A 72,089-nucleotide genomic window follows, 5' to 3' on the forward strand; every position below is an offset into this window, starting at 1 on the left:
ATAAAAATTACATACTAACCCTTTCCCACCGTCTGTCTGGTGGCAATTTTGAGCTTGTTCAGTGAGAAAATTTAGGTAGTGGTGGTTAAGCCATATATAGGTACATCCAGTGTGGATGTTGTGAGGGGCGCCTAATGTCCAGGGCATAAACTTGAACCTCCTTCAGGAGACCAAAGATGTCCTGTTGCACTGAGGGAAGCAAAATATGCTAGTGTTGCCCATAACAACAGTTGCTAGGCAACCTTTGTCAGCATGTGGAGGGCTGGGAAGTACTGCAGATCGTGGCACTATTTATCATCATACACCAGTAGTCTTGTTTAGAGAAAGGCCTGACACATGTGCTGAGTTGCCACATGACAGACATGTCATGCCCACACTGGGAAAGAAAAGCATTTGGGTAAAGTCTGCATAATCATAAATAGTTGTCATGCTTCTGTCTGTGTGATTTCTGACTGAAACTCCCATCGTGACCTCTCAGGTGTGTGATAGTATTAGATCTACCATGTGACCATCTTACCTGTTGCAAAGGACACCTGGAGGGGAAGGGAAGATGGCACAAAGGAAACAGAATGGAGACGTCATTGTGGTGTCAGTAGTGGGGTTGTGAATCCAACAACAGAACTCAGGACCATGCAATGAATACACAGTCCAAGTGAGCACAAGTTTAAAATATTCTCTAAGTCAATCTGATTTCATTTCCAGATTGCCACACACAACATGATGTAATTCAGTTTCCAGGGTGCAAAGAATGCTACAGTAGGACTATTTGTTTTTTTTTAAGGCATTATAGCCATTCAGCAAAACGTCACTATTGTTCATTGAATTTATTGGCTGAATATAATTAGAGTCTTAGTGGTTGTTTCCAAAGGCACACAGCTCTAGATGAGCAAATACTCCAAACAGCATCTTTTTTCTCTTCTCTTCTTTCTTTCCTACTTGGCCAGCTTGGGTCGTCTCAGACGCTGGGCTGGGATTCATGTGGTTTGAGATTTGAGATGATGGATCAGTAAGAAACTGCCTCACCCCACCCTGGCTTTATAAGGCCTAAAGGAACAGTTCTCAACAAGATTAAAAAAAACAACAATTAAAAAGCTACTTTTAATTAGAACAAATTAAAGAGGTTGGTGAATTTATTAATCCCTGTGGTGTTATACAGTGTAAATAGCATTCTGCTTTCAGACATTTCAACTCCTAAATGATTCAACTAGATCACCACAAAAGATCAGACATGGAACACGTTTCCAGGATATTTTTCTATGAATGTACTAGATAATTAAAATGATAGCAGCTCCTGGGTGAAGTGTCAGGCCTACCTTTCTGTGTTTTCAATATGAGAATCACAGTTTTAAGATACCTGGAGAGGCTGCCCAGAGAGAAGAGTTGAAATAAATCAATGGGGGGAAAGGACATCTTGTTCAGCGCAGAGAAAAGAAGAGGTATCTAAAAGATCCTTTGGAGAAATAACGGGGCAGGGCTCAGAATAATTTTCCTATGTATGGAAGAAATTTTCCTAAGTGAAGGCTGATCCCTTTTCTTAGTTACTAAGGCCCTGGCTCTGGGATCTGGCCTGGACTTGTGCATTGATTTTATTTTTCTACTTTAGCACTGTGCACATCAGGGGATATGTTTAATCCAGGAAAGCCTACTTTTTTCCTGCGAAGGTGGGACAGAATTCTATTTGGCAGAGTGACTGGGAGACTTTGGTGAAGTGTGATACAGAAGGTTTTCAGCATAGCACTTGGTGCATGGATGGCTGGGAGTTGAGGCTGGTGTGGTGCAGTCAGTGCCTTGTTACTGTTCAGTTGCTGGGCTAGACATTCCTGGGGATGACTTCAGGAAGGAACACGTCGATCTGAACAATAGGAGCAGTGTGCTGTGCCAAGAAGCAGGTTGGGAGAGTTTGCTCTCTGGGGCCCACCTATCCTGGAATGGCAGGAGTGGAATAGGGGACAAGTGCTGCTACTAAAAGCAGATGAGAAACCAGCGTTTGTGTGTCCGTTGCTAGAAGCTGTCAGAGGAAGAGCCTAGCCAGCAGCCTCAGACCAGCCAATGTTTGTAGACCCAGAGTACATGATGGATTTGATGGGACATTAATGGGTTGACATAATGAATAGCCTTTGCCTAATATTAGTTTCTCATATCATCCTGTAGGTCCTGGAAACAGCCATCTAGCAAAAGTCCTGTCTTGCTGAGACTTTTCTTCCTTTTCCTCCTGCTCCACTCCTCTCCCCCCTCCCCCCTGCCCTGCTCCAGGCTCCTCCTCCTCCTCTTCCTCCTCTTCTCTCTTCTCTTCTCTGTTCTCTCTCTCTCCTTTCTCCTCTCTTCTCTTTCCTCTCTCTTCTCTTCTCTCTTCCCTCTCTCCTCTCTCCTTGGTCATGCAGCTTGAACTCAAGGCCTGGGTGCTGTTCCTGAGCTCTTTTGCTCAAGACTAGTGCACTACCACATTAAGCCACAGCACTACTTCTAGTTTTCTGGTGGTTAATGGAGGTAAGAGTCTCAAGGACTTTCCTGCCTAGCCTGTCAAACCACCATCCTCAGATCTCAGCCTCCCTAAGTAGCTAGGACTATTGGTGTGAGCCACTTACACTCAGTTGGGTTTATTTTTCTTCTTCTCATTCTATTTCTAAAAGGGACAAGAATTACTCTTCAAAGTATGAGACTTACCCCTGATGAAACGAATCAACCTGAACAGTAGAAGGAACAGAACCCAGCACATACCTTTTGACCCCCATTTCCACATTCTAGAATTGTGACTCACTGTGACAATATTGATTGGGCCTCAGGACATTGCCCCTTGTCCCACTGGGGGTTAAAGACTATCCCCCACATGTCTCCAGGAGCTCTCTGAGAACAGTGCTTTCGTTCCTCTGTTTTCTGCCTCCAACATCTTTCTAGAAGCTGTTGTCCCTGAAATAGAAAGGCTGATGCTTGGGGCCAGCTCTTAACCAGGGGTTTTGGGGACTAGGGGTGAAATGGACCAGCTTTTCATTCTTGAAGAGACATTCTAGAAGGATGATGTGCATTCTAGAAGGCTCTTTAGGGGGCTCCACAGTGACCCTGAGTCTAGTTTGCCCCAGTTTGGTGAGCAGCTGGGTCATGAGCCATTGTACCTCTCCTCCTCTGCTTCCCTCTCCTTCCTCTTGCTGCCAAGTCCTGGGTTTTCCTCACAGATCAACTGGCTCCTCTCTGAACTCAAGGGAACTCCCCCTTCCACAAAGCTAGTCTTATTATCTGTGCTTTACAGTCCATAGGCTGGACCTCCCAAACTCCCTTGGCCTATGTCCCACAAGATGAATGGGCAATTTTCTTCCAGCCTTAGTTGTCTTTCTCCTTAAATCTCTGCCCTGGATGTTTGCCTGCTGGACTATTTGCCCATTTATGTGTTGGCTGAGCAGCATCCAAACCCTTTGCTGACTTAGGGGAGTCTCCCACCCGGGTGAAGGGCAGAGAAGTCCCTGCCCAGTCTGGAAGGTTGATGAGTCTGATGTTTCCTCTCTGGCCTCTGGAGGAAGCCACGGGCTTGTGACACAGAGCCAGAGTACCGGCTGCCTCTGCCTGTCCTCAGCCCCTGCAGGAATAAGAACGCACACCCTCAGATAATCAGAGATGGGCAGGGGTGGTCCAGGTTTCAGCAGTGGCATCAAGGGTGTAGCCAGGGGGCCAGGCAGGGAGGAAAGTCCCTGAGACTCCTATCTCCAATTAACTACCTCCTTCACCCTCCCCCCTCCCGAAAAAAAGCCAGAAATGAGCTTGTGGCTAAAGTGGTAGAATACTACCCTTAAGTAAAAAAGCTCAGGGACTATACCCAGGCTCTGAGTTCAGCCTCAGGACTGGCACATATACACATAAACTTGATTTAAAAAAAAAAAGAAATGCTTTAAAATTTTAGTGTGACAGTCACATCTCTCTGTAATCCATGGATCTTGACTGGGATTCAGTAGGGACTGTGAAGATGAGGTATCTGGTCACAAAAGGAGAAAAGCCACATGCTCAGCATAGAGATGGCTCCGCAGCTCCTCTTTGCCCAAGGTCACAGCCATCTTCCTGGGAACAGAAGTTACCAAACCATGAAATTCATCCCACAGATCAGAGAACCTTTTCTTAAAGTATCTTAGTGCTGCCAATGAGGAAGCCTCTAGGGCCCAATTTCCTATCTCCCTGGACATCCTTCTGAGGGGTCCAGTGACCAAGCAGAGGAAGTTGCTGATAAGAACTTTATGGTCCCTGGTGGGTTTGCTTCCATGCCATGGACTGTCTTAGAACTTGCACATCTATTTCCAAGCATGAGCACCAACTGATCTAGAGGCAAAGGATTACAGTGGTTGACTGATCCGGGACTGGGCATTCCTCTTCCCAGAAGTCCCAGTGAATAGGGAATCACATATGGCATCAGAAATGTGATGTCGAGGGTTCAGACAAGAAAGATGTGTTTCATTTGTCTGCTGGTCGGCTGCTGAGCACATCAGGAGCATGGTGTGCATGTTGGTCTCAGGAGGGAACAGTTCGGTTTCTGCAGCCATCATCTTGGGAGTTCTCTCTGAGCCCTGTATCTTTGTACAGCAGCAGAGAAAAGATGTTTGTGTTTTTCAGCCCTGGCCAAAATGTTCTCTGTGTCATGTTGATAGATGATGGCCAACTCGCTTTCAAAAACCTCTCGGTGGCCTTTTAAGTGCTGGATTAAAAACCTGAAGCGGGATCTGATGCTGTCTTCAGCTCTCCAAATGACAAGAACCAACCAACTCGTGCTGCCCGTGCTGCTAGCTCCTCGTTGTTTCCCAACTGTACCCACTGTACCTTTTGGGGGGACACAAAGCCAGTGGGCCTTTTGGCTCACCTGGCTTATTTGGGTTTGTTTCTGTTTTCTTTTTGCAGAAAACTAGGGCTGCAGAATTGCCCAGGAACTTGGAGTTTTATACAGAGTATAAAACAGAGGGAATTCTACGGAACCAAATGGTTCTCTGAGGATAATTATTTTTGTCCCTCAGTGGAGACAGAATAATATGAATAAAAACCATTGAGTGACTGCTTACACTGCCCCTGGCCTTTCAAATACATTACCTTTCGTTCACCATTACCCCCTGGAGTAAGGATTCCCATTTTACAGATGACAAAACTGAGTCTCTGATGGTTTGGAAAATGCTAGAGGCTCATGTAACTTTATGTTTTAGGCCCAAGTTGGGATTTTTAAACCTGTATCATTATAAAGTCTGTATTTGGGGTTGAGGATGTAGCTCAGTTTAAAAAAAACAAAACCCAAAACCAAAACATTTGCCTAGCATGACTGAGGCCAGGGGGTCCCATTCCCAGCATTACAGGAAGATAAAGGTGTTTTTTTCCCCCTTCCTTCACAACCCTACAATGAAAATGCTTGTCTGAGATCAAGAAGACCAATTTGTAGATCTTATGAGAAACAATACTATTAGCTACAATAAAAATTATTATTCGGTACCTACCAGGAACTCTCACAGTAGTTTTGTTGATTCAGAGGGGTTTCTCCTGTTTTACAGATAAGGAGACTAAGGCTTAGAGTGGCTGAGGGAATTTTCTTGGGATGCACAAATGGTAGTTAATGGAGTTGAGCTTTAGATCTAAGTCAACAAGTATCCAGACTCCAAGCTAACCTACATCCTGGGTGGTTGCTGACAACTTGTTAGACAACTTGTTAGAGGAGACTGTTCTACATGTCTAAATTGAGCCCTAAGAGTGAATTTCTATAGGATGTAAGAGACCAGACACATCTCTGGTTTAACAAATGCTAAGAAGTATGTAAAATGCTATCATTAGGAAGATGGGTGGGGACTGTATTTACAAGATGCTCTCTGAGTGTGGAGCTGTGAAAACATTTGGACAATTAGATCAGCCTGCCTCTCTAGGCAGGAGTGGAATGAAGCAAATTGGATTTTCCACCAATTCTCAGGGGGCATGAACTCAACTTTTATAGTTCATAGGACAATTCAAGTTTTGATTTGGGGCAGAGTGCCTGCATGTGCAGAGTATGAACTTGGCTAGATTGTAAGATCTTTTAGCTTTCCCTGTGGTCACTTTGGGAATCAGGGTTTGGGTTGTATATTTTATATAGAACTTGTTGACATCAACAGCTTAGTTTTTGACATAAAAATTTGTGTGTGATCATTACCTTGCCCATGTAATTGTAACCCCTCTGTATGGTATTTAAAAAAATTGTGTGTGATTACAAAAAGTGGGGGTTGGGGGAAGGAGAGGATGATGGAGCATAAATGTCATTAAAGTATATTACATGTGTGTGTGTGTGTGTGTGTGTGTGTGTGTGAAAATAGCATGCTGAAACCCACTTTAAAAAAACATTTTAAAAAAAGAACAGACTGGAAAGAAGTTAAGAAATAGTAATGGGGGGAGGTGCATTTGCTCAAAGTACAAGATATGCTCATATGGAAATGTCATGATGGAATTCCTTTTGTATAATTTATTCCAATAAACTTTTTGCCTCTATGTATCTGTGATTAAGAAAGACATCTATGTGTAACTGTCATCAGGAAAACCAGCAAAATAACTCAAAATTATTTTACAAGTATGTATATTTCTGTGGTTGTCTTATTTCCATATCTAGTTTAAGGTCAAAAGAGAAGCCACTGAAGTTGCCTATGTAGGCAAGGGAAGTACACAGCCCCAATAATCCCAGATGTGTTTATATTAGGCTATGGGGTGGGTGCATGTATGATTGTATTAGGCCATGGTGAAACTGGCATTGTGGGAATATTTAGCCCTTGAAACTAACAAAATAACCTTTACCAGACTAAGCAGAATCTTGAAACTAAAGTGACCCACACCCTCCTCCCTATTAGCTTTTGAACAGTAAGCCCTTGATCATAATTTTTCTTAATATGAAAATGTAATTGGGTATATTTCTCAATTACTAACATAGTAAACAAATGGAAATTGGTTATTTGTATTCATCTAAAACTTAATCTGCTTTAACTCAATTACTCCAGAAATGTGAATTCCTTGTTGGATTGATTACAAGTTGGCTCAAATTCACTTCTAATTGTACGATGTCAAAAAATATACATGCTGCAGGCCATAATTATTATTATTCTCTTGTTTCAAAGGCCCTCTTTCTTAGGTAAACTTCCTTCTACGTTTTGAACCATAGCTCTTTCTCATAAAAGCAGAGTTAGAAGAACACTATTTTTGTCTACAAAATTGAACATTTGTAAACTGGTTTGTAAGTTGGTGAATGCATAATTAATCATCCAACCCAGAGTACTTTTGAGAGTCAGTAGGAACATTATTAACAATTATGCTCAGACAATGGGCTTGAATGGGATAATCACAATCATATAAAAGCATATGGTCAGTGCACTTCTCTGACAATATTGCCATTGTGTATTATCTGCCTGTGTGTAAATTGAATTTAAATTCCTGGGCCATCAGGTTGGCAACGAAAACAATGGTACAAGTTTCCCAATATGTAAAACAACTCTGTGTGGTTAGAATAAAACCTCTGGTCTGAAAATGCTGATGGAAAACAAAGTTATGATCTTATTGTTTTCAACCAATACTTAGCAATGTTGTTTAATAAGTACTATGAGCCAGGAACATCTGAAAGGTACAAGGAATGCAAAATGTGGTGAATAGATATGACCTAAATCGTCACAAAGCTTCCAGTCCAGTGGACAGGGTGACTGAATAAATGGAGCACTTTAGTGCTGAGTAAAGAAGAGGAAGAAAACAGGGGACACATCATACATACAGCCTTGGTATAAGTGACACTCGATGAAGAGTCTGGCCAGAGTGTTACCTGATTGAGGAAGAAGCATGTTCAGAGGCCTGGATGTAACAGAAACTTGACACCTTCTGGGAGTTGGTTGAAAAGAAAATCTAACTGGCATGCACTGTAGCTCTGAGTGGAGGAGAACGGTTATGGAATCCAGAGCCTTCTCATTGTTTTGAGAAAGACAAGAGGTGTTGACTTTTTGTTGAGTACAGAGCACCTCCAGAGTGCTTGAAAGGCAATAGTAAGAGCTGTAGCTCTCTCAGCCTGGATGTGAAGGGCAGACTAGGGTTTGGGAGTGGGGTAGGAAAGCAAACCAGCAGACAAGGAGGAAGGAGACGGAGGATGTCTGCATGAGGAGAGTGGCAACGATGGAGTGGTTATTTGGGAGATGGACTCAACCACCAAAGTTGATGGCTTTGGTACAAGGGTTAAAGGGGGGGGGGGGGTTGCGTGTGCAAGGAACTACCGAGCATGCTATGGGTTGAATTTGTTCATCAAATGTGCTGTGTTGAGGTGATAACCGCTAATGTCCTTGCCACAAGGGAAAATTAGAAAACAGGCATGGAAAGAAGAAAGATGTCAAGACACAGGGAGCAGATGGTCATCTACCTGCCAAGTAGATAGAGCTGCCCCAGGCTCTTCCATGTGACCTGTAGGAGGAAATGATCACACCCACAAATTGAGTTAAACCATTCAGGATCAGAATAGTGAAGCCCTGAGTGTCTGGAAATCGCTCATATATGGAACAGGAACAAAGGGGCCTGCTGAGATGGAGTGGTAACTCGCTTGAGTGTGCTGGCTTTGAGGCACTTGTGTTTTCTCCAAAGGAGGTGTTCTAATTGGTTGTTGGATGGACAGATCTTGGGAAAGACAGCTGTCTGGGGTGTTTCTTAACATTTAGCCAGTAACTTACATCAAGGAGGGGATTTTGGGAGAATGGGTAGGTAAAAGATGACCTGAGAGAAAGTCCTATTGTTAGTTTCAGAAGTGACTACTTTCTTCCTGCAATGAGTAAGTGACGGGGAAGGGGTGGCGGGGGGCCGCTGGCAACCCTGGTTGTTATATGTTGTTTTAGAATATCTGCTGTAGGAATTAGGAAGAAAGGAGTGAAATGCAAGACTGTATATCAATACAGTATGCAGCCACTCAGGGGCTATGAGTTCAAAAGTTGCCCCTTGAGATAGTAACACATTTTGGCCTGTTCATGCTTATGAGGCAGAAGATCTAGAACCCAGTGCTTAATTATGATGAGAAATAGAACTGTCAAGAGGAAACTCCTCTTCTGTCATTTACAGGCAAGCTACAGAGGGAAACAAATTCTGCACATCCTTGGATGGGCCACTCAGTTAAATGAAGGCGTGGAATGTTTTGGAATGTTAATAACCCAATCAGAATAAAGACTTTCCTTGCTATCCTGAGACTTGTTTCTCTTGATTTTTCATTCAGCAAATGTTGACTTTAAAGTTTCTTCTTTACATTTTTTTTTTTGGTGGGGGAGTCTGTCATGGGGCCTGAACTCTGGGCCTGGGCGCTGTCCCTCAGCTCTTCAGCTCAAGGCTAGTGCTCTACCACTTGAGCCACAACACCATTTCTGGCTTTTTCTTTTTGCTTATGTGGTGCTGAGGAATCGAACCCAGGGCCTCATGCATGCAAGGCAAGCTCTCTACCACTGAGCCACCTACCCAACTCCTAAAGTTTCTTCTTATAGCTACATTCTTGGCTGTAAGGAAGAAGGTGACGTTTGCTGAGACCTCATTCTAGTTCCCTTTAAATTTCCTAAATAGATGTAATTTCAACATTTTCAAAGCCATGGATTTTTTGGGGTAGGGATTATTTTTAGGATGTTTCTCCGGGATATTTTTAGATGTTAATTTGTAAAATATTATTAACTGACTCCCATCTGGTTTAGATTTGCTTTTTTACGTTTCCTAATAATTCTAACCAAAAAAAAGCCAAGTTTGTCTGCAGTAAGTGATTGACTCTCTTACCATAGAGACAAGGATGCTTTTAGGACGTGTTAAAATTCAGATGACATGGCATTGTGATTGGAAGGTCAATTCATATTCATAAGACTTGCCATTTTGTTTCTTTGGGCTCTCTTGAATCTTTTCCTATTTCTGTAGATAGGTATAGAATGGTTTCTTCTGGGGCTTGTCTTCATTAGTTGCAAGTTGGATTTCCAAAAGAAAGTTGATAGAACTTCAGACCTCTCAGCTTTCAGGCCAGTGAAATTAAATTAGTTAAGTCTCTCCTTTCAACACGGGCTGTCATCAAAATTCATGTGCTCTTAGGAGATAAATAAAAGTCTCTTTTAAGTTCCTGCTCTTATCTCTGTAGCTTTAGTATTGTATTTGGGTAGGAGCCTGGCTGGTTGAAACTTATAATTGGAATTTTATCTATGTAGGCTGGCTTACAAGATGCTAATATTTGAAAGCTTTTCACAGAAAAAAAATATTTAAAATTTTATCAAAGTTGGCCATTTTAACTGTCAAAATTGCTTATCTGGTCAGTAACTTTGCTGGTCTTTTAAATGGCTGGTATTCAGCAGGCAAAGACAGGAAAATTGCAGCTTGACATCAACCCAGATAAAAGCCTATTTTAAAAGTAATCAAGGTATGGTGGTGCACAGGAGGGAAAGGTAGGAGGATGGAGGTCCAAGGTTGGCTAGGGCATAAGTATGAGACCCTATCTAAAACGCAAGCCGAGGCTGGGAAGGTGGCTCAGTGGTAGAGTGCTTGCCTTGCATGCATGGGGCCCTGGGTTCGATTCCTCAGCACCACATAAGCAGAAAAAGCCAGAAGTGGGGCTGAGGCTCAAGTGGTAGAGTGCTAGCCTTGAGCTGAAGAGCTGAGGGACAGCGCCAGGCCCAGAGTTCAGGCCTCACGACCGGGAAAATAAATAAATAAATAAAACGCAAGCCTAAAAACCAAGGGCTGAGGATATGTAGTTTCTGAAGTAGAACACTCGACCAGGCAGTGTGAGGCCCTGAATCCAATTCCCAGTCTTGAAGAAAATAAATAGCTAGCACCATAATCTTTCTTCTCATGATATAAAATGTGGCTGGCTTCTCCAGAGACCCTCATATCAAGGGAAGAGAGACATACTGACCAACAACAGCACCTCTGATCAGTACTCAAAGAGATTCCACCCTCCACCCACAACGGCTGCAGAAGAACAAGGTACAGCAGGAAACCCCCTGGGAGGAGATGGATCTGCTTGTTTCCTTTCAGAATAAGACCTTAAAACTTGAGCCAGTCCTCAGAGAAAAGGTTATCTTTGTGTAGTTGGCTTTGTGCTCACTTCTTAAGGGACAGGCCTGGATTTGGAAGAGAAGAACCCCTCTGCCTCTTCCTCTGTGGAGCAGAGCAGTCTGGCCTCATTTGTAGAATGAATGGGCTGCTCTTCTTGGCAGAGCTCCCCCTGGGACTCAACCTCGTCTTGTCTGGGGAGTTATTTGAGAACTAAGAGGTCACCTTCCCTGCCACAGATGACCAGTTCAGAGCGGAGGGGATCCAACAACTGCCAGCTGGATTCCCCCATCTAGTCACAGCCGCCTCTGCCTCTCCAACATATCTGGTGCTTTGGATGCCAGGCAAGCTGTGGAGGATCAACTCTTCTGTGCATGCTCAGGACATACAGCGTTCAGGCAGTACTGTTGATACTGTCCTGCAGATGCTTGGTTCATCTTCCCACCTCCCCCCATATCACCACTGGAATTCCACTAAAGATGTATCTCGTCCCAACAGATCCCAGATTTTCATGTTATCATTTGTATTTAACATGTTCACTTTTACCTCACTTTTTGAGACTAGGATGAGGGCAGATTTTCCCCCCAAATTAAGGGCAGATCACACCATGATTTGAACACAACTCTACCATAGAACTGATTGAGTATTTAAACTTTGGGGCTTGTTACTTTTTTAAAAAATAAAAGGATTTTCTTTGGCAATGCTTTTTTGACAAAGCCTATGCAATAAATACACAAATAAGGCAGGTTTGCTGTACCTGGAAAGCATTGTCAGCATAGTCTGTTGTGTTCCACACAGCAGCCCTTAGCACAGGTGGAGATGGTTTTGGCCAGTGTGAGGCAAAAAAGAGGGGGGATTTCTTGTCTAGATCCACTAAATGATGCTGGTGAAGGGACATTATACCGACCTTATTGGACAATTGTGCCAGCCCTGTCCTGAGATGGGGAATATAACAGGTTTCAAGAAGAACTTACCTGGCCATGGTTCTCACCAGCTGATTCATCCCAGAGCTTATTCTCTCAGTCACCAATAGCTAGCTGTGACTCTCGAACACAATAAGAAGACAGATAACAAAACTCACTGTTGCAAGGTTATCCATACTCTGGTTATCTCCTGTACTTAGCTACTCAGTCATGAGTAATTGTGTATCAGGGGAATGGTGTTGGTAGAAGGTAGTAGCACAAGTAGAGGGAAAGGTTATTTGTAAAATTATACTTTGAGCGTCTTATATGAAGTAACTTCTAAATTTAGAATATCTGATTTCCCAGATGGCGCTTGTATGTTCTTCCTCCCTCCTTTCCCACCCTCTCTCTTCTCTCTGTCTCTGTCTCTTTCACTCTTTCTCAGTTCTTCCCTTCACTTTCTTCTTCCTTCTCTCTCTTCCTCCCTTCAAAGATGATTATGACCATTTGGCTACTAGATAGCCAGTGGTTAGCTATGCTTAATGTTGAGTCCAAGCTTACCAGTATTTGCATGCCAGAGCACACCTCTGCTTCCAAATTCAAAGCTTCTCACATTGAGTAATGAGACCTTTTGTTGATGATGATTCTGCACTACCAATAAAGAAACCCAAACACATAGGAGTTTCAAGTGATTTCACAGCTGATTGACATGCACAAAGAATAATTAACATCATGTAATTTTCCTTGCCAGATTGAGTCTCATTTGAATATTGAAAGATATGTCACTTTAAAATAATTTCATACTCTGCTGATGAACTAAAATTGAGACATTGGACACATGGCATGTATGTGCTGTGGGTGAGTACACAGCCATTCTCTCAGAGCGAGGCAGCGACAGCAAAACCCCCAAGCAGTTTCCTACCTTCATGAGAAGACACAATGGTTGTTTACAAATGATTTTTATCTAGAAAAACAAACCTGGTCTTACAACTAAATCAATATTTATCCGCAGCCTCTTCAATAACACAGAGCAGCAAAATCATTGATATGAACATAAAGGATGAACCTTTTCTGCTTATGTAGGAATCGAACCCAGGGCCTCATGCATGTGAGGCAAGCACTCTACCACTGAGCCACCTTCCCAGCCCCTTTCAAACACACTTATACATCTGTGGGTTTGTCACATGTCACTATTAATGAACACTAATGAAAACGAAAAAAAGAAATTCCCCAAACTAACTAATATAGACATTGGCTTTTCCGTCATTTGAAAAGTTTGTTGGGGCAATCGTGAATCAGAGGAAAGGATATGGAGCTGCTATGGAGAACAGTATAGAGGTTCTTTCAAAAACTTTAAAGGGGGGGTATTTTAGGTGGCAGAGTACCTGACCCGCAAGCAACAAGTCCCAAGTTCAAACCCCAGTGCCACAAAACAAAGAAGACCTAAAAGTAGAGCTACCACATGATCCATCTATCCCACTTGTAGGTATATTTCCAAAGGAAGTGAAATGATCACACCAAAGATGTGTGTGTGTGTGTGTGTGTGTGTGTGTGTGTGTGTGTGTGTGCACTTCTTTGTTTATTGCTCCACTATTCATAGTCAAGGTATGGAACAAACCTCCCCATGAATAAATGGTTTAAAAATGTGAGCTTTTAAATATCTATGTCTGTGTGTGTGTGTGTGTGTGTGTGTGTAATTAGAATTATTCAGCCATAAATAATAGTGAAATCATGTAATTTCCAACAAAGTTTATCTAACTGGAGGACATTATGTTAAGTGAAATAAGCTTAATAATAAAAGACAAGTGTATTCTCTCTTATTCGTGGAGGCTAAAATTGTCTGGCCTGGAATTAGAATAGTAATTACTTGGGCCTTGGGAAGAGTGCCGAGTGGGTGAGGGGTGAGGGTAGAAAAAAGATGATTGAACACCATCAATGCTGGCAGTATGTGTTTGTGGAAATGTCACACTAAAACTGATTAATATGTATGTGTTAATAAAACACTGGGGGCGGGGAGTAAAGGAAGGGAACACACACAGGGTAGGGTTGGCCTGTGTGTGTGTGCTAACATGCTCGCCTCACAGCCTTCATGCTTGGTATCTGCCCACATGGTACCTCCCTTGGACGTCCTGGCCAATACCCCAGGCTTCCTTTATCATTCTCTGTGCAAGGCCCCCTCTGCTTGCCCACAGCCTCTGTAGATACGGGGCGGGGGGCATCATCCTGACCTCCACAGAGCAAGCGCTGAGCCTGGCTGTCTTCAAAGTGCTGACTAGCTAGCTCCTGAGGGCACCTCCTGTCAGAGGGACAGAACTCACAGCCTTCGGGCAGCCACGTCACTGGGCCCCACCATGGGACCTGGGTGCACCCCTGGATCCCTGCATCCAAGCCTTACGGCATTTGCTGTGTGATCCCCACACTTACACAGAAGGTCTTTTCTGGCTGTTCTCGTTCCTCATTCTGGTCAAGATGGCGGCGCTCCTGCTCATGAGATTGACACTTGTTAGTGAGAACTTCCCACCATGTGGATTGTAATCTCAGCTCTTGGGATTTTCAAAAGAAAAACCATTCTTTCTTTTCTCTCACTCTTTCTCTCTCAAGAAGAAAAAAAAGAATGATCTATTCATTCAACTCAGAAGCTCAGAGAGCATGAGATGAGACCCCAGCGATCAGAGTCTTAAACAATGAGCCATGGTGGACTGCACAGCAGATTTCCCTGGTTCTTTTGTGAGAAAGTGGAGAATTTACTGACTGATGAGTCGATAGCAACCTTCACTCATACATTCTTCTTTCAAGTTTTCTCCAAGATCTCCAAATAGGATCCACAAGAAGAGCTTTCCATATATGTGGAAGAAACGTATATGTGGTGTTCTGCAAGGCACTATGTTTTTTTCATTCCATTTTATTTCATTTACTTTTGCCTCACTCCTACCCCCTCGACATGCTGGCTTAGCACTCCTTTGTTTTCTCAAGGAGAGAAAGCCTGAAAACTAGAAAATCACTTTATGACTTCTAGTTTATGAAGTTAAAAATATTTACAGGAGGAAAGAGAGCTGTTTTGTAAGTGCTTTGGCAAAGATTAGCCATTCTGCATACCTAATAATTATATTCTAGTGTTAAATTGACTTTTTAACTATACTCCAAGACGTAAGTTGCAGACAGCAGAGAAATCAAATTCTGTGCATTGTCTCATTTATTTACCACGTTCAAGCCTGAAGAGTGCATATTGATGGCTTTAATTTGGGGCCAGGCTTGTTTTACTCTTAAGTGTCTCCGTGGAATTTAAAATAACTTTGGCACCCCTGGAATGTATTTATTTTTCATGAATGTCAACACCATTGTTTGGCTTATCTTCTTCCTATTAACTGCCTGTTCTTGATCATTTTCAGCAGCCCAACAATGGTTGGCATTTTCAAATTTCATATTTTACCTTAAATATAAACTAAGTGGCCAAGTTCATTATGTTTGCTATAATTCAGCCCCAGTAATAAGTTGTAAAGAAATTGGGATATTGTGCTTTTCTTAAAACACATCCCTGTGAGCTTTATTGGTTCAATTCATTCTTGTAGATTATGATATTAAAGTGTAAATTAGCAAGGGAGCTATTACTGAGCCAGTTCTTTGTTGTTTACATTTAGGCATAATACAAAGCAGATGTGTAAAATCACACTTGGTTTCCTTCCCGTTTTTGGAGACTGTTAGGATTTTGTATCACCCATGTGGTACCACTGGTGGCAGAGTTCTTGGCACATGAAGAACACATCAGATATGAAAGGCTGTGGTGGAATGCATCAGAAATGAGAGGCTATGGTTTGGATATGGTCTAAGTATGTCCTTGAACGGTTTATGTATTGGAATCACCACTGTAGGAATAAGGAGTGGTAGGACCTTTAAGAGGCAGAGCCTAATGAGAGGTCTTTAGGTCATTGGAGGTGGCCTCAGAAAAGAGAAGCCTAATTCTCCCAGGACCACAGTTCATTCTCAAGTGACTGCTACAGAAAGGCAAAGACTAGCTCCTTCTCACTCTCAGGCTCCCTGTTTTGTCATGTGAGCACTCTCCTTTACTAAGATATGTACAGTATCATCTGCCACAATGTGGCACAACCTAGGTAACCCTTCCCAGAGCTAGCCCATGCTTCTTAAGCTTCCAGCCTACAAACCCATGAGCTAGATAAACCACTTAGTTCAAGTTCCCAGCCTCAGGGATTTTGCTATTGCTTAGGCTTTTAGCCTACAAACCCATGAGCTAGATAAACCACTTGGTTCAAGTTCCCAGCCTCAGGGATTTTGCTATAGCCATAGGAAATGAATTAATACACATGGTTACCAGCAAACAGTGGGACTCCAAGCACACACAAAAAAGTATTCAGTGAGAAAGAGTTTTGGCCTCAGAGAGATAGAAATGGAGATACATGGAAATAGTTATGATATACAAAATAGTGTATATTAAATGTTAAGGTAAAAATACCTGGATCAAATGAGAAGACTAAAGGAGTTTTAGAACTTACAGGTGCTTAGACAAACCTCTCTTTTCCAGAGACAAAGAGAAGTTCAGAAAGGATAAGTAATCTGTCTAAGGTCATTTCATCTTGAATGTAGAAGAGCAAAGCTAGGTTCTAGAGCTATGTGTACATTTCTCCCCAGTGTGGGATCTGAGTTGGGCTTTGAAGAGCCAGGGATTACAGGTTGGCTGTACAGGCTGGACACTACCTCATTAGAAGGTACCATTCTCATGGACTCTGATGACCTCTGCCTGGGTAGGAAGACATACCACCAAGGGTGGGCCTCATATGGACAGAACAAGAAAGGTTGGTGTCCTGGGGCACTTGAACTCTGGCTCTCCTGGACCCCGGAGTTGGTTTGATTTGTATAGACCATGCAAGCTTAAGGGATTACCAAGTTATTGCCTGTTGAATTAGGATTGCTATCTTCCAGACTCTGTTAGTGCTAAAATCTTAACCAGGACTTGAAAATTGACTGTTTCCTTAGCATCTGTATGATCTTGGGCAAATTAACCCTTTGGGTCCCACAGTGGTAATGGCACCTACCTCAAAGAGGTGGTTATAAAGATTAAATCAGATTATAAAATAATTTCTAGAGCATGTAGCTTATTGTATGTGTGAAATAAGTGTCCACTATAGTGTGTGTGTGTGTGTGTGTGTGTGTTGATTAATTGGAGATACGTGTGTGTGGTGTTTAAGTGGGGATAAGAGTTTTAGAGTTTCCTGCATAATCTGGCTTCAAACTTCGATCCTCAGATTTCAGCTTCCTAAGTAGTTAGGATTGGAGGTGTGAGCCACTGAAATGGCCACTGTTTTAATCAGGAGGGTTCTAATCTACTCTAGGTGTCTGAACCCAAATTCCTGTAAGGACTTTAGACTGTGTGAGAGTTCCACTTCTGTCTTCTGGAAGCAAAGTTTAAACAGAGAAAGAAAGCACAGTGCACCTAAGACTGGATCAGCCATAAACACAGCCCTTTTAGTATCAGTGCCTGAGTGCCATCAGTTACTGAGTAACTCACCCAGCAACAGGAAGACAGTTACCACTTTCAAACTTTGAAATAACCTCTATAAAAGTGGCTTTCCATGTTGCCCAACTGTGGCCACAAAGTCACCAAGAGTTGTTCTCCTCATCACCTGCTCAGCTGTCAATGCATCTTCTTAACCTTTAAGGATACAGAGTTCTGATGTGCGATGATCTAATAAGACTTTCAGCCAGGTGCCAGTGGCTCATGCCTGTAATCCTAGCTACTCAAGAGGCTGAGATGTGAGGATCACAGTTCAAAGCTAACCCCAGGCAGGAAAGTCCGTGAGACTCTTATCTCCAATAAACCGCCAGAAAACTGGAAGTAGTGCTGTGGCTCAAGTGGTAAAGTGCTTGCCTTGAGCTGAAGAGCTGAGGGACAGCACCCAGGCCCAAAGTTTAAGTCCCATGAGCAACCCAAAAAACAACAACAAAAAAGACTTTCAGATTTACCGGACTAATACACATTCAGAAGAAACTATTTCTAACTCCAGATATTGAACTTTGATTTTTTTTCTCAAGCTTGTAATATTCAGTATGTGCACAATATTTTCCTATGGTGCTGATAGTGGCTGGAGCTGGAGCTCCCATGCAGTAGCCAAGTCTAGTGGCTAAGTCCAGTAATCTGTCTCCTTGGGAGACAGAGATTGGAGGATTCTAGTCTGAGGCCAGCCTGGGTTTAACTCCATTTTACTCAGTGTCTAAGCACAGTGGCAGCCTCTGGTCACCCCCAGAGATGGGGGAAGCCTAAATTGGAAGAGCTCAGCAAAGGCCAGTCTTGACATAATGTGAGTTGGAAGAGCTCAGCTCAGGCCAGTCTTGACATAATATGAGACCCTACCCCCAAAATAAATTTGCAAGGCAAAGAGGCACTGGAGGTGTGGCTCAAGAGGCAGAGTAGCTGTCTAGCAAGCCTGAGGCCACTGGGCCTTGAGCTCAATCCCTAGAAATAAGAAAGATATGATCGGTTGGCACTCTACAGTGTGCTATGTTGCTATGATGTTTAGAAAGTTCAGTACTGATGGGTCAAAGGGCAAACTAATTCAGCAGTGATCCTCACTGTACACCATGTTGGAAATGAACTATACAACATGGGGAGGAGGTGGGAAGGAAAAACTGGGAGAAAATGAGAAAGGGGAGACACTATTCAGAAAGAAATGTAGTCAATACATGACTTACATAACTGTAACCCCTCTGTACATCACCTTTACAATAGAAACAGTCTTTTTAAAAAAGATAGAATGCAATTAAAAACACAAAAAGAAAGTTCAATACATTAAAAGCATTGTCAACCTAAGGTGTTTTCAACTTACACTAGATTATTGGGTTGTAACCTCATCATAAGTTAAGGATCATCTGTATATGGTGTGGTGTATGTGTATATATATATATATATATATATATATATATATATATATATACATATATCTACAGAGAGAGATAGGTAGATATAGATATTATATATATATCTGTTATATATATATCTGTTATGTAATATGTCTATATATCTACATATGTATATAATATGTAGTTATCTCTCATATAGCTATATAATATATATTTTCCTGTATCTTCATCTGTATGTGTATCAAATTATTTTCCTGGTAGGCAGTGTTGAGAGTAAGAAGGCCTAGTGAGCTTGTGGCTGGCATCACAGACACAATTGATTTTCAGTATCAGAAGTGTAGATCTATTTTTCCATTAAGGAGAAATAAGAGCATGAGATGCCAGGAGCTCAGAGCAAATGTCTGATACAGCCCTCTTCTCTGATAAGACAGGGTTGAGAGAGGTTATTGAAAGGAGATGGAAAGACAGTTGGAGCCATCCCACCCTTGCTCAAAGCGAAAGGTCCTGAGAAGCTAAAGGGTAACAATGTGCATCTCTTATCATTAATATTCTCCCGAGGCTTTCTTTTCCACATTGCTAATTCAAAGGCCTCTGTGTCTGGATTATGGCGTAGACACTGCTGAGCAGCCCCTTATTAGCCAGGATCCCATAGGGAGGTGAGGGTGTGGTGGGAACGAAGCTCTGCCCCCTTTTTGCCCCTGGGAAATGAGGGCCAATTTGGAGCTGTTCTGGGGCATTCTTCTTACATCAAAAAGATGTCTATTCCTACCTCAGGCATCATTTTGGAGGTTGATACTGCTTCATTTCGGCACGGTTTTCCACTAAAGAGAGACAAAGAACCAGCAGTCTGGTCCCCTGGGCTAAGGCATCAGGGAGCAAGAATCCAGGCTTTGAGGCCCTTCAGCTTTAAATCTGTCTCATGGCGACCTTCAACAAATGCCATTAGGAGATTGGCTTGTAATGGCTTACAATGGGTGGCAGGCTTTCACGTCACTTAATTAGGCTCATTCTGTGAGTTTTATTTAACTGTGAGATCCGAGCCCCAAACACTTCCTGGTCTTTGGAACTTTGCAAATCCAGCCTGGCTCATGGTAGATAATTGTCATTTGCTCCATTGAAGACAAGGGTGATGAAGCAGATAGGGGAACGCTACATAAGTAAAATACAACTTTTCCTCCTATGATCTTATCGCAGCAGAGGAAAAATAGGAAGGGATTGAAGAGAAATAGTAAGTGGCTCTTTGCAAACATACATAATTGAGTCCTATAATGGCTCTTCTCGATGTTTCTGATCCTTTATTTCCTTATCTTTAATACAGATTGATCCCTGAAAGGCTTGTATTCGAACACATTTATTAAAACCAGACATCATAGGTTCAAATCTCAGGTCTACCCATCACTAGTTGTGGAACTCTGGGCAACTTTGCTAATCAGTAAGCTGAAATAAGAGTGTTAGGTCCCATGCCAAGCTCTGGGCCTACCTCAGGTCTATATGACAGATCTATACATCAGATCAGCCACTCTTCCTCCTCTGTCAGATAAAGAGAAGAATTGTGGTGAAGGGTAGAGAAAGGGCATTGATTACTTGGCTTGGACACCGTGTGGGGAGAGAAGGTAAATACTTCAACCCCTCTGTGAGGAAAAAGTTATGTATGATGATTATACAGTCCCAGATACATTACTCTCTGGTAACATAACTCCCTCATTCCTGTAGTGGGGGGTGGCTGTGTGTCTGTCTTTGTGTATTCCATCAGGGGTGATACTGGCTGCCATTATTTATGACTCTCCTCCCAGTGTTTAGCATTGTACTAGCCAGTTTACAAGGTTGGTTCTATTTAATGACACAGAAAACCTAAAGGGGGAGGAGAATAGTCCAGTTAGTAGCAACTTGAAGATGAGTCATATTTTATATTGTGCTCTTGCTACTTAACATGAGCATCCCTCTTACTATTTGTTGTTTGTCCACAGCGTGATCTTTTCATGGTTGCACCCCCTTGCCAGTGTATAAATAGGCAGTTTATCCATTTATCTCTTTTGAATATTTCAGGCCTCTTCAGAACTTTGCTGTCATTACAAATAATCCCAGGATAAACATCCTTGTTTGTGTCATCATAGTCTTCCCTAGAAATAGAAGTTTTGAGTCTCAAGTTGTGAATGATGCTGAAGCTGTTGGTTCATCTGGATGAGTTGGTTTCCTCAAGATATTGTTCCATTTTTGCATTCTTATCAGTGGGGCATGAGTCTGTTGGTCTCACAACTAGTATTTTAAGCAATTAAAAAAATGCTTCTGGGGCTGTGGCTCAGTGGTATAGTGCTTGCCTAGTGTGCACAAGGTCCTGAGTTCAAGCTCCAGGAAAACACACACACACACAAATGCTTATGAGATGGGGTTAGTTCAGTGGTAAGAGTACTTGCCCAACAAGCTTGAGGCCCTGGGATTGATCCTCAGTACTAAAAACATCAACAAAGATTAAACAAAACCAAGCCAAAAAAACCCAAAACCTTTTTTCCTCTTGCAAAGACTGGCTTTTGAGATCGCTGATTAGTGCAGGAATTTGAGCCTACCAATAAGAGAACAGTAGGAAGAAATGAAAATGAAGCAAAAGACCAATTGAGCAGAAAGCAGATGATGACATATTAAAATCCAAGAGGCAGAATTCTAATGTAAAGATGGTTACAATTAGGTGATTTAAAAAAAAAACTTACAGATGGTAGATTCCATGTTTAACTCAATTTCTCCCTCAATGTCAGTGCAGGGTGGGTTTTAGTTGTTGCTAGGATGGAAAGAAAAATGTAAACTTGTGTTCCAAGGAGGTTAGGAGAGCCTACATTCTCGTGGCTGTGTAGGCATCTGCTATGTGGAGCTTTCAAAGTAAGCTAACCACCAGCCAGTTGCTGGGATTTTTATCAGTGGAAGCTGGACACACTGTATATCAAATAGACAAGAGAGCCAACCCCTGGGAAATCCAGCAGAGACACAGCCTTCTTGTCTGAATTCACTCAATCCAAGATATACTGTAAATTGCAGGATGTGACAAGTTCTGGGGCTAGTCATTGTTTTTGTTTAATAAGCATCCAGTAGGTCTGAACAGTGTAGACTAGATCAGACAAGAAGAGGCACCCTCTTATTCCTGGGATAATCACAGAGTCTGTATTCATCCCTCATCTTACTTCTCCTTGATATTACATGAGCTGCTTTGGAAAGGCTAGATGTGGGTCCCTCCAACTACAGAAACAGTCATCTGATACTTGGGCTAGGAGGATAGGCCCTAGCCAGGGTGAGAGGGGCCTGTGTGTACCAAACTGAGACAGGATGGAGATTGTAGATTCCACTTTGCCCACGGTCTTCTGCAGTCTGGAAGTGATGTAAAAGGGGTTGGGTGGGTGCTTTACAGAGTAGGAAGAAAAGCCTTTTGTCCCAAAGCAAGCAGAGGCCTACAGTTTGCACGACTGAACTCAATTTTCAAGTACCCAGAGTCATGTAAGCCCTGGGAAATTTCTGGTTTCTTAAGCCACGTTCCTGTTACTATCAGGGCATCACACCAGAAGCAGGTCTGGCCTATATCAGAATATCAGAAAGCTCCTAGGATTACAAAGGTGTAGGCTGGAAGTGAAGTTCCTGTAACTCATTCACAGCATGTGGGACATTCTATGGTGTTAGAAATGTTTACCTTCAGGACTGGACAATACAGTTGCCCCCTCAACCACATGTGGCCTTTGAGAAGGTGAAGGTGGGTAGTGTAACTGAGGGATTGAATTTTAGCTTGTATTCTAATTCATTTCACTCTGCATAGCCACCTGTGGCTCTTGGCTGCTGCCTGGGATTGCACAGAGATAAAAAAAAAAATTCCATTTCAGTTCCTAACACAATTGAAAACCTAAATTCTGATCATTGTTGTTTGTACTGGGGTCTGCACACAGGGCCTCTTGTGCTTGCCAGGCAAGTACTCTGCTTCTTGAGCCATGCCTAAGGCGTGTTGTTGTGAGTTTGCTTTTCCGGCAGGGTCTCCAGCTTTTGCCAGGGCTGGCCTGTGATCTTCCCCCCTCTACCTGCTGGGTAACTGGGATTACAGGTAAGCATGCCCAACCACCCTAATCTTGTTTTAGATAATTTTTTTTTTAGTCTGGAGAGTCTGAGAGAAACTAGAATTGGTCCTTTGTCCAGAAAAGAGTTAGCAAAAGTTTGATAAGGAAGAGTTGGGAAGCACAAGTAGTTAAATAAGGGTTTGGCTGATGGCAATGAATTTGTTTGAAATGGCTCCTGAGTTTATGTGGTTTTCTCCTGTGCGCTGTCGGGGTAATAATTCCTCTCCTTTCTGGTTAAAGTAGTTATTTTGGTGGCTCAAAGCTTTCGTGTTCAATAGGCTTGATTTCCCACACAGCTGGGTTATCTCAGCATGAAAGCTCTTGGCTTAAGCTTCCAGCTTTTCCGGTGCCTTCCAGCTATGCAGATTGAGCCTGAGGCCCTCGTCCCTCCTCCGTCAGACGGAGGCTGACAGCTTCTATGATGTGCCAACATAGAAAAATAAACAAATTGTCCCTTTATGGGGGGGGAAGGACAACCTACAAAGGCATCTGATGGTCACAAGTGCAGTTTATCATTTCTTCCTTGATAAAGTGGGTTCAGGTCCATGTGTTTTACAGGTTCAAGCATAAGAATTCACCACCACCATGGCAATTCAGCTCAAGGCAGAATAATGGAGTCTATGATGAGATTCCACTTTTATATAAACTACTGGGCTTAATAATTATTTCTAAATGGATAGCGTTGTATCTTTGAGTCTTTCCTTATGTTTTAAATAATTTTTCAAAGCACCACATGCTTGATTAAATGAGGAAGTTGGTTTACTTTGCTAATGCCCACTTGTCAATGCACTTCTGGGAGTATAATTCAGGCCCTTCAATCCTGCTAAGGCCCTTGTCCCTGACAAGCGTGTGCGGGCTTCATGTTGAGCCGTGAGAGTCACACAGCTCTTGCTCAAGAGGAAGAAAAATTCCCCATGGTAGCACCCTAGGATAGCTGTAATCACTTTAGACTAAATGAGAATCAGTACTTCCAGAGGAGGGGCTTTTTAAAAGTCAATGAAAATTCCAATCAGATAAGGTATAGGGTATTCCCATCTGCATCATTCTTCCTGCAGTAAAAGGGAGGGAGAGAGAGAGAGAGAGAGAGAGAGAGAGAGAGAGAGAGAAGGGAGAGGATTACTAATGATGATAAAACTGAACCAAATGATAAGAGGACAAAACAAGGTGACCTCTGTGGGATGTACAGACAGTAAATGATGCTGGACACTAGGGACTCACACCTGTAACCCTGAGGCTGAGACTGAGAGGATAACAGTTCAAGGCCAGCTTGAGTGGCAAAGTAAATGAGAAAACATTGCTCCCACCCCCACCCCCATGCCCTCTTCTCAACTCATACCTGAGTATACCTGTTATCCTATGATGGGAAACCTAACGCAGATGGATTGCACCCAACTGACGTGTACCCAGAGAAGGAAGCTAGACACCCTCTATGAAAAACAATCAGAAAAAAACAAAGGGCGGGAGGCATGGCTCAGCGGTGACCGAGTGGGTAATGTCTGGTAGTGCAGGCTCAGATGGGTATGGTAGTGGGACACATTCCACATGGAGACCAGGAAAATGGCCATGATTGGGCTCTCTTGCGATGGACTAGTCTACCCACTTTGGAGGTGGAAAAGAGAAAATAAAGATGTCTGTCATTAAGTTTCTTCTGTATGGTGCCCTGACTCAAAGCCCTTAGTTTACTTATGTACATGTGTAGCAGTAAAGATGAAAAAAACTGAAGATGCCTTCTCTCATCTAGCTTTCTCCTTCTTTCATTTCATTCTTCTGCAAGGTAAGAAAGAAAGTTAGTTCACCCCACTAAAGAACTAGCGCTGGATGCGGGCTGGAAATGGATTGCATGATGATTTGTAATAGAGTTCCAAGATAGCATAGTTAATATTGGCAATCCCCCAGATAGTTGGATGCTGGAGTTGTGCTCTCTGTAAATACATCCTAGATTGAAAATACTGCAAATCAAATATATATTTATATACCTTACTCTCTGAACACCCTAATTTTCCTAGTTTAGATGAACCATGCTCAGAACACTTGACTTAGCCTGCAGTGGACAGAGTCATCTAGAATGAAGCTTATTTTTAATGGCAGAAATCCCATGCAAATTTTGAATACTTTACTGAAAGGAGAAAAGCGGAATGACCATACAAGTATGCATTGTTCCCATGATAAAACAGAAAAATCCTGAGTTGAACTATTTTAAGTCTGTGATGATTTAATCTTCTGAATTAAAAGTTTCAAGTAAAACAAAAAGTAGGAAAGAATGACAAGTTCTGTCTCTTTTGGGGGGAGAGTGGGTGGAGTGCCAGTTCTGGGAGCTTGAACTCAGGGCCTGGACACTGTCCCTGAGCTTTATTTTCTCAAGGCCAGCAGTCTACCACTTGAGCCACAGCTCCACTTCCAGCTTTTTGTGGCTAATTGGAGGTAAGAGTCTCATAGACTTTCCTGCTTGGGCTGGCTTTGAACCATGACCCTCATATCTCAGCCTCCTAAGTAGCTAGAGTTACAGGCGTGAGCTACTAGGGCCTGGCAAGATTCTTTGTTTGTGTGTGTGTTCAATGTGGGCACAGGAAACTGTGACGGCGTGTATGCAACAATATGCAACAGTGTATGACCTTCCTGGGACAGTCTGAGCGCATCCAAGGAGTCACTACTATTAACTTTATAATAGAAAAGGAGCTGGGTTGCTCTGGTCTTTCCACTCATACCTATTGCCACCTTCCTGCTGATAATCATGGCCGAATTGATTGGACCCAGCTTGACTCCTTCTGCTACATGAACCACCTGGAGATTTCACCTCACGAAGAGTCAAACTTGATGTTCAAAAAAAATGAGCGAGTTTATTTATTATCTCTAGAGAGAGTGAGAGATGGAGAGCAGGATAAATGGAGAACCTTCAAGAAATAATTTTTACAGGTAGTATTCATTCACAGCCTGAGTGTCTGCTCTTTCCTGAAGGCAGCTGGTTTTATATGCAAGGAAACACAGGAGAGGCATTTTATTTTTGTCAGAAAGATTTACTATCTTGTGCCAATATGATTTTCTCCCTGGTATAGTTTTCTTACTAAATTTCACAAGAATCCTGGGCCAGATTCTGGAAATGAGGTTTCTGATTGCTGCTCCATTTCAAATTTACTGGATTATAACAGGTAATATCTTTAACCCTCCTCTCTGGGCCTGTTTTCCATGCAAGCAAAATTAAGAATTCAGGCATCTACAGGAAAAGGAATGGCAAGGGAGTAGGGTAGAGTATTTTTTATGTCTTGGAAAAAAGAAATAGCATATGCCATTAATTAATCATTATTCTACTGAAACCTGCCCAGAGAATATGAATTCCTGTTTAACCTTAAGGAATGAGGGAAAAATACAAGTAAGCAAAGCAGTGATTGTTTAATTCTTTGCTCAGTCTAATGTTGAGACAATTTTCCAAGACCTGGGGTGGGAGGGTAGGGTGAAGGTAATGGTAAGTGTGTGAGTCCTGGCTTAAACTTGGGGTGAGGTACTGTTCCTTAGCTTTTTTGGTCAAAGCTAGTGCTATACCACTTAAGCCACTGTTCTACTTCCAGCTTTTTAAAAAATAGTTAATTGGAGATAAGAGTTTCTGGGACTTTCCTGTCCTGACTGGCTGGCTTCACATGGTGATCCTCATATCTCAACTTCCTGAATAGCTAGGGTTATAGATATAAGGCCACTGGCACTTGGCCAGATGAGGTGCTTTTCAAAGGTCAGTAATTAATTAATGATTCTTTTAGAACAATCAGAAGCTTTTACATTTCACTTAACGAGATTAAAAGGGAGAAAAATTCTAAAATTTGGATTTTAGAAACTTTATCTCACTTGACATCCGAGAAATGAGTAGCTCGTGAAGTTAGGATTTTGTCTGTTTTGCACCATCTTCTTACTACAGTGCCTAATGTCATGAGAGGAAGAGGGGCTCAGTTGCAGGTGATGATGAATGAAGAAATGATGGATTAGAAAAAGGAGTCAGTGACTATTTTGCAAGATATGGACAAAGGGACTTCCTGTATTGTTAGTGGGAATGTGAATTGGTACCACCACTAATGGAAAACAATATGAAGGTTCCTCAAAAAAGTTGAAGTAGAATTGCCATAGGATCCAGGAATCCCACTAGTGCGTAGATATGCAAAGGACACGAAATCCATGCATCTAAGAAACACCTTCACTTCATGTTTAATGCAGCCCTGTTCACACCAGCCAAGATGTAGACTCAGCCTAGGTGTTCATAATGGATGAATAGGCAAGGAAAATGTGGCATGTACATGTAGAGTGGAATAGAATTTTCTGTAAGAAGAATGAAATCCTGTCATTTATAGCAGCATGGATGGAAGTGCAGAATGTTATGTTTAGTGAAATGTCAGGAGCATTCTCACATATATGTGGAGACTAAAAAGTATTCTCCTAGAATTAGAATAGAATAATGTTACCATGGTCTTCAGAGGATGTGCAGACATCAGGAATGGAGAGAAGATGTGGAGGATTTGAAGGCGTAAGGCATAGAGAGAAGATGGTTTAAGGGGTACAGGGCTACAATTGGATAAAATGACTGGTTTTGAATGTTCTAGAGCATAGTAGGATAACTATGATTGAAAACAATTCTACCTTTCAAAATTGCTAGGGAAATTGAAATATTCCAGCCACATGTGATGTTGGTTCCTGCCTGTAATCCCAGCTACTCAGGAGACAGAGAGTGGAAGGATTGTAGTGTCATGGCAGATAAGGCCAAAAAAAGTGAAACAAACAAAAACCAACTTCATAAAACTATCGCGATTGAAGAACCTGGGTGTGGTGGCATGCACCTCTCATCCCGGTCACTGCTGGAAGTATAAAAATAGGAGGATCAAAGTTCACAAGCAGGCTTAAGAGAAAAAGTATAGTCCCTATCTCAAAATAACCAGTGCAAAAAATGAGCACTAGCTAAAAAAAATGACCAGGGCCCTAAGACCAAACCTCAACAGTCCCATTTTTCTTAGTGTTCACAACACAAAGAAATGGTAAATGTCTGAGGAGATGGATATGCCAAATACGCACTGTATATAGGTGCTGGAATGTTACAGTACACCCCATAAATACGTACAACTTATATATTCGTTTTAAACAACTTTTAAAAATTTTAAGGGTCTCCCCAAATGTTTTCTACCTTAAACTCAGGTATTGGAACAACATTGGTGAAATACATTTGGGTAGTTTCTGTAGAGACAACACAAACTGGTAGTTGTCAGGGCTAGGAGGAAGGAGGAATAGGGTTTCAGGTTCTCATGGTTTCAGGGTTTCTTTGGGGGTGAAGGAGATGGCTTGGAAATGCATACAAGGTGCTGATTATACAATACAGTTAAAATATCACGTGCTGCTGATGTCACTTTAAAATGTTTAAGGTGCGTTACCTGAATCTCAGCTCAATTAAAGAAGAAGAAAATCCAAATGGTTATGGGAAATTCAAACTGATAGTAAGAGAGCTAGGGGGCTACACACACAGCACATACCTAATGAACAGAGTCAGCATGAGGGTCTGACGTGAGCCTGGGCAACTGCTAGTGATGGAAATGAGGCCACCAGAGAACCAGCAGTGGAAGGAACAGCATCTTTGTGAACAGTGCACCTGTGAGAGTCCATTCCCAGCACTCAGTCTCTGCCTGTGAAGTTCAGAAGGTCTTCAAAGCTTCTCTCACCCCCTCACCCCCAACCATAGGCATCCCTGCTCCATGTGTCAGCAGCTAGCAGTAGCTGGCAGTGGGTCACAGCCACAGTGTGTGTGTGTGTGTGTGTGTGTGTGTGTGTGTGTGTGTGTGTGTGTGTGTGTGTGTGTGTGTGTGCATACATGCTTGCACTAGAACTTGAACTCAAAGCCTGCACACTGTCTCTTATCTTTCTCACTTAAGGCTGGCACTCTATCAGTTGAGCCAGAGCTCCACTTCAGGCTTTTTGGTGGTTAATTGGAGATAAAAGTCTAGTGGACTTTCCTGCCAGGGCTAGCTTTGAACCATGATTCTCAGATCTCAGCCTCCTCAGTAGCTGGGATTTTAGGTCGGAGCCACCACCATCCAACTACAGTAGGAGATTTTTACAGAGTGTGCAACTGAGGGCCAGGTATCTCTCAGGGCCTTCATTTACTGTTTAGAGCTTCGCCAACTCATGGAGTTAGTTATGTACAGCTAAGCCCCAGACATTCTGTTTCTTCAAGGCTGAGCTTGAAGGAATGACAGAATGACCAGGAGTTTCATTAGCCTTGAGATGGGGAAGATTTCAGGGATACATGGGACTTGAACCACCACAGAACTGATTGGGCAAAAGAACCAAGAGGTCTTGACAACCTATTCCTTTCAATTTCATCAAACTAGAAAGTATGCCAGTGTCCAGGTGAGGGCACTTGGTATTGACCCTAGAACTTCATAGTGGCCTCCGGCTGCATAGATTTCTTCAAAAACTACAAATAAAACTGTGTCAGCACACGCACGCATGCACACACTTATGCATATGCACAGATGGGTCATTATCTTTCTCGTTATGTTTAACATCAATGCTAAGATTTACAGAGTTCATTCTATGGTATTTGGTTTTCTCCTCTGAATCCTTTTGCCTTGATAAAGCCTCAAGCCATGAGGCGTGCCTTTAAATGTGGTTGAAAGGGTTAGTAGAATCAGAGGGATCAAAGTGACAGTTTGGGACAAGCAATGCCCCTCCGTATTGAGCCTAAGGCACTTTCTCTAGGCTTTGTTTGCCATTACTCTGGACTGCATAGAGCTGCCCTTTGCTGTCATTTACTGTCTTGCCTTCTTCTCTCCCTTACCCTATATTTATTGCTCTGTCCACTCAGGAAAATGAAAACCACATCACCCAGGACTTGTGACATCTTCTCCAGTGGTTTCCCTTTTAATCTGCATCTTCCTTGTCTGCGTCCTTACAGAACTCATCTCCACATCATCACATTTTATGACTTTGGGGGCCCCTGTAATTCTTCCTGGTTTCTGATCTGATCTCTCTCTATACAACCAAGTTGTCAACTCTTTGAAGACTGGTCTGTGTTCTTCATTCCTTCATATGGTTTTTTGTTTGTTTTGTTTTGTTTTTGTCAGTTGTGGGGCCTGAACTCTGGGCCTGCGCGTTGTCCCTCAGCTCTTCAGCTTAAGGCTAGCACTCTATCACTTGAGCCACAGTGCCACTTCGGGCTTTTTCTGCTTATGTGGTGCTGAGGAATCGAACCCAGGGTTTCATGCATGTAAGGCAAGCACTCTACCATAGAGCCACCTTCCCAGCCCCTAATATATTTTTAATCATTCCTCAAGTTTTTGTTATACATTGATATTCAATAGGACACCACAGATTAAAATATTACAGACTGTGACATTTGTGGAGTGTTTTTTTAGGAGAGGTTGTAATATAATATGACATTTGTGTTTCCTGGGGGTTTATTTTCAGGTTAAGTCCAAGTCTTCAGACCTGTGACCATTTAGTAAATTGCTCCCAGTCTCCACAGCACAGTTTACAATGTGAGGCACATCCGTGGTGCATTATTCCTGTTTGTTTGATGGCGTGATGATTGATTGAGAGACAACCTGTCAGGAATAAAGCAAAAAGTACCATTTTGTTGGCTTACAGACAGTCAGACTGTGTTTGAAAATCACCTGCAGTAGGAGCATGTTCTTGCTCAGTGTGTGTGTGTGCCAGGAATCTTATTCAAACTAAAACCAAAATTCACCACAGTTAGCCCAGAGTGGAATTTGTGAAAACAGTATTTAACTTGACCTAGATATTGATGAGAATGACAGCCTAGTCCTTGATGTAAGAGTCAGCAGATATAGGCTATGCCCTTTTATTTCTTTGCGTGGCATTACTGTCTGTGCAAATATATTTAGTTCACATGGCTATGTACCCAGCTCTGACATCTGCAGCTTGGTTGGTTGATTATAAATGTCGAGTGAATAAATACATTACCCCTTCCGTGACCTCCAGAGGAGAAATGTGACACAAAGATGCTTCAAAAATCTTTCAAGGAATTCCTGATGCCTTTCAATTCAGTAACCTGAAGGACAGATGTCAGTTCCTGGAACTCCCAGAGGAAGAACCACACCTTGGTAATGCCATGTGCAAGGATGTACTTGAACTTGTCTGATACTGTGGAGAGAATAAGACAGCTCTTCTCTGGAGAGTTTTTAAAGAGGAGAAGAAAATAAATACATCTGAGAGATTCTGATACTCTCTTAAGGAAAGAGATCTAAAGAAGACTCTTACATGGATTGAAAGATCCTGAAGAAGCTGAGGCTAGGTAAATTTACAAGAAGGCACAGGAAACCTACAACTCAACAGTGGAGCAACTTGAATGGTTTTCTTTTTATCAGAGCTTTTGAATTTGTGTTTCCTGACTATATAGACACAATCTTTCCATTTTTAGATCTAAACTAACTAGGTCATAAGGATTGCTACCTTTTTGTTGTCGCTTGGCTTTTTCACTCAAGCCCAGTACTCTACCACTTGAGCCACAGTTCCATGTCTGTCTTTTTGCTGGTTGATTGGACATAAGAGTCTTGGGGGATTTTTCTATCCAGGCTGGCTTCAAACTGCCATCCTCAGATCAGTAGCTAGGATTGTAGGTGTGAGCCACCAGTGACTTGTCTAAGTGTTATGTTTAATAAGCTGACTGGTCTCCTCTAACATTTCTGAAATAAGATGAACGGCATATTTGTGAGTATATTTGGACATACGCTGTGGTTACAATGGTGGTGTGTACAGAGCTAAAGAAAGTTCTGTTCACAATGCTCATAAAGGAAAAGTGAAAGATGACTTGCTTATTATTCCACATGAAAAGAGTGGATTTATACTAAGTCTAGTGAAGTGAATAAGTTGGAATCAACTTGGCTGATCAGGATAGTAATCTCAGAGATACAGAGAGGGCTGGAGGTAGAGTATAAGTGGTAGATTGCTTTTCTTGTAGGAGTGAGGCTCTGGATTCAATCCCCAGAACCACCACAAAGAAAAAGACTTATCAGAGACATAACCAGGCACCTAGGTTGAAGCTCAGAACTGTTGGGTGTTAGGCTTAAAGGACAATTGGTTAAACCCAATGGAGATAAAGCCCTGGATGGGATTTCATCCAAGGCTGTAAGAGGCTAATTTGAAAGAAGTAGAGCTATTCAGCTAGTGGAGAAAATTACTTTAATAAGAGGAAACAGAGAAGATGAACAAAAACAACAACTAGGAAATAAAAGTATTAAAAGGGTCTCACTCTACCTTAAGGAGATGTCACCTTTAACAGGATAGAAGAAAAATCCCCACCAGTTGAAGTGGAAAAACTCCATCTAAATATGAAAGCAGGGAATGTGTCCCAATGCTGGAAATACTCATCAGTGTGTTAAATGTCACACATTCTAAAAATATGAGCTAGATTTCAACAACCCTATAGTTAAAGACTGATGATAGGAATTTTGCTTCTATGATGCCATCGCAATTCAGATGGTTCTTAAATCTCCATAGCAACAGCCAGATACTACTTTTTGTTCTATCTAGTCACATGATGCCTGATGTACTACATAGGGAGCTGGGAAAAGAGTTCATTGTATTTCCTAAGAAGTGATGCAGAGACCGGGGGCCACTGTGGAGGGATTTTATTAGGATTGGACCTGGGACCTGTATACTAGATCCTTGATAACCTTCTTTCTGGGAGCTGGCAGTTCCCCTGGTGTAAACCTTTGCCTGTGTAGGAACAGACACTGGTGTAGTTTGAAGAATTATAGTGCACATCCACTTAGATAAAACTCATTAAGGCTCTGATGCCCAGTTGTCCTAGAACTCGCCACCAGTAGAAGTAGTGATCATGAGCCAGGAAGAACTTACTGTGTTCACCTGATGATACCAGAAGATTCATACTACTGTGTCAGGAGACATGCTCAAGCCAATTTCATGGTCTGTCCCTCAGTTCTCCCATTTATGACATGGGAGAGGTCAACAGAGCCTTTTTCTTACTCAAAGGAGAAGGTCTATAAATCATTCAGGCAAACTTTTGGGCATTTACCCTAATGTTTACAAAAAAGACCACACTAAAGCTACCAGCACAACTATGTTTATTGCAGTATTATTTACCATAGCTAAGATATGGAACCAACCCAGATGCCCCTCAGTAGATGAATGGATCAAGAAAATGTGGTATATATACACAATGGAATTCTATGCCTCCATCAGAAAGAATGACATTGCCCCATTTGTTAGGAAATAGAAAGCCTTGGAAAAAATTATATTAAGTGAAGTAAGCCAGGCCCAAAGAAACATAGGTCCCATGGTTTCCCTTATTTGCAATATCTAGTATAGGTATGAGTCAAGTGGAAAAAGTCAGAGAATGTGATGTTAGGAAAACGAACCCTCAAATATGTATTTTAATGTTTTTGTTTCTTTCATGCATGTGTTTCTAACGCATTTATAAGATTATTTCTTGGTTGCTTTGTATGTCCCTCCCCCACAGTGTAACCCCTGCTTTCACTATATTTGATGTCAGTATAACATGTGGAGGAGATGGGGACAAACAAGTCGTTTAAGGATTCAGGTGGACCTGTTGCAACAATGAGAAGTACAAAATGTCATGTCAAAACCAGCTTTACAATGTCGGAGGGGGGGGGAGGGGGGGGTGTGATTGGGTGGGGGGAGGGGGGAGGCTGGGAAGGGAGGTGAAGGGTAAACAAAGGAGGAGGCTGCAATGCTTGGTAAGAAATGTATGCATTATCCTGACCATGTAATTGTAACCCCTCTGTACAGTATGTTCTCAAATAAAATAAAATAAAATTAAAAAAAAATCATTCAGGCAAGTTTTATCAAATGCATTTTGGACTGCAATGTACAAGTCAGATATACCTTATCTTAAGTTCAGGTATGAAAAGTACCAAGTTGTTAGATGTCTCACCCCTGGGTGAGAGAGAACACCCCTAAGCTTGCATGCCAAGACAGAGAAGAATCTCTCCTAAACTCTCATTAAAGTTACAAGAGCTTTTATTTTAAATAACTCAGACTGACTCAAGCTCCCAATGCTTTCACCATCATCCTCATTAATGAATGTCAGGCCAAGTTAAGATCCATCTAAACTTGCCTTGACATTGGCTATTTTTCAATGGAAGCAAGAAGCTCCTGGGGTCTAGTCTTAAGTGATGACATGAACATTTGGTACCCTGTCTGGATCAATTCTCCTCTTCATTTATTCTTCTGTATATAAGAGGATATTTACAAAAGAACAAAGAATGTAACCTGAAACATAGGAGGCAGTCAATACACATTTGTTCTTGTCATCCTCTTATCTCTTTTTCTTACCCCAAATTCTTGTATTTGAGGTATTTTATGGAGTCTAAGAGGTACACCAGTGATGCATTATGTTGATACTAAGGACACTGTTATAGCTGTACTATGCTATCATCCTTGGAAAGTATTAAGCTTTTACTATTTACAGAGCATTGACTTTAGAAATAGAAATACAGGTTGTGACACCTTGTACTTCTGTCTTACCTTTTCTTTCATATCTTTTCCTCTATTAGACTATGGAATCAAATAAATTATACTTTTTAAAAGTCTACTTTTAACACTCCCAAGTACATCTCAATGTATAGAGACTTTTCTAAGTTATTCCACTATCATAGCTCAACTCCTTTCTTTATAAAAGACATATAGAGTAGGTGAAGACAGGGTGAAGATGTGTTAGATTTGGAGTCTTGGGATTCTGAAATCTTAAAGTCATAACATTCTCTGGGACTCATTTTGGTTGTCTATAGTCTAATAGTAGCCTATTCATAGGCTAGTTGATAAATAAGCCAATGCTAATATTCTATGATTTTATATCTGGTTGTTACAGCCTTATCTTGTCTTTAAAAGAGTAGCACCATAGCATTTATAGAATGTAAGCAGTTTCTTGAAAATTGTAAGTTGAAGATAAATGATAATAATGACACAAGATAGCCCACACTAGATCCAGGAGGAAGAGAGATCAGCCAAAGTGAGCTAGTGGCTCAGGGAAACTTCCTGGAAGAGGATGTGTATGAGAGGATGCTGAAGAGAGCTAATATTGTTTGCCTAATCTCATTGATCAAAGGTAGATTCTTGATAAGGGAATACAAATGGAATGATAGGAGTGACAGCCTAGAAATAGTAATGACAGATAATTCATTTGAAAGGCAGTGGTGGGTCACTAGGAAGAGGATAACAGGTAACTCTAAAAGCTCAAATCAGGATTTATGGTAATGAGAAACTCTGATTCATTTTTAGCGGGGAATGCTGTGTACTTGATTGCATGATTTAAGAGGGAAGTATTCAGACTGGAGAAAACAATTAGACCACTGAACTGGCGTGGGGTCATGGGACTTCTACAAAGGAGAGAAGCAGAAATTAAGGATGAACATTAACTAGAAGAATGGTTACCATGAAGAAGAACATGTGGAACGTCATTTGTTTATTTGTTTTTTTTAATACTGGAACAAGAACATGAACTTAAAACCTGTGTTCTCACTTGACTTTTATACTCATAGTTAGTGCTCTACCACTGAAAGCAAGCTTTTACTTTTGTCTCTTTTTTCTGGTTAATTTGAGATAAAAGTTTCACAGGTATGTTTTGTTTTGTTTTTGTTGGTCATGGGGCTTGAACTCAGGGCCTGGGCACCATCCCTGAGCTCTTTTGCTCAAGGCTTCCATTCTAACAGTTTGAACCACAGCACCACTTCTGTTTTTCTGGTGGTTCATTGTAGGTAAGAGTTTCACAGACATTCCTGCTGGGCTGGCTTTGAAGCACGATCCTCAGATCTCAGCCTCCTGAGTAGCTAGGATTACGGGCATGAGCCACTAGTACCCAGCTAAGTTTCAGTTTTGTCTGCCACTTGAGTAGCTAGCATTGTAGGTGGGAGCCACCAGTACCTAGCATATGTGGACAGTGTAGAGAAAGATCTAGAAGGTGGCTAGGGTTAAGTTCTGCCTATGTTACAGCTGAAGGGACTACAAGCAGGAAGAGAGATCTTTCCTATAGACCATTAGCAATGGGGAAATGCATGGCTGCATCTATCTCAACTTCTTCATGGGTAAACGAGGAAACCCACAGCCCTAAGGGGCATAAAGCTAATGGTATGTTTCCTTTCTTTGGCCTTCTTTTCTTCTAGTGGATTATGAAGTCAAATAGAAACCAAATCCTCCAAATCTACTTTTAGCCCCGCCTCCTCCATACATCATTCATCAGGTATTTACTGAGTTCTTTTTTTCTGGGAGAGGACCATGTTCCCCTCTATGCCTCAGAGCTTCCACGTCTAGCTGTTCTTCTCCTGTGTGCATTTTTTTGAGGGAAAGTGAAGACATACACTGGATAGAGAAGAAAAGAAATGTCTGTAGAGACTTTTCTAAGTCATTCCACACTGTTGTGGCTCTGTAATTCCTTTATTTACAAAGAGTATTTACTGCATCAAGGGCTGGTTGATCAATTCAACTCTAATATTGTATGGTTTTCTATTCTATAACCAGGATTAACCTGCCTGTAAGACATACATCAGTACATTTATGTTGTAAATAAATATGTTCAAGTATCAGCTTGTGTCCAGGGCTACCTTAAAGTATCAAAGAACACAGTCTCATTCACTGAATCCTTTGACAAAAAAGCAAACAAAAAAAAAAAAACCCTTGGAGACTTTAATCAACTATTGCATCCACAGAAGCTGAATAACTCCTCTTTCCCCTGGATGGGAATGTAGGGAAGAGGAAAAAAGAGGCCCAGCCTTCCCATAATCCACATGGTCAGATGGCATATAAGAGCAGCAATGTCTCTGGTCTCTCCTTTACCATACTGGCCTCAACCTCCATTGCTACCTCTTCCAGTGCTCCATAGACCCTGGGTTTTGGAAAACTAAGCCCAGAGCTTTCTATTCTCATTAACCTTCATACAAATGGCTCTGTTTTTGCTACCATTTTGCATGGACCTCTTTTGTAGAGTGTTGCTAAGTCCGTCTCTGCGTTGCAATCATTCCCATTAAATCCTACTTTGCACAGAACCTGCACAGAACTGCTTCCCAGCTGGCTCCTGTCCTGCTCTGCCCCATGCCTTCCAAGACCATCCCTGCTAGATGGGCAGGTACTGGGCCTTCTTCACTGTTGCCATGGTTACTCTCTTTTACAACTGTTGAAGATGCCACTCCCTCTAGCTGCTGCTGCTCATGCAGCTACTTCACCATGACTGCCAACAGCTGATACTGCCACCGTTCACACCCAGACTTCCACCATAGATTCTCATCTGCCAATCCCCCCACCCCCTCTAGCACCTCCTCTGTAGAGAGGCTCACGGAGAGACACTGCTAACAGTGAAGCCATGACTGCTGCTGTGGGCTCTGCCTGCAGTGTTAACAGCCATCCCTGAAGCTTCTCACCTAGGCTGCCCATTCCTTCCAAAGATCACACCTGTTTCTTTTTTTTTTTTTTAATTCCCCCACTAGGAAACATTTTTTGAGTTTTTGGTGATCTAGTTCTATGCTTCAGTGGACATAACTGAGCCTCCAGGGGGTTAACTTAAATGTGGCAAATGGCACAGTGTGACAGGATTTGACCAGCTCTTGGGAGCTGCCTTGGCTACAACATTCAGATCTTGTAGCTCTTCTTTGACTTAGGAGGGTCCCAGAAGCACAGTGGATGTGGAGGCTCAGCAAAGCACATGCCCCCTAGACTTTTAGGACTAGATGAAAGAATGCAAGGAATCCAACTCTACATCCTTCTTCAATCTGCCAGGAAGCAAGAGCCTTATGTAAATGGGTCTTCCAGACTTCTTCAAAATAGACATGTAAAGTAGACACCCACCCACAGTGACTTTGGGCTATATTCTATGACACATACACACACAGGAGGACAAGTCGGTTGAAAGGTTATTTCTGAGCTCTGTGCTGAGAAACATGTCCGGACCAGAGCTGTGGGAAAGGGTGATCGTGCCATGCATGGAATGGCTTTGGATTGCTTTCACACACACCAAATAAATAAATAAAAATGATAAAAATTCAAGGGCTTGAGACCCAGATTCAAAGCAGTCTTTCCTCTTGGGTGTTGTTTTCTTGCCTTCCAAGCAGCCTGGTTGTGTAACTGTCTAAACATATCCAGGCCTGAAAGGGAAAGGCTCTCGAAACCACTTCAGCGCTCTTGTTTGTTTAGGTTCCATTGTCTCTACATCGTAGCATGTTGGCAGCCCCCTTCGGAGACTATCAGAAAGAAATCCAGCCTTGCCTTCAAAATAGAAAAAGGAAACGAGCTTTTACACGCCCGAATGTTTCTTCTTTCATTCCTGACACGAAACCATGTGCCACACACCTGAGCTTCTTTGAAAGGATGCTTCAGGAAACCGCTTTCTCTGGGAGGCAAAGAAAGAGCCTGGGTATGAACTCCTGCCAAATTTCAGAGGCTCACCTTCAGTCCCATGGACCATGGTTCCCTGTAGAAAGCCCTTCAGTCTTTGTGAAGCAAACAAATGCCCTTATTAAAAACAAAGTAAATGAACTTTTCAGAAGCACTAATTTTCCCATTAAAAAAAATTCTATTAGAACAGAACGTTGGCTAAGGGAAAGTAGATGACAAGCACCATCACTCACCATCAACAAGCTAGATATGAAACATGGATTCAGCTCTATGAGCTTTGTTGATGTGCCTTTAAGAGAGCCTTTTCCCCACACCACGACTAGATAAATCATGCTAAAAAAATCATAGCAAAGTTTTGGGGTTTTTGATTTTGTTTTGTTGTTTTTTTTTTTGTCGGTCGTGGGGCTTGAACTCTGGGCTTGGTCCTATCCCTGCGCTTTTCAGCTCAAGGCGAGCGCTCTACTGCTTTAGCTACAGCACCACTTCTGGTTTCCTAGTGGTTAATTGGAGATCAGAGACTCATGGACCTTTCTGCCCGGGCTGGCTTTGAACCATGATCCTCAGATCTCAGCCTCCTCAGTAGCTAGGATTACAGACATGAGCCACTGGTGCCCAGCCATAGCAAAGTTTTAAACAGTCTTTTATTTCTTTCCCCACACTGTAGTTGTGATCCATGCTTACAGTCTCTCTTGGCCCTTAGGATTAATTACTATTATGTTTAATGTTAATACAATTTGGTTTCTTAGGTTCAGGCTGAGTTCTGAGTGAGAGGAATCACATCCTGTTAAAATGGAGGTAGAACTATTTGTTGTGTCAGCTCAAAGTGTCAGCTGACTTTATGATTTTCAGCCCTGGGATTTCCTTTTCTATTCATGGGATGGGGGAGGGGCAGCCCATAGCTTTCCTTTTATGGATACTAAAGTAAAGATACAGCAAAAGGAGTTCTCTCCAGGTTTTTGTATGAGAGACACCCATCAATATCTATTGTTAATTTCATTATTTTGACACAGGAAGAAATTGAGGCTAACACTCATTTTCTTCTGTGCCTCAGATTGAAACTAACCAAGGAACTCTAAAATGCAGCATTGATTTGAAAATCTCCGCCAAGCACTGAAAATAATACATAGTAAGGTGCATTTGCTATATGAAAAGTCACAATCTATACCAAATTCTACTAGGTGAGCCCATTCCTGTTAATTAAAGAGACCGTTAAGGGGATGTAAGTGTGACCCATTTCAGCTTATAAAATTAAATAACTCAGCTGGTGCTAGTGGCTCACGCCTATAATCCTAACTACTCAGGAGAATGAGATCTGAGGTTGATAGTTCAAAGCCAGCCTAAGCAGAAAATTCTGTGAGACTCTTACCTCCAGTTAAACACCAGAAAGTCAGAAGTAGAGGTGCAGCTTAAATGGCAGAGCACTAGACTTGAGCAAAGGAAGCTCAGGGACAGCACACAGGCCCTGATGTTCAAGACCTAGGATTGCCAAAAAAAATTAATAAAAAAAATCAGAAAAGCAAACTAAAAGCAAAAGAGACTAGGATCATGGCTCAAGTGGTACAGTACTTGCCTACCAAGTGCAAAGCCCTGAGAGTTGAATTCTTAGAAAAACACACACACATATACATATCCCTCCCTGACATGGTATCTTTGCTGTCTTGCTCCAGCGTAGGTCAGGAATGCTAAAGGAAGAATGACTTCTGTGTGAATGAGGAAGACCAAGTCATTCTTCTTCTGTGCTCCCAAAAGTCCTCTGAGCAATGATCTGGGAACACAGCAGCTGCTGTTTTCTCCTTCTTGAAAATATGCTAAAGAAAAGAAAGCAATAAACATAAATATCACTTTCCAAACACTGCAAAACCATCTTACTCTATCCTTTATATATTTTCATAAAACACAGAAGAGGTTAAAAGAACCCGTTTCTAGCTAAAGTTTTCATGATAGTGGAAAAAAAAGAGATTATTTTCTCCACTGCATGAATCTCTTTCAGAAAGACTCTTTTGCAGAAAGGAAGTCTCCCAGGGCTAGATTCCAATTAACTTCTGGACCAATTGCTGATAACTTTAGGCAATCACTGTTCTTTAGTAAATGGGGCAGAAAATCTAAAAGATCATAAAAGACAAGACAACTGATCAACCAAGACACAGAAAGATGTCTAATTCCATTCTTCCTCTCAATTGGCATAACTGTAGAGAATTGTGGAAACAATACAGTAAGTTCCACACTTGTTACTCTATAGCATAGAGCTGCTCTGTGTGTGTATGTGTGTATGTCTGGGATCTCAGCTTTCATCTAGAGGGTTGGGAAGCACTTCAATAATCACACAGGCCATCACTGAGTTCAGTGAGTTTTCCAGCTACCATAGGGAGGAAAGAGTTTCAAATCTGAACTTTGAACACCTCAATTTGGAGTTTCTGTTCTGGATTTTGTACTTGGGAATCCTGTGATCTTGGATTTGTTTTTGTACCCATGAGCAGCTTACCAAATACAATATTCAGTGCTACATAATTGTAACCATGGGTTTTCCAGCTGTTTTCAATTTTCACTGATTAAGACTCTACTTGACTGATTTTGGCTAGTCTTGCTTGTTGGTGATTGGTTGGCTTGCTCATGAGGCTCTGGTTGGCTGATCTTAGCTGGTCTTGCCCGTTGATAACTGGTTGGCTTGCTCATGAGGCTAGGGTTGGCTGATCTTAGCTGGTGTTGCTCATTGGTGATTTGTTGGCATGCATATGAGTCTATATGAGTTGTTTCTTCCCTTCTTCCTGGATTAAGAGGAGTAACCTGGGGGTAACTTTTCTTGACATTCTCAAGCTTTTGTATATATCACATCCATGAGTCACATATCATATTCAAAGAAAGTGAGAGAGGTTGACAAAGCCACATAGGGAAGAGCATCAATAACAATGATGTGCCGAATGGTACCAGTGATACCATTGAGTCCTATATTTCACCCTCTCAATCTTGGGTTATTGTCTGTTAAAGGAGGAATAGTGATATTCCTTTAAACATTAAGTAAGATGCCACTTAAAAGGACCTATCTTAGCCAGAAGTTAGAGGCTCTTGCCTATAATCCTAGCCACTCAAAAAACAGAGATTGGAAAGAGTATGGTAAGAGGCCAGCCCAGGCAAAAAAGTTCATGAGACACCACCTGCATCTTAACAGCAAGAGCTGGATATGATAGTGCACACCTCTCATCCTAACTATGGAAGGAAGCATGAATAGAATATCCAGGCCATCCCAGGTAAAAAGCAAGACTTTATTTCACAAACATCCAGAACAAAAAAAACCCCAGACTTTGCAATATCTAGTATATGTCTGAGTCAAGCAGAAAAGGTCAGATAAGGTGATGTTAGGGAAATGAACCCTAAGACATGTATTCAAATGGTTTTTTCTTTCATAGGATTGTTTCTAACACATTTATAAGATTATTTCTTTGTTGCTTTGTATGTCCCTCCCCCACGGTATAACCCCTGCTTTCACTGTATTTGATGTTGGTATAATTTGTGGAGGGGAAGGGGAAAAAATAAATCATTTAAATAGGGATACAGGTGGACCCATTGAACAATGAGATGTACAAGTCGTTATGTCGAAAACGAACTTTACAACTTTGGTGTGGGGGAGAAGGATTGGGTGGGAGGGGGGGGGGAAGATGGGAAGGGATGGGAAGGGTAAACAAAGGAGGAGGCTACAATGCTTGATAAGAAATGTACTCATTATCTTGCCCATGTAATTGTAACCCCTCTGTACAGTATTTTCACAATAAAAAAAATATATAAAAAAACCAGACTGGAGATGTGGCTCAAGCAATAAAGCACCAGCCTAGTAAGCACAAAGCCTTGAGGTCAAAACCCAAGACACCTTTCCCTTTAAAAATAAAAGTATCTAGCTCAGCCAGATACTTGGGAGACTGAGGCAGGATTGTGAGTTTGAGGGTATCTTAGACAAAATTAGAACAACTTTATCTTAAAAATACAATAAATAACTAGAAATGCAAGGCTGGGAATGCGGCTCAGATGGTAGATCATGTACCCTGGTTTCAATTCTAAGTGTGAATGCTCAATAAATGTTACTTTAAGTCTGTTTACCCTCCAACCTAGTAAGGAGGAAATTAATGCCTGCCACACTGAGAGGAATTGTTGTAAGGGTTTTGAAAACGGTAACATATGAAAGCACTTTGAAAGAATTTCAATTGCCATGTAATTTTTGTATTGCAATAACTTATAGGTTATTTACCCTTACATAGACAAATACCATTCAAGCACTTGGATTAAAAAATAATCATTTTCAGCCAGGCACTGGTGGCTCACGCCTGTAATCCTAGGTACTCAGGAGGCTGAGATCTGAAGATCATGGTTCAAAGCCAGCCTGAGCAGGAAAGTCCATGAGACTCTTCAATAAATTACCAAAAAAAATTGCTATAAGTTGGAGCTGTGGATCAAGTGGTAGAGCTCAGGCCTTGAGCAAAAGGAGCTCAGGGACAGTACCCAGACCCAGAGTTTAAGCCCCAGGACAAGAAAGGAAAATAGAGGATTATTTTTCACTGAGCACTTTAGCATGGAGTAAGATGTTCTCTGATAGGTTCTGCACTTACATTATAAATCTAAGTGCATGTATATGGCTTAGGATAAAGGTCAAGGACAGAGAGGGGAAAAGGAGAAACGAAACCTGCACTTTCGTTCTGTACCTTCACAGCTTCACCAAGCTATTGGGAGCTGATCTGGAAGAACTCCTTTGCTATATTTTATCACTCTGAAGCTCAGCTCTTAATGAGAATGTTTCCAAATGAGAAGCAAAGACTGATGGGAGGTCATAGAGGATCAACCCTGGATGGTTGTCAGGTCAGAAGCCTCTTACCTTAATAAATCGAGAACTGTTTATGAGGCAGAGCAATAGAATCCTCAGCTAATGAAGCTTAATTGTGCAGCTGCCTGTGGTCCTCAGAGACTTGAAGGGACGAAAAGAAATTAACCTCAAAGAGGGCAGTGGTAGGAGGGAAAAAGGGTGCAAGTCAGTGCAAGCGATGGAAAGCCTGACCTCTGACCAGGATGCATCTGATGGCCTTCCTGGCATTTGCCAGGGCCCCTGGTCTGCAGAAGTGTGTGAGGAAGTTATCCTCTTTAAACATCCAAATGGAAAAGGAGTGAGGCTCAAAGGGCCAAGGGCATTTGCTGAGGAGATTTCTTGGTGCAAAGAGTCAGAAATCCCCCTCCTCTCAGTGGAAATGCCTTTAGCAAGATCGCAGCTGAGCCTCCTCGTCCTGCAGCACACATTGATATTTAGCTGCTTTCCCCATGTTGCACAGCCAATGACTTTTTCTCCTAAGCCAGACTCAAGCTCAGATTGTAAACGCTGTCCTTATAGAAGTTAAAGGATCCCTTGGAACATGAGGATGAACCACCAGGATGCCTATTGGTCTGGTGATGATGGATCCCTGGGCTTGTATACCTACTATCCAGATTAAATGAGTTCCTAAATGCTCCTGTTACTACCACCTATCCTGATGCTTCCTCTTTAGTTACTAAGGGCTAGGTACAGTGGGTCAATCCTGTAGTCCCAGCTACTGAGGAGGTAGAGATTGGGAGCACAGAGGTTTGAAGGCATCATTGGGCAAACAAATAAATAGCAAGATTATCTCTTCTAATAAGCTGGGAATTGTGGTGTATGCCTATAATGGGAGGAATAGGAAAAAGGATTATATGGAGACTGTGTCTCCCCAAAAAGTCACTAAGACCCAAAGAGCAAGGGGTATGTGATACAAGAGGTAGAGGACCTGCCCAGCAAGTTCAAACTCTGGAACTACCAAAAAAATCAGTTACTTTATATATACACATTAAAGATGCCCATTGATATTCAAAGGACTTAGGAATGATAAGTGATAAACTAGCTGGTGTGTTCCATTTTTATAAATAACTGTTTCTCTGTAATAAAGCCAAGACTTTTTGTTCCATAAGTGCCCTGGCATGAAGTAGATTGTCAGTGAATATTGGTTTCATGAATAAATAAGTGGATGACGTACAGAATGTTAATGCAATGGCCTAAAACAATACAGTTTCACAGGCTTATTTTGCAGCTCCTGACTAATAAAGAACTCTGTATGTCCTAGGTTGGTAGAGGGGAATTTCAAACAATGGGAACAAGGTTAAATGGAAAGGGTGTAGTAGAAGGAATTGCATTGAGTAAAGGTAGGTCCCTTGTGTAGGCAAGTCATTTTGCTAGTTTCTGCAGAGGAACCCAATGAATAGGGGGCAGGATGAAGAGCTGGGATGAACTAACACACAAAAATCACTCTACACAGTGAGTGCTTGGCACAAAGTCAGTGTTTAGCCCCTATCATCTCCATCTTCATCATCAACATCAGCATCAAGGCCACAGCACAGGTTCTGGGTCCCATAGGTTCTTCAGGAGTTGGTGCAGTTAGGGACCTCTCAGAGTACCACCAATACATGCTGGGTGAACCCAGTCTCCAGGGGCTGAGAGACTGGGGTATAAACAACCAGACAAGTTACCCACTTCTCAAGTGGATATATGGATATATAGGGTTTTTTTTTTCAAAATTCCTTCCTAAAGTCCCATCCTGTGGCTCTGGAAGACTGTTCTACTTCCAGAATCTAGGCTTGGAATTTGTCAGATGCCAACCAGCCTCCAACAGGCTATCAGTGTGACTTTGTTTTAAATGGGACACCGTTTTTCTCGTTCTACTCCTTTACAGGAAGCCTGTTGGGGGTGTAGGGTCAGAGAGTGTCAGGAGGCAGGGATGACCTGCTGAACCAAAGACAACACAGGCCTTGAGTAGAGACTGAGTCAGAGTGTCTTAGGATTAGGGAAGGACAATGAACAGGGCAGGTGTCTCAGAACAGAGTTGTGGAGAATCAAAAAAACAAGGACACAGATAGTGCATGTAGCTCGCTCTGGCCCTTGATGAATCAGATGTCATAGAAGTCCAATGTTGCATGTGGAATGAATGAGCTTCCACCAAGGAAGAGACAACAGGCTCTGTGGTCCGGAGCCAGGAAATGGGGGAATGGAGGGATGAAATCTCTTGTCTTGGATAAGCAAGAATGAATTACTACCTTGACAACCCCCCCCCAAAAAAAAAACAACTTTGAGATGGTGGCTCATGCCTGTAATCCCAGCTACCAAGGAGCTAAGATCTGAGGATCACAGTTCAAAGATAGCCCAGGGAAGAAAGTCCATAAGCCTCTTATTCTAATAAGTCACAGAAAAAGCCAGAAGTGGAGCTGTGGCTCAAGTAGTAGAGTGCTAGCCTTGAGCAAAAGAAGCTCAGGGACAGTGCCTAGGCCTTGGGTTCAAGTACCAGAACCAGCACACATACAAATAAAATCTCTTCCACTTCACTCTGCCCTGAACTACATTTTGCTATTCTTTTGCCATCAAAGTGACAAGTAATGCTAAATGAAATAGCCAATCCTGAGTCATTCACACACACACACACACACACACACACACACACACACACACACACACACACTTAGCCATTCACACTCTTACTCATACCACACACTCACACATACTTGAACAACACACACAACACATTCATACCTACACACACATTTGCTCATTCATATTCTTACACACTCATAGTGCACCTACTCCTATATCATACTCACACATATTTAGTGCATACACACAAACTTATTACCAGTGCTGGGCCAAAGCAAGAGTCCATAAATCTGTTTCCACCCTATATATGCATCTAAACATCTAGTCAAACCTCCAAAATGCCATTCACCTATCCAAATGTCATACCCACACTGGGCTAATAAACTAATGAGTATTTAGAAATATCTAAGTGGGGAGGAGGATTTCTTTTTTATCTTTTTAAAAATTTTTGCACAGACAGGAAAACTGATACTGGTGTCAACTGGTTCCATTCCTGTGGAAATTCCACTTCTTAAAAAGGATATGGAGTTAGGGAGGGAGGTCTACATGGATGGATGGAAAGATGGAAGGGAGGAAGGGAGGGAAGGAAGGAAGGGAAGGGAAGGAAGGAAGGAAAGAAGGAAGGAAGGAAGGAAGGAAAGAAGGAAGGAAGGAAGGAAGGAAGGAAGGAAGGAAGGAAGGAAGGAAGGAAGGAAGGAAAGAAGGAAGGAAGGAAGGAAGGAAGGAAGGAAGGAAGGAAGGAAGGAAGGAAGGAAGGAAGGAAGGAAGGAAGGAAGGTTGGCTACAGAAGTACCACCACTTCTAAACAGAACAAGCCAAAGACCTGTAGGCAGCCCCAGCCCAGCCCCAACCCTGGGCGCGCTGGACCTCCAGACACAGCAGCTCAGCCCTGCCTGCTTCCTGCTCTCCGTGAGCTGCCCAATGGCTCCGTTCAGACCCCTTTTCTTGGCTCAAACGCGGTACCTTAAGACAGGGATCATTTGTCAAGTGAGCCTACTATACAGAGAGCTGTAGGCAGATTATGGAAAGAGAGAGGGAGGAGAGAGAGGGAGGAGAGAGCGAGCGCAGAGAAAAGAAAGCCGGGGAAGAGGGCGCGGGGAGCAGCCGACTCGGACTTGGGCAGGCAGCGCGCCTCAGAGGCGCTGGGGATTCAAGTTAGACCGGTGCTGGTGGTGCTGGTGACGCGAGGGGGTGCGGCCCCGCGTCACCCCGAAGAGGGGAGCCCCTGGCGGCTCCCCACATGGCTCTTTTCATGTGGGATGCTTAAGGACAGGCTCACAGACAGAGTAACTTACAGAAGACAAACTGGCATGTGGATTCTGCCAACATGGAAGGGCTGCTGTCTCCGATGAGGACAAAGGTAAGGGGGTGACTCCCCGCTTTCTCTGGATGCTGGGGAGGGGTGTAGGGGAGGCTCCGGGGGAGCTTTTGTCTTATTTCAGAACTAGGCTGGCGAATGCAAGTGGATCGCCCAAAGAATAGGGTTGTCTGTGAAGCGGTGGGGTGCGAAGGGGAGAAGGAAGGGGGGGAGCCATCTGTCAGCCTGGGCACCAGTAATCTTAGCAAACGATTGCGCCCCTTGGTTGATTAGACAGCCATATTTTAGCAGGATTTCCAATCACCCCTTGCTTTGGAGCCGGGCTACCCTTGGAGCTGTTCGTTTGGGGGGAGAAGTAGCAGTTTCTGGGGTTTTCTGGTTGATTAGCAGGAAAGGTGACACGTTTAAGGCAAAGTGCATGCCCAGCGCCTACTTGAAATAGTCTCTCCTCCTCCTCCTCCTGCTCCTTCTCATGTGTGCATGGAAGGATTGGGGTGGGGGTGGGGGCTGGCTGTGGAATGTAGGTTAATGCATTCTGGAAGCTGGTGTGTTCTCAAAAAAAAAAAAAAAAAAAGAAAAGAAAAGAAAGTAGACGACTTGCAGGAAAGATCTCAGAGCCTACTCAAGTCTGACACTTTGAACTTGGACCTGGGACGTTTTCGAAATGGTCCGAGAGATTGTTCCCAGTCTCCTAAGGACTCTTGAGCAACTGCTTTCTTTGCTGGAGCTTGCTTTTTACTTGAGAAAGGAATGCTTTGGGAAGGGAGAAGGGGATTTCTATTGAAAGCTCAGAGGTGAAGGGGGCCCGTTGGCATCTGCTGAAACCACAGATAACTCTCCGTGCGTGGGTTAAAAGTTTTCAATCACCTCCGTGATCCGACTTTTCTTCCATCGAAAATTACAAAGCCATCCGGGGGGCAAATCGCTTGTCATAAACACACACCCGCTGTTGAAAGTCTACAGGAGAAGGCTTTGATTTGCCTCAGCAATGTGGTGTTCTGCTAAGTGATTGGGACACAAATAGACCCTTTTGTCAGAGGATAGGTTGTTGGTTTAAGAAAAAAATTTCCCCTCTGCCACTTAATGAGCATGACCATGACATTTTGAGGGAGTGTCAGAACCAGGGTCTCCTGCATGAAAGCAACCCTAGTCCTTTGGGAGGATCCTGTGTCTCTGTCGTTTGATAGTGGTTCATTAGGAGGAAAGCCTCAAGTGACAGTTGATTACAAGGATTCTAATTCCAGCCCCTGGGCTAGCTGGCTGGGTTCCTTGGGGACCCCCGTTGTTCCTTGAGCTGGATGAAGTCAGGTTGCTTGCAAGTAACACACTTCCGTGCAAGGCTGTGAACGTAGACTGTTTATACATAGACCTTTCATCACAGCCAAAGAAAAGCCAAATGGAGCTGCCTATTTCTCTTTATCGACAGGCTATAGTTTGAATGCTTTAGGGAATGGCTTTATAATCAGTTCCTTCAGCTATTTGAAATGACTGCCTCAGATAAACTGTTCTGGAATGGTCCACTGACTGGGGTGGAATAGAACTATGGATCTGAGTGCATAATCCTGTGCAAGTTATGCCCAACTCTCCAGGAGACTTTGAGGGGAGTTCCCTATGCAAATGAGCCAGGACCCAGGCCATGGTAAATCACACTGCAAGTCAATTAAAATGGCATGTTATGGGAAGAGGAAGAAATTATGTCAGTGGTTCAGACAGGTCATAGATTATATTTATCAGTTGGATTCCCATCGTGGCTTGTTCCTCGATTATCGTACTCTCGAATGAATGTTGAGATAGAGGAAGTTTGGGTCTTACTGAAGTTCAAGCATAACATCTCTACACAGCAAATTGAAATTTCATTCAGACCTTTTAGCATGTAGGTTTCAAGGTGTGTGTGTGTGTGTCTGTGTCTGTGTGTCTGTATTAAATTGCTTCTGTGAATTCCTTTTGAATCTTGTTCTTCCTGACACTGCAAATTAATATTGATGTATTGAAAATTCAAATTATGTTTGAATTTGGTCACCTGGAGAATCCTCAGAACTTGGGGAAGAACCCAACTCTGTAGGGATGCAGGGGTAGAGTGTCTATGGTGAAACTCAGCTTTTGTATCTACATCACCATATCCTGTGTAGTTGAAATTACCCAGGGATTTTTTTTGTAATTTGTGCCAAAGACATCTATCAATGACCATGTGTTGCTTCGGCTGCATTATGCTCTGTTTCTATTCTGGAATATCGTCCACCCCCACCCCTACTGGTGAGACTATAGCTTGAAGTTTCTGATTTTCTGTGTCATGATGGCCAGACAAAGAAGGCCTCCTCCAGCTAAATTTTGGCATGTTGTGGCTACTTAATAACTTACTGACAGTTGAAAGCAAGTGTTGAGGTAAATTGGACATCGTGCAGTAATTTCATTATGCCATGTAATAGACTTAACCAGTCTAAATCATGGGTGCTTAATGCATTTTTATCTTGGGATTTGCATAATTGGCACATAAATATGCATGAGATTAACTGGAAGTGGCAAAATAGGGTGGGCAAAGATGTTCATAAGCATCCAAATGAAGGCCATTTGGAGATCAGCACCTGAGTACCTCCGCCCTCTGTCTCCTGGGTGGGTGGCCACACTTGACATACCTGGAAGCAGACAGGGTGACAGCTGGTGTCCCCCTAATCATAGCAAGTGTATTGTCAGCCGTGTATGGCTGTGGCTTTGGGGGTTCACTTGGGCACCCCATTTATTCTTCTTTTTATATATACTGCAATCTAGAAGTGTCTCTAGCTGGTGGATGGACTTCTGATCTCCTTGCAGCCTGGGACACAGTCCTAGGGATTCTAACCATCACGAATGTTTGCAGAGTGGCAAGGCAGACAGAAAGAAGGAACACTGAGAAGTCGATTGACTCATTCTCCTAAGAGGGAAAAGGGAAAACATTTTATAATTAATTACCTTTGTGGACTGTGTAAAGGTATCCTTTTTAAAAATTGCATTTTGAACCCTCCAACTTCTCTTTAATCCTCTGTGTGCTGCCTCCAGCAACTGAGACTGGTTTAAAAAATTCCCCTCACTTCTAGCTTCTGGGATTCCTGTTTGCCAATGCCCACTACAGAATTTCCTGTGGACACCTGGTCAGAGCACATGACATCAGAACAGCTCTGACTTTTATAACTGCAAGAAGTGTATGTACTCTGACGAAACTGTAACAATAAAAGAAGACAGAAGGAACAAGGATGAAGAGGAGAGAATGGGATAGGAGAAGAGGAGAGGGAAAGAAAAGAGGAGGAAGAGAGGAAATGGGAAGGGAGAAGATGGATGAGGAAAAGGTAAAGGGGAGGAGGGAGAAACAGGAGAGGAAAGGAGATGGGAGAGGAGAGGATGGGAGGGGAAAAAGTGGAGGGATAGTGAAAATGGGAGGAAAGAGGATAATAAAGAAGAGGAAAGGGGAAGAGAAGAGAGGAAGAAGAGGGAAGGGAAGGGAAGGGGAATGGAGTGGAGAAGAGAGAAGGGAGATGAAGGTTCATCTTTTATCTCCAAACAAGATTACAGCTGTGTTTTACCAAATGTTTGTGCAGCAGATAGGAGTAGATCAACATCAGTCACCCTAGAAAGGCTGGGAGTATGAACTTTTCAAAGTTTAGTAACTATTTTGTTGTACAATTGGAGTTTTGAAGAATACTCTCTAGTGTTGTTGCCATTAATATCTGCTCCCAGCTTATAATTACCTTGCTCCCTAGAGATGGTGCGTTTTTATCTGTCTCAACCTGTCTATTCTGCCTTGGAGATATTGCATCATGTACTGTTTTACAGGAAAGAAAGATAAGAAAGAAAGAAAGAGAGAGGAGAGAAGAGAGGATAGGAGAGAGGAGAGGAGAGAGAAGAGAGGAGAGCAGAGAGAGAAGAGAGGGAGGGAGGGATGAAAGGTGGGCTTCAAGTTTGTCAAGGAAGTCTTCTCAGAACACCATCCATTTGATGATACAGATACATGAAAGGAATCCAAAGCTGAGTTTATAAAGACTGGTATTTGAAGGACTGGAGATGGGGCTCCATGGTAGATGCTTGCCTTGCATGAACAAAGCCCTGGGTTTGATCCCCAGCACTGCCACACATGACAAAGAGCATTTAGGATGAGCACAAGGATCTCATTCTGAGCATCCAGCTCTTAGGAACCCAGGGAGAATGGCCACACACAGCTGGAGTTCCTCAAAAATTGTCCTTCTTCCTTGAGCTGGATATAGTGTATATATAATCTGCTTTGTTAAATGGCAACTCCTTTGAACAACTGCTTAAATACAATAGAAAGAACTGTCCTTAGAGCCCACACTGAGATCTTGGAAGCATATTAAAATATAGATGTAAGCTGTTAACTTCTAAAATTACAGGCAATATAGCCAGCACAAGAAAGTTTTTTTAAAGGACAGACAAAGGGTTTGTGGCTCTTTAGACCAATTAGGACACAGTAGATGGAACCCTTAAAGTCACTTAGGATTGTGCTAAATCTACTTGAAACTTTGCCAGAGCTCCACTGACAATGCTGGCTGAAACAACCCATTGTGTCCTAGATACTTGATATATAGATTCAGATAAAGTACTGGAGTCTTTCCTTCAAAGAACTCACTAAGGACTAAAGAATAGTTTAGCCTGCATAGAGCAAAACTAAGGAGGGCGTGACAGTTACTTTCAAACAGACTAAAATAACCATACACAAAATTATGCACCAACTAATGACAGCCTGTATTTTATCTTAATGGAGTCTTGAATAGAAAGGGGTTTGCCAGAGCTCAAGAATGACAGGTTTGGATTACATTCAAGGAAATATTTCCCAATGTTGAAATGTTTTCCTAGAAAGGTTGAGACAGTCCCTAATCTAGAGGCCTCAGAAACACGTAAGACAAACCTACCTATAAAGGGGTAAGTCTGTCTGACACATCAGGATGAGCTGATGTAGACGTCTCGTTTTTATGAGGTGGTGTTAAGTTTTGCCATCAAGCCAATAAAACCAGAAATAGGTCTGGGTATGAAGCAAGCACACATCAGATGCCCTTACCAAAAGTTGCTGTAAAGTATTTCTTGAGCTGCTGAAATCAGTTGGGTGCAAGCAGGAAAACAAAGCTCACTCTTTTTCAGAATGATCCTTTTTCAGGTATCTGAATTATGGAAAAGAAGTTGGAGCTATTGGGATTATTTTTCTGGTTACATTTTCCTATGCTAGTCAGATTTTCTGTGACAAACACCCAACAGTCAACTTGTAAAGTGAAAAAGGTTCAGACTTTTATAGGTTCTAGTCCATGATAAGTTGCTCCTGTTACTTTTTTTTTCTTGCTGGTTCTGGGACTTGAACTCAGGGCACACTGTCCCTGAGCTTGTTTTGCTCAAGGCAAGCACTAGACCACTTGAGCCACAGTACCACTTCTGGCTTTTTTGAATAGTTTATTGGAAATAATAGTATCACAGAGTTGGGCTGGCTTTGAACCGTGATCCTCAGATCTCAGCCTCCTGATCAGGGTGAAAAATAAAAATTTAAAAATGTAGCAGAGGAAGAGATTAGGGCCCTACAGTTCCTTTGATTGCACACCCCCATTGACCTAAAACCTTCCATGAGGCCCTACCTCTTAAAGGCTCTCCTCCCTCCAAAAAGTACTATGCCAGGGACCAAATCTTTAAACGTGTGAACCTCTGGGGAACATTCCAGATGCAAATATGAACAGTTAGAAAAGAGGAGATGAGAAGGGCAGCTTACCCTGTTCCAATCAGACTACTTGATTTGAGACTCCCAATCTATTGCTTCCTAGGGTATAACTTTTCTGAGCCTCAGTTTCCTCACAGATGGCATACACATGCTAACACCTACATCACAGGGACCCTGAGAAGGCTTACTTATGCTTGCTAGGAATTGGCATACCATAATAACTGCTAACTATTGCTAGTATGAGTTATGAAAAGACGGTGCAGAAATGACGATTTCCCGACAAGTGTGCTCAAATGAGTTGTCATGGTGGAGACAGGTACAAAAAGCAGGCTGCCGATCTTCTTGTGAGACTGTAACTAGGATGCAGCAGGGAGGCTCCGCCCTCCAGCAAGCTCTCTGACAGGTAGAATCTTTACCTGTCCCTGGTCAAGGAGCAGCTCCAGAAGTGCCTTTGTAGCATACACCACCTCTTGTACAAGGCCTTTCATAACAAATGATTCTGATGGGTGGATTGTTTAGAAGAAGAGATTGCAGAATATGCATTAGCCAAGAGGGACTCACTCAATAAAAGAATGGCTTTTCCTTCTAGTAAGGTTTTGGATATGCTTTCTCCCACTTACTTGCTCTACTATAATAAATACAGCCCAGAAGTTGTGTGCCAACTCTCCACCTCCCCATCCTTACCCCCTCCCCCCGCCCCTGAGCTGATTGTTTATTATTTAACTGGACTGAAAGCTTCATGAGAAAGTCCCAGGGTCTCACTCACCTGGATTTCCAGGGTCCTCATGACCTGAGCCTTATCCTCTTAGTCCCTCCAAGTATTAGAAAGCACTGTTCTCACTGGCTGAAGCATGGCCCTCCTCTTCCTGCACGCTCTTCACCTGTTGACTCTTAACTGGTCCTTTAGGTTGCAGGCAGGTCAGATGCGACTTTCTCTGAGTGAGTGCCCAGGGCCTGCTTATTCCAAGCTTTCTGCACATTGTGAGTAAATCAATGCTCACTTACTTTCCTCTGAGATGGATTGTGAGCCTCCTGATGGCAGATTTCACTCTATCTCTTTCCCCCTGTATGTCCAGTAACACAGGGTAGTGAAGCAGAATTGTAAGCCCTCAGTACATATTGATTGACAAATGTATGAACATACAGCTCCTGAAAGCCTTGCAAGAACTCATGGAGGATTTAGTGACTACTGGACCTTGAGCAGATGTCATGATTCCAGAGAGACTGGTAAGAACAATCTAGAACTTTCTCCACAAGGCACGTGGACAAACTTTACAGAGTGAGATTGCATGGCAAAAATTCCATAGTAAATCATTCTTGCTTTCCTTTAAATAACCTATTCTTTTTGGGTGAGCAAGAAACTAGTGTTATTGAATATTTTAGCAGCTGACCAGGGTTGAGAGACTTAAAGGAAGACAAATCATAGCTAGAGGCTAACTCTGACCTCAGTTTGAGGTTTTTTTCCCCCTCTGTATCCTTTTCTCTCCTCTGTTTTAGAAAAGCAGCAAGCCACTATGCCTCTCCCTGTAAGAACCTTTCCACTTCTGCCTAACGGCAAAATTGCTTGCAGGATACTTACTATTCCAGCTCCTGGATTCTTCACATCGAGCTCATGGCAAACATGTTGCCAGACTTACTGGGAGGGACACGAGTGGAGAGAAGGGGTTGAGGAGGATGAAGGGGAGGGCTGTGAAATGTCTTTGTTCAATCTCTCCCAATATGCTAGACTTTTCTAGCAAAGAAGTAACTATGCAGCCAAACCAGAATACACACTCATATTCTTCCATACTGGACAAACCTAAAGAAGAGACAACTTCCTTAGAACTGGGGAGTCCAAGGAATTCCCCCTGAGCAGCATCTACAATTCGTAGGCGTGTGACAGACTCACTACTTAGGATCGTAGGTATGATTCTAACTGAGATTTCACTAGGAAAAGCTCCTCATCTGTGAATTACACGTTCTTTCCATGAATGAGTAGGAAATTGGTAAGCTGCCTTGGTGGAGTCATTTTTAAAAGTGCTGATGTATTTCCACCTTGTATCATTAGCTAGTGCTTAGAGAGAGGCAGGAGGAAATGGAAATGTGCGGTTTGGGGGTCCTGGCTGTGAGCGGGTTTCCTAGGAAACCACCTGCCATGGTGTGTGGCAGGATCTCTGTGATGTGGAGAAGGGACGAAGAGGAGCATGAGGTGTGTGAGAAAGGGAAAGGCTCAAGCTCTAAGTCTCCAGTTAGTAAAGGAAATACCCCATTCAGAAACGTGGAAACGGCTGTTGAAGTAGAGGCAGACGACGCCAGGAGAAATACAAATGTGTACAAAGGCTGTACAGGAAAACAATCTATTAGTATGTAAAAAAAAATAAGCAATGTAGAAATAATACGTTCAGATTCTCCCCTCTTCCTTTCTCTTTTTTTCCTTTCTCTTTTTTCCATCCTTCTTCCCCCCTCTTCCTCCTCCTCTCACTGTCTGTGTCTGTCTGTCTTTCTGTCTGTCTCTCTGTGTCTGTCTGTCTGTCTCTCTCTCTCTCTGACTGAGGATTGAACACAAAGCCCACTGTTTGCTGTACTCTACCACTTCAACCACCTTCCCCTGCCCTTTTATTTGTACTTTGTTATCAAGATGGAGTCTCTTTACCTTTACCTGGGCTGGCTTTGAACTCATAATCCTTCTGCCTCCACTGCCCAAGTAGCTGGGATTACAGGCATGCACCAATACACTCAGTCAGGTACATTTCAACTTTGCAATAGACATAAGGATGACCATCAAATTATCCTTTGAGAATGAAGATATTACTTACTATTAGCAAGTCACAGCCCCCAGTTATTCAACCAACAGTGCATGCTTTCTAGAAGATGGTTTATCACCTTCCTTCCATGACGACCAACCTGAACTTGATACCGAAAGCTGGGACCAGGGATGTGAACCATGATCCTGTAAATGCTTGTATACACCTGTGATCACCACAGTCCTTCCCTCGCTCCTGATGGACTAAAACGGAACCAGCTATGTGTTAAAGAGGGGGAGGGGAATAGTAAGGTATTTATCACCAAGCCTTTAATAGAACTGGAACTTAAAAATAGTATTAGGCTTGTTATAGGAAATACTCAATGGACCAATGTATCTGTAATATATTTTCCAAATGAAATATATGTGCTTTTATTATTTGAGTGTTTAGTGCAAGCAGATGCCCCTGAAAGTACACACTTGAACTATGAACAGGTACATAGCTCAGTAAGTTCGAAGAACTTTGGTTTTACATTTGCTCGTGGTGTCTATGAGTTCCTGGAAGCATTTTTGTCTGTCTGTCTATCTGCCTACCTGTCTGCCTACCTGCTGATGGTAATTACAGGGGTTTAAAATCAGGGCCTTGTGTTTGCTCAGTAGATCCTCTACCACTTAAGCAATGTCCAGACCAGCTTTTCACTGATTAATTTGGAGATGGAGTCTCACAGACTTTCCTGCCCAGGTTGTCTTCAAACCACAATCCTCTGAATCTCAGCCTCCTGAGTAGCTAGAGTTGTAGGCATGAGTCCCTAGCAGCAGGCCTCTAGAAGATCTTTATCAATATTTGTCAGTTCTGTGCTCTGGTGTATGAATTAAGTTTATTTCCAGTGATGTGTACATAATGATGTGTTTTAGCTCATTTGTAATTATGAGTGTGTGAGCATTCCCATATGTCCGGGTATCTTTGTGGAAAGTAAAATTTCAGTGTAAACCTAATGACTTATGAATTATATTAATGTCATAAGAGCTTGTCCCAGATTTTAAAGTTAAGTGTTATTGAATCAAGAAGTCCTCATAAAATGGAAGAAGGGAGTTTTATTATTTCTTTTAAAACATGGAAGGAGGGCTGGGAAGGTGGCTCAGTGGTAGAGTGCTTGCCTCGAATGCATGAGGCCCTGAGTTCAATTCCTCAGCACCACATAAGCAGATAAAGCTGGAAGTGGTGCTGTGGCTCAAGTGGTAGAGTGCTAGCCTTGAGTTGAAGAGCTTAGGGACAGCACCCAGGCTCAGAGTTCAGGCCCCATGACCAGCAAAAAAAAAAAAAAAAGAAAAGAAAGAAAGAAAGAAAAAAACATAGAAGGAGGAGGGCTGGGTGCTGGTGTCTCATGCCTATAATCTTAGCTACTCAAGGGACTGAGTTCTGAGGGTTGAAATTTGAAGGCAATACCAGCTGGAAAGCTTGTGAGACTCTTATCTCCAATAAACTAACAAAAAGCTAGAAGTACAGCTGTGGCTCAAGTAGTAGAGCACTAACTTTGAGCAAAAGAAGCTCAGGGACAGTGCCCAGGGCCTAAATTCAAGTTTCCTCTCCCCATAAAAAAGAGGAAGAAGAGGAGGAAGAGGAAGAGGGAGGGGCCTGGGGATGTAGCTCAGTAGTACAAGGCTCAGAGTTTCCATCTCCCATACCACAGAAAAAGATAAAGAAGCTTTCCTCCCTGATTCTTAATCTCTGTCCATTCACTACCTACAAAAGGCAGCTGGTGGTACACACCACAGTGGTGCCCCTGCTTCAGTCTACCTTGTTGAGAGGTGACATAATGGCTCCTATGTAAGAGATGAAAGGAATAGAGTGGTCATGCCTTCTTACCCACTAGAGCTCATGAGCCTGGATCCTAGGACGGACAATTAAAACACTTCACCTTCTGCATCTGACTGCCCCCGGTGGCAGAGTACAGAACGGTAATGGGTCACTGGTGGTACCCATAATGCTTGATGGGGCTAAGTCCCCCCCCCCCCACTGTTTCTGGGTAGCATTACACCAATGGCACAGTGCACGTTTACACAGCTCATCCCTATTAAGAGCAGGGTAATGTTTGTGTCACCCCTGGTAAAGACCTAAAGATGCTTGAACTTCCTCTCCAGTATCCTGGGGTAGGCATCATGTAGATCATCCATTCCCTTCCAGACAAGAAAACTGCATCCCAGAACATGACGCCAGAATTTACACTCAGCCTGTAAGGGCTCAGAGTCTGCAGGCATTGTGAGAGTCTATAGATCTCTGGCCTTGACTTGCGTTTTGGTTCCAGAATCATGAGTTACTGACCATAGAAAAGTAGTGAGCATACAGGTTAGCATAGAAAGCCAAAAAGATAATATATCCCAGCGCTCTCCAAAATCTGCAAAATCAGATCATCTTTCAAGGAGCTTCTTCTCTGACAATTGTTTGTTTCTCATTTATCCCTTCTGTCCAAAAAAGAAAAGTTGAAGCAATTTATAATAAAGATCTGCATACCTATGCCTATTAAAACAAAAACAGACTATTGCAAATGGGGAAAGGAAATGAAGCAAATAGATGATTACATATTTACTGTAATTAAGCATTACAGTTAGTTATTACCCTGTCATTTGCCTCCCTTGATTATCTAGAGAACTGCATTAAAAAAATTTTTTTAACTGTTCAATTAACTCAGATGCCTGGCAAGTACTGTGTGCCATGGGTGGGACAAAGGTGTCTAAGACACGATGCCCCTGCCACATCTTTCCCTGGGGAAAGCTTGTTACACGAAAGCCAGTAATTGAGAGCTGGACTAGGTAAGTTACCTACCGCCATATTGGATCATTAGTGTTTCAGTGTCACTAGTGTTTGAAATAAGAGTTGGGACAGATGAAAAGCCAGGCAGTTCTGAAAGTATAAAACACTAGGATTCCAGGGTTCTAACGTGTATCAGTTACATCATTGTCTATTGGTATAATGGTCAGGATGGGGTCAATGATTGTAAGATGACCAGAAAGAAGATCAACACGGTTAAGAATATTCCCCTATGGACCCTCTGGCATAACACTGTTATATTCTATCATACCATATCAAATTGTATCCTACTGTGATGTGTCTAGAGTCACAGATTTAGGGACGGGTGGGCTGGAATACCTTCCACATTATAGACAAATTATTTCCTCTCCTAAGGATGCCATCTAGGGGTCTTGGGCCTCTTTTCTCCACCAATTAAAGAAATAGGAGGCAGGAAAAATGGTGGCAGATGTAAAAATCACTTGAAAATGAGAGTAAGGCACCAGGGAAACTGAGGAAACCTCTTAGCTACTAGTGAGTTGGTACAAACCAACTAGGACTCTTGGCTGAGAAGGATGCCTTGTGTCCTATGAAGCCTTGTTCACTTGCTTCTTGGGCAGGAAGGCAGAAGAGGAGACGATCGACATCTTGATTCAAGAGAGTAAGAAGTACAAGTTGTCATGTCCAAAACGAGCTTTACAACGTTGGTGCGGGGTGTGTGTGTGTGTGTGTGTGAAGGATTGGGACTGGGGGGGAGGGGGGAGGCTGGGAAGGGATGTGAAGGGTAAACAAAGGAGGAGGCTGCAATGCTTGGTAAGAAATGTACGCATTATCCTTCCCATGTAATTGCAACCCCTCTGTACAGTATGTTCACAAATAAAATTTAAAAAAAAAAAAGAGAGTAAGAAGTAAGGACCTGAAATTGGTAGCCCCATGTGGTGCTCTTGAGAGTCTCCCTTTCGTGTCTCTTTGGAATGAGTCTCAGCTGTACTGGCATCTCGTACCCCATGGGGAGGGACACAGGTCTGCTCTAGGGTCAGCAGGAGCTTTGCTTCCATCAACGCTAATCTCCATTTCCTAGAGTCTTCAGAGGAGGCAGGGTCTTTTCACCCAGCTGCTGCCTGTCTCTGTCTGCCTTGACTTTCCCTTTTGGCCTCCCCCGCCCCCAACAGTCTTGTCACATTCTCTGGCTGCTGCTTGCAGCCAATTTTAGAGTTGATGTTTATTGAGCACTTTAGTATGAGCCCCCTTTTAAACTCTTCCCACATATTGGCTCATTAATCCTTACAATAACTCTATTAGACAGTTCCTATGACTATTCTTGTTATAGAGATAAGGACATTGAGACACAGAGATGTTCAGCCATTTGCTCAAGGCCGCCCAGCTAACTAAGACCAGAGTTCTTAACCAATAAGCCCTTTGAAATGATTTATTTGGGGGATTGCCTTGTTAGGAGACTGTTCAAAACTGTGTCTGAAAACCTGCTTCTAGAGCCTGCTATGTATGGATCCTAATTTTAATACCTTATTAGTCCAAAACAAACTCACTCTCTAGATGACAATGCTCTGTGTCAGATATATTTACATCTTTGTCTCTAAAGAAGGTAAGCTCACCCTAATCTTTTTTTTTCTTTTTACTGTTTCTACCTCAGCATAGTGCAGTTATTAAAAGTATGCTTTCAAGGTCTAGCCAGCTCAAGTTCAAATTGCACGTCAGCTAATCATCTAACTCTGTGACTCTGGAGGTGTTGATTAATTGCTCCATATCTTAGTTTCCTCTAGCACATATAGCAGCTATGGTAAATACAACATTTGCCATACAATTACTAAACTAACAATCATGTTGGCAAAGAGCCTTGTTTGAGTTGTTTGAGCATGTAAAATGGAACCTGGGACAATGCCAACAGATGCGTTGTTACTGTGGACCCTGCCCTTTCCCAGAGCAGACCTCTGTTCTTGTGGTGTCATGCGTGTTGCATGTTGATGATCTTCTCCAAGCACTCAGAAGTAGGTCTGAGGCGCTCAATGTCTCAGTGACGTATGGACTCAGGTTTTCAGTCCAGGAGCACTTGTTAGTATGTGTGACTTTGAGCCAGATAGTGATGCATTTGAGCTGAAGAAGATTAATTGAGTCTTCCGAAAGTCGTTCAATCACCAGCAGAGTTTGGATTAGGATTTTTTTCCCTATGACTTTCCATAGGAAGAGTAGTTAGTGTTCCCTACTGTGGTTGTCACTTCCTTGTGGTGGGTATGGATGCTTCCTCTGTACTTGTCCCTCTGTAACTGTGGATTTTATTCTTTCTGACTCTTTATAAGCTTCTATCAATTGGTGCCAATGATGTTCTCCAAGACAAGCAGAGAACAACTTTGAAACAACTTTGATTCCTTTTATTTTCCCCTCTGCTGCCAGAGTCTAATCAGCCACCAACAGTGTCTCCAGGTCCCCGTTAAATGAAGGAGCAGCAGGAGCTGATTTCTAAGGACCTCCCAGGGCTAAAATCTGTTCCCACATCTTTGCCTGATTCTAGTCATTTCAATCCCGACTTCCTCTTGACTCCCAAGTGCTTTGCCATAGGCTCACATTTCCCAACCACTGCCAGCACAGCTTTTCCTTACCTGCTGTAGAACCAGTGAAAACACTCAGGAATCAATCAAGATTGTGCTAGCTCAAGCTCCTTCCTGCGTGGCATGGCACATGGGAAGTTGCCCATCTCTCCCAGGTTCATATGTCTAAGCCCCCTTCTGAGTAGTTCAAATTGTGCTGAGACCATGTCCAGTGTTCGTGAATGCCACAGGCGGTGGAGAGCAAAAGGGCTGCTAGGACATGGTTATTGGCAGTGGGGTGGTTTAGAGTAGAAGCCCATTGAAGGGATGGGAATGTTAATTTGTGGGATGGAAACAGAGTATGATGGAGAGCAAAGGAGATTATCTATACTGGTCATAACAATCAAGAGCAAGAGTAACAAGAGCATCTTCTCTGGGTGAGTAGATTCTAGGCTTCACTTTCACTACCATTCCCTCTCTTTTCCAGTTCCTCAGAATGACTTCTCAGCTGAAGCCAAATCCCTAAAGACAGGTGGCAATGCGATTGTGCCATAGCTCCCAAGAGGAACACTGATTTGCATCTTAATGCAACGTCATGTTAAAAAAAAAAGTTTTAAGGGGAAAAGATGTGAATATCAGCCAGCAGGGGAGAAGGAAATTTGAGGGGCACCGGGTTTCCCCACAACCACAGAGACAACATCCTCTCCCTTCACTTATATTATCTTGCACAAGTACCTCTGCAATTTGGCATTTTATTCCAGCTCATCTAAATTCCCATTCCTTTTGTTCCCTCTTAAGTGAAAAAGATCACATATATTCTAAACGTCTGCCCCATGCAATTTAAAAAAAAAAAAAAAACCACCTCTAATTGTGGCAAAAAAATGCATTTAACATAAAATTTCTCATCTTAAGCATTTTAAGAACATTATTCAGTGGCATTAAGTGTACTTGCATTAGAGTGGTTATCATTCATCCATCCATCCATCCATCCATTTAGCAAAGCTAAAAGCCTAGTACCTATGAAAAAAATCCCCAATTTCCAAGTCTTCCTCAACCTCAGCGACCACCATTCTCTTTTCTGCCTCTGTGAATCTGACTGCGCTAAGAACTTCATTTCAGTGGAGTGATACAGAACCTGTCCTTTCGGGAATGGGTTTTGCGCTTTGCATCATGTCCTCCACATTCACCCTCAGGGTAGTATGTGTCAGAATTTCTTTCCTTGTTCAGCCTGAATAATATTCTATTGTATAGAGCTACCATGATTTGCTCAGTATGCATCTATTGAAGGGTAATGTTGCTCTACACATGAATAGACAAATGTATCTGTCCCTGCTTTCAGTTCTTTGGAAAATATCCCTAAGAGTAGAATAAAAGTCTACCTTTAATTTAAAAAAAAAAATCATTGATTTTTCCCTAGCAGTGAAACCATTTCATGTTCATTTATTTTGTGCAACAGGACACAAGTATTATACTTTCTCCACCTCCTTCTCCAGCCAACATGTTATTTTCTGGCTGTGGTTTTTTTTGGGGGGAGGAGGTGTTCATGGTCATCCTAATGGGCCTGAGGCAGCATCAGATTGTGATTTTGGTTTACATCTCTCTAATGGTTAGTGATGTTAAATATCTTTCCATACTTAATGGTCATTTATATAACTCCTCTGGAGAACAGTTTGTCCCCATTTGTAAAAATGAGTTTTATTTATATTACCTAAACATTACCTAGGCAATCAGATGTTGTGGGATGATCCAAGATCATTCCATTAGTTCTTCCCATTAAAATTCCATCTGGCTTTAAGCCCTTGACTCAACCCTGGACTCAGTTTTCCTCTCTGGTAAATGAAGGTGTTTGGTTCACGTTTTCCAGGTCTCTTCCAGGTTGTAACATCCTAGATGCTTAGCAAAGATTCAGTCATTCACTTTGGAGTCTGTATTGTCTGCAGATTCTTCAAATACATGTCCAAGGACTGGATTCTAGTTAAGGATGCATAGATCAGGGCTACTGTTTCTCTTTATTCTCTTAGGTGTTTGATGAGTTTTGGACAGTATTTATACTCTAAGAAACAGTCACCATGCGATCAGACCTTCTGAAGGATTGGCATTTTACTGGGTCCAATTTTGGACTTAAATTGTTTGACAGTTTCCCTTGACAGCAGTACAGTATGCTTGGCTTAGAAATCCATGCTCAAAGCTTGAGAGACTATCACCAACCCCTGTATGTCAATGGTGTACATATCCTGAAAAGCCAGTACTGCATATAGAGAGAGGATGCTTTCTCAAGGAGATAAAGTCAGTAAATATGGAACTCTTCAATAAAGAAACATGTTCCCAGCTGGAAAGGCTCAGTGGTAGAGTGCTTGCCTTGCATGCATGAGGCCCTGGGCTTGATTCCTCAGCACCACATAAGCAGAAAAAGCCAGAAGTGGCACTGTGACTCAAGTGGTAGAGTGCTAGCCTTGAACTGAAGAGCTGAGAGACAGAGCCCAGGCCCAGAGTTCAGGCCCCATAACAAGAAAGAAAGAAAGAAAGAAAAAGAAAGAAAGAAAGAAAGAAAGAAAGAAAGAAAGAAAGAAAGAAAGAAAGAAAGAAAGAAAGAAAGAAAGAAAGAAAGAAAGAAAGAAATATGTTCCCTGTTTGTAGCATGTTTCTTTACAAGAAATGATTTTTCCATTCTATATGCCTCCGTCAGTAGAGGGTTTATCATAAAGTAGTGATCCTCATAAAAACCATTCACACAAACCTTGTCTTTTACACGAGCTTTCCTTTCCAACAACATAAAACTCTGTTAAGGCATATATGTATAACTTTTGTAAAACTCTGTTCCAGCATACTTTTTGTGATATTTAAGTGGAAATGAAATGTTTTCTTGTCAACCAACCCTTATGAAATATATTCACTTATCTGGGTGCTGGTGGCTCACACCTGTAATCCTAGCTACTGGAGAGTCTGAAATAGGGAAGACTGGTTTAAAGCCAGCCCAGGGAGGGGGAAAGTCTTCACTCTATCTCCAAACTATTCAATAAAAAGTAAAGCGAGAGGCATGTGTCAAGTGGTAGAGCACCAGCTAAGTACACAAGTTGAGCAAGTTAGAGGCCTTGAGTTCAAATCCTGGTATAGACAAAAAAAAGTCATTATGCCAGAGTCTAAAGATACAAGAAGCTAATAATAGTGTAAATCTCTCTCTCCGTTTCTTTTTCTCTCACACATACGCACGCGCACGCGCGCACACACGCACACACACACACACACACACACACACACACACACACACACACACACACACACACACACACACACACACACACACACACACACACACACACACACACACACACACACACACACACACACACACACACACACACACACACACACCCTAACACTAAGTTAGAAAGGGCACATGGTGAGAAGCACTGGGGAGAAGTAAGTTTAAAAAAACTTTCATGTGATAGTGAAGGGGAAAAAAGCAATTACTGTTACCTGTGTGTGTGGGGGGTTATACTGGAGATGGGGCTGGAATGAATCAGAGGAAGCTCCATAGGACAGGTCACATCCTGGATATAGCTTAAAGGAGAAATAGCATCTTGTAGGTAGGAGGGGTGGACTGGAGGTGTGGAGAAGGAAAGCTGAGCAGTGTATTAATGCTCAGTACATTTCAAGTCGTGTCCCCCTAAGGTAAGAATGTCACAGAAGAGGCCGGAGCAACTGGAGATAGGCTGAGCAGAGGGGATTGTTGCCTGGTCCTGCCCTGTGGGCCTCATTTTCTTAGACAATGGTGATAAAATGCCTTCTTCACAGCAGTAGTAGGATATGGGTGCCACGCCAGAAATGACCAGGCACAGTGTGGGCCTGTGCAGAGTGCAGAATGGAAACTTCAAGTTCTTTCTCTACTATTTTCCTGACTATGGGATCTTGATAAGATACAAGACTGCTAGTGTCTCTGATGCTCAGACATATCATCCAGTCTCCCATCTCCTGTCTTCTCCCTGAAATCTCATCCCTGGCATGTATCTTCCTACCATGGCCTCTGCTCTGCATTTCCCCTGCCTTTAGTGGCCAAATCTCTGCCATCCTTAGGCAAGAGCTGGGCTTCTATCCATCGTTTTGCCTGGTCGAAGCTTCCAGGAAAATCACATCCTTAGCCAGACTTCAGTGTCCCCAGTCCCCTCCTTTATCAGGAAGGGACAATGGCAAATTCTTTATTTCCCTGAGAACTGTAGACTTTCTCATCTAGCAAAACAGAAACCAAAAGATGTGGAGTAGAGCTATGGCATCATTTAAAAAATTTTAATTACCTTTAAGTAGTTGTACAAAGGAGGTGCCATATAACAAAGCAGTTAGTGAATATAATGCATCTTGCTCAGCGTCAGCCCCTTCAGCATTCTTACCCCACCCTTGGGTCCACCCTTCTCTGATTTTTTCTTAATTTTGTGGTATATACAATGAATTCTTGACTGAATTCTCCGCCCCCTCCCTCCTTCATTCATATCTTCACTTTTTCTTTTGAATAAAGATAGTTCTGAAAGAGATGATGCCATGGCTATTTCCTCCAATTACCATGAACTTTGATGTATGAACCTAGAGGAGGAAGATGAACCACAAAGAAGAAGCCAACATGAGAACTAGTAGTAGCATCAAGGAAGAGAAAGGAAGAAAGAATCTCAAGAAGAAGGGATCAATTTCCAGCTTCAGAGGCTAAGGCTATAGGACATACACAATTTATTATCTGAGATCTTCAAAGTCCCCTTCAGTGACAAGGAAGTTGACAACATTCATCTCAGCAGTTACAGCAACTATCCAACAATAGGTACAAAGTGCTTTCCTGACACCTGGCCTGTATACAAATCCTTGGTTAAAAAACCATATCCCCTGGTCTTCAATTTAGGTATTCAGCAAAAAAACCCCACAGGCATACAGTTGAACACGTATAATTAGGAAAACAAGAAAGGCACTTGTTCCACACACTTTTCCTGTGATAGTGTTTCTAAGTTGTTTTGTAGAATGCAAACACACACACACACAAGACATAAAGGAAAAGAATCATCGTATATGTAGAAAAATCATCATATGTAGAAATTAATATCTTAGGAGTTTCCAGAGGAGAGGATTGAACTCGTGCTGCTAGCCAACAAATAAGTAATGATATCTCTTGTAAGAAGTATGTTTTGGGTAGAATTTATTGGTTTCCATTGTTAATAGAGATAAGAGCATGGTTTCATCTGTGCCTTTATGAATTTTGGGTGTGGATCATTTATGACATGAAATGATGCTCCGAGATGATGCTTATTTCATAGTCTGCACACCTCTGATTTCCTCCTATCATTACCACCATTCTCTGACTACCAAATTCCAAACGAACTGTATTTGCATGTTTCTTCCAGTAACAATACCAAGAAGGTGATTATAAACATATAGACCAACAGTAAGACAGCTACTCACAGCTCAGAATGGAAGACTGCTAATTTCAATGGAGAAAGGTCTTGGGGATTCCTAGTGAGGCTGGACCCCAGGAAGCTTCGGAGATCCTCAGAGAAGGGGGCCTTATCCAAGCTATGGTGACAAGGACATGTATGGAGCTAAGAACAATGAGTATCGACAAACATTTCCTGTCTTTAATAGAAAGTGTCCTGGAATCTTAATAACCCCTCCAGAGTGCTTGAACTGGCTGGATATCTTACACCAGTAGGTAGATCAAATAAATTACTTGGTTGCCAGTTTTCTATGGGTCCACTGTGCCTGCAGCATTAGAGAGGTAATAAAGCAGGTTGGATTGCTCTCACTCTCTCTCTGTTTTGGTATTGAAGAGAGAATGTTTTATTTTTAAATTACTTTTAGATACATAGACGGAAGAGTTGCCATTTAACAAAGCAGTTGATAAGACAATATATCTTGATCAGTGTCACCCCTTTCAACATTCTTACCCATCCCCTCCATTCATCCCTTCCCTCACGCTTCTTAATTTTGTAGGATGTACATTGGATTCTTGTCTGCATTTTCCCCCTCTTCATTCCTTTACTTCTTTCTCCTTGACCCCACTCTACCCCTTTCAAGTACCCATTTCCTATAGGTTTATGGCATGCAAATGTGTTATCTGAATTGATCTTTTTTCCTATGATTTCCATCTAACCCTTCCTACATGACTAGAAAAAGACTGTTATCTTAGGAAGAAGTAGAGCAAAGGCTGTAGAGACCTTTCCTCTGGAGACAGTTGGATTCTACTATTTCCTCTTTCTTTTCTTTTCTTTTCTCTTTCTTTCTTTCTTTTTCTTTCTTTTTTCTTTCTTTCTTTCTTTCTTTTCTTCATATGCTGGTCCTGGGGCTTGAAAGCTCCCAAGGACAGTACTCTACCACTTGAGCCACAGCTCAACTTCTAGTTTTTTTGTGGTTAATTGGAGATAAGAGTATCTCAGTCTTTTTTTGGGGGGGGGGCTGGTCTGACTTCAAACCATGATCCTCAGATCTCAGCCTCCTGAGTAGCTAGGATTACAGATATGAGCCACTGGTGCCTGGCTCCACTACTTTCTCCTAACTTCCATATTGTGATATCCTTGTGAAATTGTAGTCCTGGGCTAGACACACTTAAAGTGATCAATGAATGTTTGTGACTAAATAAGCAAGCGTGGTATCAATTGCTTTAGGGTCCAGATAGTTGAAAACATAACCATCCATTTCCCACTCCCTTTGGGTAAAGAGGCTCTTGGTCTTTTGGTCCCTCTGCTTAATTGCTGAGGTACTGGTGTGGTCTTTATATCTAACAACTGGCTTCTTATTGTGAGGGGCTAGAATATGTTTGTACTGTGCAACACTAGGTGCAGAATAGCTTTGTTCAAAGTGTTCTTGGCCCAAAATGTCTCCTTAAATAATCCTGTCTCCTGAAAGTGAAAGGAAGAGAGAAGGGAAAGAGGCAGGGATGCAAATGTGTTTAGATACCATTAAAATTCTTTGAGAAAACTGAGAAGGAAGGAAGCAGATACCCTCAGGTATTCAGGGGTGGAAAAATATATATGCAACTGATGGCTAATGAAAAGAGAGATGATCAAGGGCAGGAATAAGATCCACACACAAAGAAGCTGGTGGGGATGGTGGGGGGGGGGGCATCTTAAAGGTGTTTATATCCAAGGAGAACAGGTTTTCCCAGATTACGTAGAGTGAATTTTTTTATCATGTCTCTACTCAACTTCAATCACTTCATTCATATTAGGCAAACAACTTCTTGATGTTGAAATCAGAATGTGCTGATAGCTCTCCAGTCACAAGGCAAAATTCAAAAGATTCTGGTCTCAACGGAAAAGGAAGAAAGAAGGAAAGATGCCAGGGCAACTCAAAGCTTCTGTTAGATGCAATAGTTTCCTGTCACTCTCTGTGACTTTAAAACACACACATACACACATTCACAGGTAGAATTAATCAGCTCAGGTGTTTGCATGCAGACTGCCTTAGAGTCTTGTTTCAGAGTTCAAATACACTCTTCTGGGTGGGGTGGTGGTGGAGATGGCGGTAGAGGTGTTATTCCTGCAGAGAAGATGATCTTTCATGCATTAAGGTCCAAGTTATACTCATCCCATTCCAGCTGATGGGAAACAAAGCTGAAGCCACGGTGCTTTCTCTGGAGGCTGGGCCTGGGAGCATGTGCCCAGATGTGGTAACTTACTGCACCTCACCATTAATGGTCCTTGGTGGCTTCACCTAATGGCATGACTCTTGTGGGCTTGGAATAACCAGCAAGTGTCAGTAACTGAAGAGGAATAGGTGAGCGATCTGAATCCTGAGGCAGGTGGGTGAAGGAGTATTCCCACAGGAGATTACCGGGACTGGGCATGGCCTTGCTGGCAGGGTCTGATTTTCACTTATCTCATCCTGCAAAATGCACAACACGAGACCTGACCTTTTTTATTTTTTTGTCGGTTGTGGGGCTTGAACTCTGGGCCTGGGTGCTGTCCCTGGGCTCTTCAGCTCAAGGCGAGAGTTCTACCACTTGAGCCACAGCACCACTTCTGGTTTTCCAGTGGTTAATTGGAGATAAGTCTCATGGACTTTCCTGCTTGGGCTGGCTTTGAACTGCAATCTTCAGATCTCAACCTCCTGAGTAGCGAGGATTATAGGCATGAGCCACTGATGTCCAGCTAGACACGAGCTTTTAAAGTCTTCTGGCTCCTAGTGATTAACTAAAACAAGATCATAGGAAAGCATTGAAGGAGGAGTGTAGGGAGAGGTCTAGGGCTAACCTTGGTGGAAAGGAATCTGGGTGAAGGAGGAATCAGGGTGCATTCAGAATAGACTGAACATCTAGAATCTATCTCCTGGCCCCATACCTCTGAGAACTTAAAAATGTGCATCAAAAGCTGAATTGTAAATTCAGATTGGAGAGTATTTTTTAATTTTTTTTAAGTTAACAAAAACTTTAGTTGTATTAGGAGGTTACTGTTCAACTTGTCCGTCTTTTTTGTTTTTTGATTTTTGTTTTTTGTTTTTGTTTTTGGTCAGTCATAGGGCTTGAACTCTGGGCCTGGGCGCTGTCCTTCAGCTCTTCAGCTCAAGGCGAGAGCTTTACCACTTGAGCCACAGGGCCAACCCACTTCCGGTTTTCTGGTGGTTAATTGGAGATAAGTCTCACGGACTTTCCTGCCTGGGCTGGCTTTGAACTGGGATCCTCAGATCTCAGCCTCCTGAGTAGCTAGGATTATAGGCATGAGCCACCAGCACCTGACCTCAACTGTACAATACATCTCCATCATTATCACCGGTATTTTCCAGGCATGTACAATGAAGCATATGTGTAATCCCAGAGCTTGGAAGGCACATAGTAGAGAGTAGAGAATCAATAATGGCCTCTGAGCCCATGATGGCCCTTTTGCATCCTGTTTTCTAAATCCCCAGCCAGCCATCTAAATACACAAGTGTATATCCCAACACACCCAGGAGAGTGTTCAGAGGAATAAGGGATGACGGGAAATACTCCAAACATACTAATTCTGTTGACCTGTGTCCGTCAGTTCCCTAATGAAAACCTCACAGATTTCCCTAGCTGCCCATGGGGAAGCTCAGAGCTGGGCAATGAGGCTCCCCACACCTCTGCAGTATTAAGCTAAGTGACATTAAGAGGTGAGCACTGCCAGCCAACCATTCCCATTGCTTTCCCACAGCACATTCCCATTCGCCCTGCCTTCCTTTCCCCTCAGAATGAATGGTGACTAACTTGGAAAGGACCGCAGGGCATTCTGGGAAATCCCACCTGCTTGTGTATGTCAGTTTTATGCCCCGCTGGTCAGGGAAATTGCCTGTGTGAAGGCAGACCAGAGGGTAACTGTGAGCCAAGCAGGGGTCGTCAATCCGGGCTGCAAAGGAAGGGGTGTTTGGAGCAGGAGTGAAGAGGTTATTATAGCGGTTAAAAGGAAAAGCCACAGTGGCATCTTGACAGGCCCTGAAGGACAGGTAGGGCTAAACATCTCAGGTCAGTATACTACAGATAACCATCCTGTTCTTCCTTCAGTCTCTTGATTGCTTCTGTCTCCTCAGTGAAGATTTTGGCTGTGTGTGTGTGGGGGGGGGGGGGGGGTGCGCCCAAATTTCTTGTCATGATTGACCAATGGATGGAAGCTTTATTGGGAGCCTGAGGTATCCATTAGGAGAGGTGTCAAAAGGACTCATTTTTGGGTGACAATTGGTTGGATGCCTGTATCCAAAGGCTACCTTCTACCCAGAAGGCAGGCCACCAGCAGATTTTCCTTCCTAGCAGAGAAGTGTCTAAAATCAAGTTTCTTTCCTAGTGCTCATTCTACTCTGGTTGACCCTTTCTATGACTTCCATCTGGTTCTGAAATGAACTATTATGAAATTCTATTCTGAAGTGTTCGACACTTCATATATTCTCTATCTGTATTTATATATACACACATACACATGCAGGAATCATAATGCTAATATTAATGTTAGCTATTTTTATTCCATACCAAACCCCTGAGGCTTTCAGAGGATAATTTTGTTCTATATCGTGTTCCTGATTTAAATCACATGAATTAAAAAAATATGTCTGGGTTCCATGAATTATTAACTAGCAATGCTTAATAAGATGATTCACTAATGAGACCATACACAACATTGGAGAAGAGCAGGTGAGCTCTTAGGCCCTTGAGATGGAGGTTGTGGTCTGTAGTAAGGTTTCTCCTCACCAGGCAAGTTGTAGGTGGTGTGGGGAAGCCATGGGGGAGGCCAGAAGAAATATAGTGCCTCTAATGTTCCTATACAGACTTTCCAAAGGGGCTTATTTAATCGCACCTCATTGGCTCTCCTGTCTCCAGGACTGTCTCCAGCCCACCCATGCCCACCACACTTCACAATCTTCATGTCACCCAGTGAAGAGGACCATGGGGTAGTCGCAGTGCAGTGTGGGTAAAGGAAGGCTGGAGGCTATGCCAGCTCTTGCAGCAGAGATGATCATTCCTGTGATGATGAGCACACTGGCGGTATTTAATATGCACATAATGCATTACAGTCCACAGGGCGATTCCACCTGCATGTGCGCATTCTCTTTATCACACTAGCAGACTTTACCTGTGTAATGCACAGACCATGAGTTAGAAAGCAGAGCCACCATATACAAAGTCCTATACAAACAAGCCAGTTCATTTTCCTATTGCAGCAAAAACCTATCAACATGTGTATCCTATGTGAGTGCCCAGAACTCGGGGCAGGTTCCACCCTGACCTGGATGCTCTCCCTATCTCTGGATTTGTTCTCTTCCTGATTTCAGCTCCATTGTAGCTCCCCAACACAGCTTCACACACTTCCACTTCCACCGGAGGCAAGTCCCTTCCCCAAGGCTCCTGGAGCTCCTCAGGATATGGGGGCACCCCACCCAGACTCCAAAGCTCTGTGGGCAATGAGCAGCATGTATTTTTGCTCACTCAGTTGTAGCCCTATGCCGGGTGCCTACATATTTGTCCAGTGAGTAAATGACAGTTTGGTGAAAGGCCTAGCAGCCAGAATAAATACGCAATACCGCAAATTACTTCAGACATCTAATGGTGTCTTCTCACTGAGACAAGTTACTTTTTCTGATGGAGCATTCCCCTCTTTGCCCTTCTTAGAACTTCCTATTTTGTACTGATAGCCTCACAATCCTCTGTTCCAGAACATTCTGAGGATTCCACAACCTTGAAGTGTTTCTCTAATCACTACTATTGCCACCACTCCCTCTTTCCCAGGTAGCCCCAGGAGATCGAGGAGAGGATCTTCTCAGAGGTCAAAGAGGAGGCTGGAGGTCATCTGGTATCCCCGGGGTGGGGTTGAGATCTCAAGTGGAGAGAGTGGAAGGAACAGAAAGCTAGAGGTGTTCGATGACATGAAGGATAAGGAAAAAGACAGTGTTAAGTATTTCTCCTGACATCCTGGCTTAGATGACTGTGGATGGAAAGAGATTCTGGTAAAT

This window comes from Dipodomys spectabilis, unplaced genomic scaffold (assembly GCF_019054845.1).
Source record: "Dipodomys spectabilis isolate Male_0828 unplaced genomic scaffold, ASM1905484v1 ptg000096l, whole genome shotgun sequence".
Taxonomy (NCBI): Eukaryota; Metazoa; Chordata; class Mammalia; order Rodentia; family Heteromyidae; genus Dipodomys; species Dipodomys spectabilis.